At 53.3% G+C, this 57,687-nt stretch overlaps 21 non-coding genes across 21 annotated transcripts; all 21 read right to left on the bottom strand.

The window, feature by feature from the left end:
• Positions 1-8,738: 8,738 nt before the first annotated feature.
• Positions 8,739-8,811, bottom strand: TRNAA-AGC (transfer RNA alanine (anticodon AGC)). Its single transcript has one exon. It is a non-coding gene; the product is annotated as a tRNA-Ala (tRNA).
• Positions 8,812-10,946: 2,135 nt separating this feature from the next.
• Positions 10,947-11,019, bottom strand: TRNAA-AGC (transfer RNA alanine (anticodon AGC)). The gene has a single exon. It is a non-coding gene; the product is annotated as a tRNA-Ala (tRNA).
• A 2,139-nt stretch (positions 11,020-13,158) lies between these two features.
• TRNAA-AGC (transfer RNA alanine (anticodon AGC)) lies at positions 13,159-13,231 on the bottom strand. Its single transcript has one exon. It is a non-coding gene; the product is annotated as a tRNA-Ala (tRNA).
• Positions 13,232-17,581: 4,350 nt separating this feature from the next.
• On the bottom strand, positions 17,582-17,654 carry TRNAA-AGC (transfer RNA alanine (anticodon AGC)). The gene has a single exon. It is a non-coding gene; the product is annotated as a tRNA-Ala (tRNA).
• A 968-nt stretch (positions 17,655-18,622) lies between these two features.
• TRNAA-AGC (transfer RNA alanine (anticodon AGC)) lies at positions 18,623-18,695 on the bottom strand. The gene has a single exon. It is a non-coding gene; the product is annotated as a tRNA-Ala (tRNA).
• Positions 18,696-21,871: 3,176 nt separating this feature from the next.
• On the bottom strand, positions 21,872-21,944 carry TRNAA-UGC (transfer RNA alanine (anticodon UGC)). Its single transcript has one exon. It is a non-coding gene; the product is annotated as a tRNA-Ala (tRNA).
• A 4,351-nt stretch (positions 21,945-26,295) lies between these two features.
• TRNAA-AGC (transfer RNA alanine (anticodon AGC)) lies at positions 26,296-26,368 on the bottom strand. Its single transcript has one exon. It is a non-coding gene; the product is annotated as a tRNA-Ala (tRNA).
• Positions 26,369-28,502: 2,134 nt separating this feature from the next.
• TRNAA-AGC (transfer RNA alanine (anticodon AGC)) lies at positions 28,503-28,575 on the bottom strand. The gene has a single exon. It is a non-coding gene; the product is annotated as a tRNA-Ala (tRNA).
• Positions 28,576-30,715: 2,140 nt separating this feature from the next.
• TRNAA-AGC (transfer RNA alanine (anticodon AGC)) lies at positions 30,716-30,788 on the bottom strand. Its single transcript has one exon. It is a non-coding gene; the product is annotated as a tRNA-Ala (tRNA).
• Positions 30,789-32,927: 2,139 nt separating this feature from the next.
• TRNAA-AGC (transfer RNA alanine (anticodon AGC)) lies at positions 32,928-33,000 on the bottom strand. The gene has a single exon. It is a non-coding gene; the product is annotated as a tRNA-Ala (tRNA).
• A 1,398-nt stretch (positions 33,001-34,398) lies between these two features.
• On the bottom strand, positions 34,399-34,469 carry TRNAV-GAC (transfer RNA valine (anticodon GAC)). The gene has a single exon. It is a non-coding gene; the product is annotated as a tRNA-Val (tRNA).
• A 670-nt stretch (positions 34,470-35,139) lies between these two features.
• TRNAA-AGC (transfer RNA alanine (anticodon AGC)) lies at positions 35,140-35,212 on the bottom strand. The gene has a single exon. It is a non-coding gene; the product is annotated as a tRNA-Ala (tRNA).
• A 2,139-nt stretch (positions 35,213-37,351) lies between these two features.
• On the bottom strand, positions 37,352-37,424 carry TRNAA-AGC (transfer RNA alanine (anticodon AGC)). The gene has a single exon. It is a non-coding gene; the product is annotated as a tRNA-Ala (tRNA).
• Positions 37,425-41,775: 4,351 nt separating this feature from the next.
• Positions 41,776-41,848, bottom strand: TRNAA-AGC (transfer RNA alanine (anticodon AGC)). The gene has a single exon. It is a non-coding gene; the product is annotated as a tRNA-Ala (tRNA).
• Positions 41,849-43,986: 2,138 nt separating this feature from the next.
• Positions 43,987-44,059, bottom strand: TRNAA-AGC (transfer RNA alanine (anticodon AGC)). Its single transcript has one exon. It is a non-coding gene; the product is annotated as a tRNA-Ala (tRNA).
• A 2,139-nt stretch (positions 44,060-46,198) lies between these two features.
• TRNAA-AGC (transfer RNA alanine (anticodon AGC)) lies at positions 46,199-46,271 on the bottom strand. The gene has a single exon. It is a non-coding gene; the product is annotated as a tRNA-Ala (tRNA).
• A 3,314-nt stretch (positions 46,272-49,585) lies between these two features.
• Positions 49,586-49,658, bottom strand: TRNAA-AGC (transfer RNA alanine (anticodon AGC)). The gene has a single exon. It is a non-coding gene; the product is annotated as a tRNA-Ala (tRNA).
• Positions 49,659-50,626: 968 nt separating this feature from the next.
• TRNAA-AGC (transfer RNA alanine (anticodon AGC)) lies at positions 50,627-50,699 on the bottom strand. The gene has a single exon. It is a non-coding gene; the product is annotated as a tRNA-Ala (tRNA).
• A 2,139-nt stretch (positions 50,700-52,838) lies between these two features.
• Positions 52,839-52,911, bottom strand: TRNAA-AGC (transfer RNA alanine (anticodon AGC)). The gene has a single exon. It is a non-coding gene; the product is annotated as a tRNA-Ala (tRNA).
• Positions 52,912-55,050: 2,139 nt separating this feature from the next.
• TRNAA-AGC (transfer RNA alanine (anticodon AGC)) lies at positions 55,051-55,123 on the bottom strand. Its single transcript has one exon. It is a non-coding gene; the product is annotated as a tRNA-Ala (tRNA).
• A 2,139-nt stretch (positions 55,124-57,262) lies between these two features.
• On the bottom strand, positions 57,263-57,335 carry TRNAA-AGC (transfer RNA alanine (anticodon AGC)). Its single transcript has one exon. It is a non-coding gene; the product is annotated as a tRNA-Ala (tRNA).
• Between the last annotated feature and the right edge of the window lie 352 nt (positions 57,336-57,687).

Below are 57,687 nucleotides of genomic sequence, written 5' to 3'. Positions count from 1 at the left end.
TCCTCTCCTGGGCTATGTGTAAACTATAGGCAGTTTTGCTAAATCCACAACTTGCTCTGGCCGCTAGACACCAGGAGAGCCACTCCCCCAAGACCTTGGACAACTGAGCCCCTTCTGAAGTATGGCCCCATGGGTTTCAATGATGTCATTGGGAGAAGGTGGTTTCAAAAAGCACTCACACCGCCTAATACATTCTCGACAAGAAACACCTTGTGCCTTGAGGCATTCCATGGGGCTGGAAATTGGGGGAGAGAGCTACAAACACCAAGAGCCCATAATTGCATTGGCCGGGAATCGAACCCGGGCCTCCCGCGTGGCAGGCGAGAATTCTACCACTGAACCACCAATGCTCCACGCCGGGCCAGGCGCCACCACCCTCGCTCAGCTGGCCTAGGAGAGTCCAGCTCTCGCCCACGCTTGACTTGGGATTCGCTTGTCGAAATCCATGAGGATGGCCAGCGACAAGAGCAGAGTGGCGCAGCGGAAGCGTGCTGGGCCCATAACCCAGAGGTCGATGGATCGAAACCATCCTCTGCTACGTTGCCTTTTCCTATGCCAATCGATATTTGCTTGCGGGCCCAAAGGCCTTTCTTTCGCACACAAAGAGAAGTTGAACCTGATTCAGGTGATTCAACGAGTCCAAAGCTCTCAGCGTAAGCATGGCACTGGCACCTTTCCCCCTAATGGAATATTGTCTCTTGGCCATGGAAGCCTGGTCGTGCTTTCTTTAATTGATTGCTTTTGTCCAATACTGCCTACGTGACTTTGGCTGAAGCCACAGATGCCACCACAAAAACGTGGCAATGCCTTGGCACATGTTATGAGGAGCACTCCGGCTTCCCATGTTGCTCACGGCGCTCGGTTCCAAGCTTCAACATCAAACACAAAAGCAAGGTGCCTCCCGTGAAACCAGGAAAGCTGCGTTTGGAGAATGCGGGCATCGATCCCGCTACCTCTCGCATGCAAAGCGAGCGCTCTGCCACTTGAGCTAATCCCCCTTTGCTCGAGTGTGTTGCTTGCGCTATGGCTGATCCCTGTCCTCTCCTGGGCTATGTGTAAAATATAGTCAGTTTTGCGAAATCCACAACCTGCTCTGGCCGCTAGACACCAGGAGAGCCACCCGCTTTCCTAGCGTAGAAGGTTTGCACCCCCCTTTTTTTTCCCTCCTACGACCTTTGACAACTGAGCCCCTTCAGAGGTATGGCCCCATGGGTTTCAATGATGTAATTGGGAGAAGGCTGGTTTCAAAAAGCACTCACACCGCCTAGTACATTCTCGACAAGAAACACCTTGTGCCTTGATGCACTCCACGGGGCTGGAAATTGGGGGAGAGCGCTGCAAACACAAAGAGCCCATAATTGCATTGGCCGGGAATCGAACCCGGGCCTCCCGCGTGGCAGGCGAGAATTCTACCACTGAACCACCAATGCTCCACGCCGGGCCACTTGCCACCACCCTCGCTCAGCTGGTCTAGGAGAGTCCAGCTCTCGCCCACGCTTGACTTGGGATTCGCTGGTCGAAAATCAATGGAAACGCCTAGTCGTCTACATTGTGACTTTGCCACATGGACCCACTCCCCGTGGGAATCGCTGGCAAACTACATCCACATGTGGTTGTTGAGGTTGGTCAGCGACAAGAGCAGAGTGGCGCAGCGGAAGCGTGCTGGGCCCATAACCCAGAGGTCGATGGATCGAAACCATCCTCTGCTACGTTGCCCTTTCCTATGCCAATCGATATTTGCTTGCGTGCGGGCCCAAAGGCCTTTCTTTCGCACACAAAGAGAAGTTGAACCTGATTCAGGTGATTCAACGAGTCCAAAGCTCTCAGCGTAAGCATGGCACTGGCACCTTTTGCGCTAATGAAATATTGTCTCTTGGCCATGGAGGCCTGCTCGTGCTTTGTTTACTAGATTGCTTTTGTCCAACACTGCCTACGTGACTTTGGCTGAAGCCACAGTTGCCACCACAAAAACGTGGCAACGCCTTGGCACGCGTTATGAGGAGGACTCCGGCTTCCCATGTTGCTCACGGCGCTCGGTTCCAAGCTTCAACATCAAACACAAAAGCAAGGTGTCTCCTGGCAAATCAGGAAAGCTGCATTTGGAGAATGCGGGCATCGATCCCGGTACCTCTCGCATGCTAAGCGAGCGCTCTACCATTTGAGCTAATCCCCCTTTGCTTGAGGTTGTTGCTTGTGCTATGGCTGATCCCTGTCCTCTCCTGGGCTATGTGTAAACTATAGGCAGTTTTGCTAAATCCACAACTTGCTCTGGCCGCTAGACACCAGGAGAGCCACTCCCCCAAGACCTTGGACAACTGAGCCCCTTCTGAAGTATGGCCCCATGGGTTTCAATGATGTCATTGGGAGAAGGTGGTTTCAAAAAGCACTCACACCGCCTAATACATTCTCGACAAGAAACACCTTGTGCCTTGAGGCATTCCATGGGGCTGGAAATTGGGGGAGAGAGCTACAAACACCAAGAGCCCATAATTGCATTGGCCGGGAATCGAACCCGGGCCTCCCGCGTGGCAGGCGAGAATTCTACCACTGAACCACCAATGCTCCACGCCGGGCCAGGCGCCACCACCCTCGCTCAGCTGGCCTAGGAGAGTCCAGCTCTCGCCCACGCTTGACTTGGGATTCGCTTGTCGAAATCCATGAGGATGGTCAGCGACAAGAGCAGAGTGGCGCAGCGGAAGCGTGCTGGGCCCATAACCCAGAGGTCGATGGATCGAAACCATCCTCTGCTACGTTGCCTTTTCCTATGCCAATCGATATTTGCTTGCGGGCCCAAAGGCCTTTCTTTCGCACACAAAGAGAAGTTGAACCTGATTCAGGTGATTCAACGAGTCCAAAGCTCTCAGCGTAAGCATGGCACTGGCACCTTTCCCCCTAATGGAATATTGTCTCTTGGCCATGGAAGCCTGGTCGTGCTTTCTTTAATTGATTGCTTTTGTCCAATACTGCCTACGTGACTTTGGCTGAAGCCACAGATGCCACCACAAAAACGTGGCAATGCCTTGGCACATGTTATGAGGAGCACTCCGGCTTCCCATGTTGCTCACGGCGCTCGGTTCCAAGCTTCAACATCAAACACAAAAGCAAGGTGCCTCCCGTGAAACCAGGAAAGCTGCGTTTGGAGAATGCGGGCATCGATCCCGCTACCTCTCGCATGCAAAGCGAGCGCTCTGCCACTTGAGCTAATCCCCCTTTGCTCGAGTGTGTTGCTTGCGCTATGGCTGATCCCTGTCCTCTCCTGGGCTATGTGTAAAATATAGTCAGTTTTGCGAAATCCACAACCTGCTCTGGCCGCTAGACACCAGGAGAGCCACCCGCTTTCCTAGCGTAGAAGGTTTGCACCCCCCTTTTTTTTCCCTCCTACGACCTTTGACAACTGAGCCCCTTCAGAGGTATGGCCCCATGGGTTTCAATGATGTAATTGGGAGAAGGCTGGTTTCAAAAAGCACTCACACCGCCTAGTACATTCTCGACAAGAAACACCTTGTGTCTTGATGCACTCCACGGGGCTGGAAATTGGGGGAGAGCGCTGCAAACACAAAGAGCCCATAATTGCATTGGCCGGGAATCGAACCCAGGGCCTCCCGCGTGGCAGGCGAGAATTCTACCACTGAACCACCAATGCTCCACGCCGGGCCACTTGCCACCACCCTCGCTCAGCTGGTCTAGGAGAGTCCAGCTCTCGCCCACGCTTGACTTGGGATTCGCTGGTCGAAAATCAATGGAAACGCCTAGTCGTCTACATTGTGACTTTGCCACATGGACCCACTCCCCGTGGGAATCGCTGGCAAACTACATCCACATGTGGTTGTTGAGTTTGGTCAGCGACAAGAGCAGAGTGGCGCAGCGGAAGCGTGCTGGGCCCATAACCCAGAGGTCGATGGATCGAAACCATCCTCTGCTACGTTGCCCTTTCCTATGCCAATCGATATTTGCTTGCGTGCGGGCCCAAAGGCCTTTCTTTCGCACACAAAGAGAAGTTGAACCTGATTCAGGTGATTCAACGAGTCCAAAGCTCTCAGCGTAAGCATGGCACTGGCACCTTTTGCGCTAATGAAATATTGTCTCTTGGCCATGGAGGCCTGCTCGTGCTTTGTTTACTAGATTGCTTTTGTCCAACACTGCCTACGTGACTTTGGCTGAAGCCACAGTTGCCACCACAAAAACGTGGCAACGCCTTGGCACGCGTTATGAGGAGGACTCCGGCTTCCCATGTTGCTCACGGCGCTCGGTTCCAAGCTTCAACATCAAACACAAAAGCAAGGTGTCTCCTGGCAAATCAGGAAAGCTGCATTTGGAGAATGCGGGCATCGATCCCGGTACCTCTCGCATGCTAAGCGAGCGCTCTACCATTTGAGCTAATCCCCCTTTGCTTGAGGTTGTTGCTTGTGCTATGGCTGATCCCTGTCCTCTCCTGGGCTATGTGTAAACTATAGGCAGTTTTGCTAAATCCACAACTTGCTCTGGCCGCTAGACACCAGGAGAGCCACTCCCCCAAGACCTTGGACAACTGAGCCCCTTCTGAAGTATGGCCCCATGGGTTTCAATGATGTCATTGGGAGAAGGTGGTTTCAAAAAGCACTCACACCGCCTAATACATTCTCGACAAGAAACACCTTGTGCCTTGAGGCATTCCATGGGGCTGGAAATTGGGGGAGAGAGCTACAAACACCAAGAGCCCATAATTGCATTGGCCGGGAATCGAACCCGGGCCTCCCGCGTGGCAGGCGAGAATTCTACCACTGAACCACCAATGCTCCACGCCGGGCCAGGCGCCACCACCCTCGCTCAGCTGGCCTAGGAGAGTCCAGCTCTCGCCCACGCTTGACTTGGGATTCGCTTGTCGAAATCCATGAGGATGGTCAGCGACAAGAGCAGAGTGGCGCAGCGGAAGCGTGCTGGGCCCATAACCCAGAGGTCGATGGATCGAAACCATCCTCTGCTACGTTGCCTTTTCCTATGCCAATCGATATTTGCTTGCGGGCCCAAAGGCCTTTCTTTCGCACACAAAGAGAAGTTGAACCTGATTCAGGTGATTCAACGAGTCCAAAGCTCTCAGCGTAAGCATGGCACTGGCACCTTTCCCCCTAATGGAATATTGTCTCTTGGCCATGGAAGCCTGGTCGTGCTTTCTTTAATTGATTGCTTTTGTCCAATACTGCCTACGTGACTTTGGCTGAAGCCACAGATGCCACCACAAAAACGTGGCAATGCCTTGGCACATGTTATGAGGAGCACTCCGGCTTCCCATGTTGCTCACGGCGCTCGGTTCCAAGCTTCAACATCAAACACAAAAGCAAGGTGCCTCCCGTGAAACCAGGAAAGCTGCGTTTGGAGAATGCGGGCATCGATCCTGCTACCTCTCGCATGCAAAGCGAGCGCTCTGCCACTTGAGCTAATCCCCCTTTGCTCGAGTGTGTTGCTTGCGCTATGGCTGATCCCTGTCCTCTCCTGGGCTATGTGTAAAATATAGTCAGTTTTGCGAAATCCACAACCTGCTCTGGCCGCTAGACACCAGGAGAGCCACCCGCTTTCCTAGCGTAGAAGGTTTGCACCCCCCTTTTTTTTCCCTCCTACGACCTTTGACAACTGAGCCCCTTCAGAGGTATGGCCCCATGGGTTTCAATGATGTAATTGGGAGAAGGCTGGTTTCAAAAAGCACTCACACCGCCTAGTACATTCTCGACAAGAAACACCTTGTGCCTTGATGCACTCCACGGGGCTGGAAATTGGGGGAGAGCGCTGCAAACACAAAGAGCCCATAATTGCATTGGCCGGGAATCGAACCCAGGGCCTCCCGCGTGGCAGGCGAGAATTCTACCACTGAACCACCAATGCTCCACGCTGGGCCACTTGCCACCACCCTCGCTCAGCTGGTCTAGGAGAGTCCAGCTCTCGCCCACGCTTGACTTGGGATTCGCTGGTCGAAAATCAATGGAAACGCCTAGTCGTCTACATTGTGACTTTGCCACATGGACCCACTCCCCGTGGGAATCGCTGGCAAACTACATCCACATGTGGTTGTTGAGGTTGGTCAGCGACAAGAGCAGAGTGGCGCAGCGGAAGCGTGCTGGGCCCATAACCCAGAGGTCGATGGATTGAAACCATCCTCTGCTACGTTGCCCTTTCCTATGCCAATCGATATTTGCTTGCGTGCGGGCCCAAAGGCCTTTCTTTCGCACACAAAGAGAAGTTGAACCTGATTCAGGTGATTCAACGAGTCCAAAGCTCTCAGCGTAAGCATGGCACTGGCACCTTTTGCGCTAATGAAATATTGTCTCTTGGCCATGGAGGCCTGCTCGTGCTTTGTTTACTAGATTGCTTTTGTCCAACACTGCCTACGTGACTTTGGCTGAAGCCACAGTTGCCACCACAAAAACGTGGCAACGCCTTGGCACGCGTTATGAGGAGGACTCCGGCTTCCCATGTTGCTCACGGCGCTCGGTTCCAAGCTTCAACATCAAACACAAAAGCAAGGTGTCTCCTGGCAAATCAGGAAAGCTGCATTTGGAGAATGCGGGCATCGATCCCGCTATCTCTCGCATGCTAAGCAAGCGCTCTACCATTTGAGCTAATCCCCCTTTGCTTGAGGTTGTTGCTTGTGCTATGGCTGATCCCTGTCCTCTCCTGGGCTATGTGTAAACTATAGGCAGTTTTGCTAAATCCACAACTTGCTCTGGCCGCTAGACACCAGGAGAGCCACTCCCCCAAGACCTTGGACAACTGAGCCCCTTCTGAAGTATGGCCCCATGGGTTTCAATGATGTCATTGGGAGAAGGTGGTTTCAAAAAGCACTCACACCGCCTAATACATTCTCGACAAGAAACACCTTGTGCCTTGAGGCATTCCATGGGGCTGGAAATTGGGGGAGAGAGCTACAAACACCAAGAGCCCATAATTGCATTGGCCGGGAATCGAACCCGGGCCTCCCGCGTGGCAGGCGAGAATTCTACCACTGAACCACCAATGCTCCACGCCGGGCCAGGCGCCACCACCCTCGCTCAGCTGGCCTAGGAGAGTCCAGCTCTCGCCCACGCTTGACTTGGGATTCGCTTGTCGAAATCCATGAGGATGGCCAGCGACAAGAGCAGAGTGGCGCAGCGGAAGCGTGCTGGGCCCATAACCCAGAGGTCGATGGATCGAAACCATCCTCTGCTACGTTGCCTTTTCCTATGCCAATCGATATTTGCTTGCGGGCCCAAAGGCCTTTCTTTCGCACACAAAGAGAAGTTGAACCTGATTCAGGTGATTCAACGAGTCCAAAGCTCTCAGCGTAAGCATGGCACTGGCACCTTTCCCCCTAATGGAATATTGTCTCTTGGCCATGGAAGCCTGGTCGTGCTTTCTTTAATTGATTGCTTTTGTCCAATACTGCCTACGTGACTTTGGCTGAAGCCACAGATGCCACCACAAAAACGTGGCAATGCCTTGGCACATGTTATGAGGAGCACTCCGGCTTCCCATGTTGCTCACGGCGCTCGGTTCCAAGCTTCAACATCAAACACAAAAGCAAGGTGCCTCCCGTGAAACCAGGAAAGCTGCGTTTGGAGAATGCGGGCATCGATCCCGCTACCTCTCGCATGCAAAGCGAGCGCTCTGCCACTTGAGCTAATCCCCCTTTGCTCGAGTGTGTTGCTTGCGCTATGGCTGATCCCTGTCCTCTCCTGGGCTATGTGTAAAATATAGTCAGTTTTGCGAAATCCACAACCTGCTCTGGCCGCTAGACACCAGGAGAGCCACCCGCTTTCCTAGCGTAGAAGGTTTGCACCCCCCTTTTTTTTCCCTCCTACGACCTTTGACAACTGAGCCCCTTCAGAGGTATGGCCCCATGGGTTTCAATGATGTAATTGGGAGAAGGCTGGTTTCAAAAAGCACTCACACCGCCTAGTACATTCTCGACAAGAAACACCTTGTGCCTTGATGCACTCCACGGGGCTGGAAATTGGGGGAGAGCGCTGCAAACACAAAGAGCCCATAATTGCATTGGCCGGGAATCGAACCCGGGCCTCCCGCGTGGCAGGCGAGAATTCTACCACTGAACCACCAATGCTCCACGCCGGGCCACTTGCCACCACCCTCGCTCAGCTGGTCTAGGAGAGTCCAGCTCTCGCCCACGCTTGACTTGGGATTCGCTGGTCGAAAATCAATGGAAACGCCTAGTCGTCTACATTGTGACTTTGCCACATGGACCCACTCCCCGTGGGAATCGCTGGCAAACTACATCCACATGTGGTTGTTGAGGTTGGTCAGCGACAAGAGCAGAGTGGCGCAGCGGAAGCGTGCTGGGCCCATAACCCAGAGGTCGATGGATCGAAACCATCCTCTGCTACGTTGCCTTTTTCTATGCCAATCGATATTTGCTTGCGTGCGGGCCCAAAGGCCTTTCTTTCGCACACAAAGAGAAGTTGAACCTGATTCAGGTGATTCAACGAGTCCAAAGCTCTCAGCGTAAGCATGGCACTGGCACCTTTTGCGCTAATGAAATATTGTCTCTTGGCCATGGAGGCCTGCTCGTGCTTTGTTTACTAGATTGCTTTTGTCCAACACTGCCTACGTGACTTTGGCTGAAGCCACAGTTGCCACCACAAAAACGTGGCAACGCCTTGGCACGCGTTATGAGGAGGACTCCGGCTTCCCATGTTGCTCACGGCGCTCGGTTCCAAGCTTCAACATCAAACACAAAAGCAAGGTGTCTCCTGGCAAATCAGGAAAGCTGCATTTGGAGAATGCGGGCATCGATCCCGCTACCTCTCGCATGCTAAGCGAGCGCTCTACCATTTGAGCTAATCCCCCTTTGCTTGAGGTTGTTGCTTGTGCTATGGCTGATCCCTGTCCTCTCCTGGGCTATGTGTAAACTATAGGCAGTTTTGCTAAATCCACAACTTGCTCTGGCCGCTAGACACCAGGAGAGCCACTCCCCCAAGACCTTGGACAACTGAGCCCCTTCTGAAGTATGGCCCCATGGGTTTCAATGATGTCATTGGGAGAAGGTGGTTTCAAAAAGCACTCACACCGCCTAATACATTCTCGACAAGAAACACCTTGTGCCTTGAGGCATTCCATGGGGCTGGAAATTGGGGGAGAGAGCTACAAACACCAAGAGCCCGTAATTGCATTGGCCGGGAATCGAACCCGGGCCTCCCGCGTGGCAGGCGAGAATTCTACCACTGAACCACCAATGCTCCACGCCGGGCCAGGCGCCACCACCCTCGCTCAGCTGGCCTAGGAGAGTCCAGCTCTCGCCCACGCTTGACTTGGGATTCGCTTGTCGAAATCCATGAGGATGGTCAGCGACAAGAGCAGAGTGGCGCAGCGGAAGCGTGCTGGGCCCATAACCCAGAGGTCGATGGATCGAAACCATCCTCTGCTACGTTGCCTTTTCCTATGCCAATCGATATTTGCTTGCGGGCCCAAAGGCCTTTCTTTCGCACACAAAGAGAAGTTGAACCTGATTCAGGTGATTCAACGAGTCCAAAGCTCTCAGCGTAAGCATGGCACTGGCACCTTTCCCCCTAATGGAATATTGTCTCTTGGCCATGGAAGCCTGGTCGTGCTTTCTTTAATTGATTGCTTTTGTCCAATACTGCCTACGTGACTTTGGCTGAAGCCACAGATGCCACCACAAAAACGTGGCAATGCCTTGGCACATGTTATGAGGAGCACTCCGGCTTCCCATGTCACGGCGCTCGGTTCCAAGCTTCAACATCAAACACAAAAGCAAGGTGCCTCCCGTGAAACCAGGAAAGCTGCGTTTGGAGAATGCGGGCATCGATCCCGCTACCTCTCGCATGCAAAGCGAGCGCTCTGCCACTTGAGCTAATCCCCCTTTGCTCGAGTGTGTTGCTTGCGCTATGGCTGATCCCTGTCCTCTCCTGGGCTATGTGTAAAATATAGTCAGTTTTGCGAAATCCACAACCTGCTCTGGCCGCTAGACACCAGGAGAGCCACCCGCTTTCCTAGCGTAGAAGGTTTGCACCCCCCTTTTTTTTCCCTCCTACGACCTTTGACAACTGAGCCCCTTCAGAGGTATGGCCCCATGGGTTTCAATGATGTAATTGGGAGAAGGCTGGTTTCAAAAAGCACTCACACCGCCTAGTACATTCTTGACAAGAAACACCTTGTGCCTTGATGCACTCCACGGGGCTGGAAATTGGGGGAGAGCGCTGCAAACACAAAGAGCCCATAATTGCATTGGCCGGGAATCGAACCCGGGCCTCCCGCGTGGCAGGCGAGAATTCTACCACTGAACCACCAATGCTCCACGCCGGGCCACTTGCCACCACCCTCGCTCAGCTGGTCTAGGAGAGTCCAGCTCTCGCCCACGCTTGACTTGGGATTCGCTGGTCGAAAATCAATGGAAACGCCTAGTCGTCTACATTGTGACTTTGCCACATGGACCCACTCCCCGTGGGAATCGCTGGCAAACTACATCCACATGTGGTTGTTGAGGTTGGTCAGCGACAAGAGCAGAGTGGCGCAGCGGAAGCGTGCTGGGCCCATAACCCAGAGGTCGATGGATCGAAACCATCCTCTGCTACGTTGCCCTTTCCTATGCCAATCGATATTTGCTTGCGTGCGGGCCCAAAGGCCTTTCTTTCGCACACAAAGAGAAGTTGAACCTGATTCAGGTGATTCAACGAGTCCAAAGCTCTCAGCGTAAGCATGGCACTGGCACCTTTTGCGCTAATGAAATATTGTCTCTTGGCCATGGAGGCCTGCTCGTGCTTTGTTTACTAGATTGCTTTTGTCCAACACTGCCTACGTGACTTTGGCTGAAGCCACAGTTGCCACCACAAAAACGTGGCAACGCCTTGGCACGCGTTATGAGGAGGACTCCGGCTTCCCATGTTGCTCACGGCGCTCGGTTCCAAGCTTCAACATCAAACACAAAAGCAAGGTGTCTCCTGGCAAATCAGGAAAGCTGCATTTGGAGAATGCGGGCATCGATCCCGCTACCTCTCGCATGCTAAGCGAGCGCTCTACCATTTGAGCTAATCCCCCTTTGCTTGAGGTTGTTGCTTGTGCTATGGCTGATCCCTGTCCTCTCCTGGGCTATGTGTAAACTATAGGCAGTTTTGCTAAATCCACAACTTGCTCTGGCCGCTAGACACCAGGAGAGCCACTCCCCCAAGACCTTGGACAACTGAGCCCCTTCTGAAGTATGGCCCCATGGGTTTCAATGATGTCATTGGGAGAAGGTGGTTTCAAAAAGCACTCACACCGCCTAATACATTCTCGACAAGAAACACCTTGTGCCTTGAGGCATTCCATGGGGCTGGAAATTGGGGGAGAGAGCTACAAACACCAAGAGCCCATAATTGCATTGGCCGGGAATCGAACCCGGGCCTCCCGCGTGGCAGGCGAGAATTCTACCACTGAACCACCAATGCTCCACGCCGGGCCAGGCGCCACCACCCTCGCTCAGCTGGCCTAGGAGAGTCCAGCTCTCGCCCACGCTTGACTTGGGATTCGCTTGTCGAAATCCATGAGGATGGCCAGCGACAAGAGCAGAGTGGCGCAGCGGAAGCGTGCTGGGCCCATAACCCAGAGGTCGATGGATTGAAACCATCCTCTGCTACGTTGCCTTTTCCTATGCCAATCGATATTTGCTTGCGGGCCCAAAGGCCTTTCTTTCGCACACAAAGAGAAGTTGAACCTGATTCAGGTGATTCAACGAGTCCAAAGCTCTCAGCGTAAGCATGGCACTGGCACCTTTCCCCCTAATGGAATATTGTCTCTTGGCCATGGAAGCCTGGTCGTGCTTTCTTTAATTGATTGCTTTTGTCCAATACTGCCTACGTGACTTTGGCTGAAGCCACAGATGCCACCACAAAAACGTGGCAATGCCTTGGCACATGTTATGAGGAGCACTCCGGCTTCCCATGTTGCTCACGGCGCTCGGTTCCAAGCTTCAACATCAAACACAAAAGCAAGGTGCCTCCCGTGAAACCAGGAAAGCTGCGTTTGGAGAATGCGGGCATCGATCCCGCTACCTCTTGCATGCAAAGCGAGCGCTCTGCCACTTGAGCTAATCCCCCTTTGCTCGAGTGTGTTGCTTGCGCTATGGCTGATCCCTGTCCTCTCCTGGGCTATGTGTAAAATATAGTCAGTTTTGCGAAATCCACAACCTGCTCTGGCCGCTAGACACCAGGAGAGCCACCCGCTTTCCTAGCGTAGAAGGTTTGCACCCCCCTTTTTTTTCCCTCCTACGACCTTTGACAACTGAGCCCCTTCAGAGGTATGGCCCCATGGGTTTCAATGATGTAATTGGGAGAAGGCTGGTTTCAAAAAGCACTCACACCACCTAGTACATTCTCGACAAGAAACACCTTGTGCCTTGATGCACTCCACGGGGCTGGAAATTGGGGGAGAGCGCTGCAAACACAAAGAGCCCATAATTGCATTGGCCGGGAATCGAACCCGGGCCTCCCGCGTGGCAGGCGAGAATTCTACCACTGAACCACCAATGCTCCACGCCGGGCCACTTGCCACCACCCTCGCTCAGCTGGTCTAGGAGAGTCCAGCTCTCGCCCACGCTTGACTTGGGATTCGCTGGTCGAAAATCAATGGAAACGCCTAGTCGTCTACATTGTGACTTTGCCACATGGACCCACTCCCCGTGGGAATCGCTGGCAAACTACATCCACATGTGGTTGTTGAGGTTGGTCAGCGACAAGAGCAGAGTGGCGCAGCGGAAGGGTGCTGGGCCCATAACCCAGAGGTCGATGGATCGAAACCATCCTCTGCTACGTTGCCCTTTCCTATGCCAATTGATATTTGCTTGCGTGCGGGCCCAAAGGCCTTTCTTTCGCACACAAAGAGAAGTTGAACCTGATTCAGGTGATTCAACGAGTCCAAAGCTCTCAGCGTAAGCATGGCACTGGCACCTTTTGCGCTAATGAAATATTGTCTCTTGGCCATGGAGGCCTGCTCGTGCTTTGTTTACTAGATTGCTTTTGTCCAACACTGCCTACGTGACTTTGGCTGAAGCCACAGTTGCCACCACAAAAACGTGGCAACGCCTTGGCACGCGTTATGAGGAGGACTCCGGCTTCCCATGTTGCTCACGGCGCTCGGTTCCAAGCTTCAACATCAAACACAAAAGCAAGGTGTCTCCTGGCAAATCAGGAAAGCTGCATTTGGAGAATGCGGGCATCGATCCCGCTACCTCTCGCATGCTAAGCGAGCGCTCTACCATTTGAGCTAATCCCCCTTTGCTTGAGGTTGTTGCTTGTGCTATGGCTGATCCCTGTCCTCTCCTGGGCTATGTGTAAACTATAGGCAGTTTTGCTAAATCCACAACTTGCTCTGGCCGCTAGACACCAGGAGAGCCACTCCCCCAAGACCTTGGACAACTGAGCCCCTTCTGAAGTATGGCCCCATGGGTTTCAATGATGTCATTGGGAGAAGGTGGTTTTAAAAAGCACTCACACCGCCTAATACATTCTCGACAAGAAACACCTTGTGCCTTGAGGCATTCCATGGGGCTGGAAATTGGGGGAGAGAGCTACAAACACCAAGAGCCCATAATTGCATTGGCCGGGAATCGAACCCGGGCCTCCTGCGTGGCAGGCGAGAATTCTACCACTGAACCACCAATGCTCCACGCCGGGCCAGGCGCCACCACCCTCGCTCAGCTGGCCTAGGAGAGTCCAGCTCTCGCCCACGCTTGACTTGGGATTCGCTTGTCGAAATCCATGAGGATGGTCAGCGACAAGAGCAGAGTGGCGCAGCGGAAGCGTGCTGGGCCCATAACCCAGAGGTCGATGGATCGAAACCATCCTCTGCTACGTTGCCTTTTCCTATGCCAATCGATATTTGCTTGCGGGCCCAAAGGCCTTTCTTTCGCACACAAAGAGAAGTTGAACCTGATTCAGGTGATTCAACGAGTCCAAAGCTCTCAGCGTAAGCATGGCACTGGCACCTTTCCCCCTAATGGAATATTGTCTCTTGGCCATGGAAGCCTGGTCGTGCTTTCTTTAATTGATTGCTTTTGTCCAATACTGCCTACGTGACTTTGGCTGAAGCCACAGATGCCACCACAAAAACGTGGCAATGCCTTGGCACATGTTATGAGGAGCACTCCGGCTTCCCATGTTGCTCACGGCGCTCGGTTCCAAGCTTCAACATCAAACACAAAAGCAAGGTGCCTCCCGTGAAACCAGGAAAGCTGCGTTTGGAGAATGCGGGCATCGATCCCGCTACCTCTCGCATGCAAAGCGAGCGCTCTGCCACTTGAGCTAATCCCCCTTTGCTCGAGTGTGTTGCTTGCGCTATGGCTGATCCCTGTCCTCTCCTGGGCTATGTGTAAAATATAGTCAGTTTTGCGAAATCCACAACCTGCTCTGGCCGCTAGACACCAGGAGAGCCACCCGCTTTCCTAGCGTAGAAGGTTTGCACCCCCCTTTTTTTTCCCTCCTACGACCTTTGACAACTGAGCCCCTTCAGAGGTATGGCCCCATGGGTTTCAATGATGTAATTGGGAGAAGGCTGGTTTCAAAAAGCACTCACACCGCCTAGTACATTCTCGACAAGAAACACCTTGTGCCTTGATGCACTCCACGGGGCTGGAAATTGGGGGAGAGCGCTGCAAACACAAAGAGCCCATAATTGCATTGGCCGGGAATCGAACCGGGCCTCCCGCGTGGCAGGCGAGAATTCTACCACTGAACCACCAATGCTCCACGCCGGGCCACTTGCCACCACCCTCGCTCAGCTGGTCTAGGAGAGTCCAGCTCTCGCCCACGCTTGACTTGGGATTCGCTGGTCGAAAATCAATGGAAACGCCTAGTCGTCTACATTGTGACTTTGCCACATGGACCCACTCCCCGTGGGAATCGCTGGCAAACTACATCCACATGTGGTTGTTGAGGTTGGTCAGCGACAAGAGCAGAGTGGCGCAGCGGAAGCGTGCTGGGCCCATAACCCAGAGGTCGATGGATCGAAACCATCCTCTGCTATGTTGCCCTTTCCTATGCCAATCGATATTTGCTTGCGTGCGGGCCCAAAGGCCTTTCTTTCGCACACAAAGAGAAGTTGAACCTGATTCAGGTGATTCAACGAGTCCAAAGCTCTCAGCGTAAGCATGGCACTGGCACCTTTTGCGCTAATGAAATATTGTCTCTTGGCCATGGAGGCCTGCTCGTGCTTTGTTTACTAGATTGCTTTTGTCCAACACTGCCTACGTGACTTTGGCTGAAGCCACAGTTGCCACCACAAAAACGTGGCAACGCCTTGGCACGCGTTATGAGGAGGACTCCGGCTTCCCATGTTGCTCACGGCGCTCGGTTCCAAGCTTCAACATCAAACACAAAAGCAAGGTGTCTCCTGGCAAATCAGGAAAGCTGCATTTGGAGAATGCGGGCATCGATCCCGCTACCTCTCGCATGCTAAGCGAGCACTCTACCATTTGAGCTAATCCCCCTTTGCTTGAGGTTGTTGCTTGTGCTATGGCTGATCCCTGTCCTCTCCTGGGCTATGTGTAAACTATAGGCAGTTTTGCTAAATCCACAACTTGCTCTGGCCGCTAGACACCAGGAGAGCCACTCCCCCAAGACCTTGGACAACTGAGCCCCTTCTGAAGTATGGCCCCATGGGTTTCAATGATGTCATTGGGAGAAGGTGGTTTCAAAAAGCACTCACACCGCCTAATACATTCTCGACAAGAAACACCTTGTGCCTTGAGGCATTCCATGGGGCTGGAAATTGGGGGAGAGAGCTACAAACACCAAGAGCCCATAATTGCATTGGCCGGGAATCGAACCCGGGCCTCCTGCGTGGCAGGCGAGAATTCTACCACTGAACCACCAATGCTCCACGCCGGGCCAGGCGCCACCACCCTCGCTCAGCTGGCCTAGGAGAGTCCAGCTCTCGCCCACGCTTGACTTGGGATTCGCTTGTCGAAATCCATGAGGATGGTCAGCGACAAGAGCAGAGTGGCGCAGCGGAAGCGTGCTGGGCCCATAACCCAGAGGTCGATGGATCGAAACCATCCTCTGCTATGTTGCCTTTTCCTATGCCAATCGATATTTGCTTGCGGGCCCAAAGGCCTTTCTTTCGCACACAAAGAGAAGTTGAACCTGATTCAGGTGATTCAACGAGTCCAAAGCTCTCAGCGTAAGCATGGCACTGGCACCTTTCCCCCTAATGGAATATTGTCTCTTGGCCATGGAAGCCTGGTCGTGCTTTCTTTAATTGATTGCTTTTGTCCAATACTGCCTACGTGACTTTGGCTGAAGCCACAGATGCCACCACAAAAACGTGGCAATGCCTTGGCACATGTTATGAGGAGCACTCCGGCTTCCCATGTTGCTCACGGCGCTCGGTTCCAAGCTTCAACATCAAACACAAAAGCAAGGTGCCTCCCGTGAAACCAGGAAAGCTGCGTTTGGAGAATGCGGGCATCGATCCCGCTACCTCTCGCATGCAAAGCGAGCGCTCTGCCACTTGAGCTAATCCCCCTTTGCTCGAGTGTGTTGCTTGCGCTATGGCTGATCCCTGTCCTCTCCTGGGCTATGTGTAAAATATAGTCAGTTTTGCGAAATCCACAACCTGCTCTGGCCGCTAGACACCAGGAGAGCCACCCGCTTTCCTAGCGTAGAAGGTTTGCACCCCCCTTTTTTTTCCCTCCTACGACCTTTGACAACTGAGCCCCTTCAGAGGTATGGCCCCATGGGTTTCAATGATGTAATTGGGAGAAGGCTGGTTTCAAAAAGCACTCACACCGCCTAGTACATTCTCGACAAGAAACACCTTGTGCCTTGATGCACTCCACGGGGCTGGAAATTGGGGGAGAGCGCTGCAAACACAAAGAGCCCATAATTGCATTGGCCGGGAATCGAACCCGGGCCTCCCGCGTGGCAGGCGAGAATTCTACCACTGAACCACCAATGCTCCATGCCGGGCCACTTGCCACCACCCTCGCTCAGCTGGTCTAGGAGAGTCCAGCTCTCGCCCACGCTTGACTTGGGATTCACTGGTCGAAAATCAATGGAAACGCCTAGTCGTCTACATTGTGACTTTGCCACATGGACCCACTCCCCGTGGGAATCGCTGGCAAACTACATCCACATGTGGTTGTTGAGGTTGGTCAGCGACAAGAGCAGAGTGGCGCAGCGGAAGCGTGCTGGGCCCATAACCCAGAGGTCGATGGATCAAAACCATCCTCTGCTACGTTGCCTTTTTCTATGCCAATCGATATTTGCTTGCGTGCGGGCCCAAAGGCCTTTCTTTCGCACACAAAGAGAAGTTGAACCTGATTCAGGTGATTCAACGAGTCCAAAGCTCTCAGCGTAAGCATGGCACTGGCACCTTTTGCGCTAATGAAATATTGTCTCTTGGCCATGGAGGCCTGCTCGTGCTTTGTTTACTAGATTGCTTTTGTCCAACACTGCCTACGTGACTTTGGCTGAAGCCACAGTTGCCACCACAAAAACGTGGCAACGCCTTGGCACGCGTTATGAGGAGGACTCCGGCTTCCCATGTTGCTCACGGCGCTCGGTTCCAAGCTTCAACATCAAACACAAAAGCAAGGTGTCTCCTGGCAAATCAGAAAAGCTGCATTTGGAGAATGCGGGCATCGATCCCGCTACCTCTCGCATGCTAAGCGAGCGCTCTACCATTTGAGCTAATCCCCCTTTGCTTGAGGTTGTTGCTTGTGCTATGGCTGATCCCTGTCCTCTCCTGGGCTATGTGTAAACTATAGGCAGTTTTGCTAAATCCACAACTTGCTCTGGCCGCTAGACACCAGGAGAGCCACTCCCCCAAGACCTTGGACAACTGAGCCCCTTCTGAAGTATGGCCCCATGGGTTTCAATGATGTCATTGGGAGAAGGTGGTTTCAAAAAGCACTCACACCGCCTAATACATTCTCGACAAGAAACACCTTGTGCCTTGAGGCATTCCATGGGGCTGGAAATTGGGGGAGAGAGCTACAAACACCAAGAGCCCATAATTGCATTGGCCGGGAATCGAACCCGGGCCTCCCGCGTGGCAGGCGAGAATTCTACCACTGAACCACCAATGCTCCACGCCGGGCCAGGCGCCACAACCCTCGCTCAGCTGGCCTAGGAGAGTCCAGCTCTCGCCCACGCTTGACTTGGGATTCGCTTGTCGAAATCCATGAGGATGGTTAGCGACAAGAGCAGAGTGGCGCAGCGGAAGCGTGCTGGGCCCATAACCCAGAGGTCGATGGATCGAAACCATCCTCTGCTACGTTGCCTTTTTCTATGCCAATCGATATTTGCTTGCGTGCGGGCCCAAAGGCCTTTCTTTCGCACACAAAGAGAAGTTGAACCTGATTCAGGTGATTCAACGAGTCCAAAGCTCTCAGCGTAAGCATGGCACTGGCACCTTTTGCGCTAATGAAATATTGTCTCTTGGCCATGGAGGCCTGCTCGTGCTTTGTTTACTAGATTGCTTTTGTCCAACACTGCCTACGTGACTTTGGCTGAAGCCACAGTTGCCACCACAAAAACGTGGCAACGCCTTGGCACGCGTTATGAGGAGGACTCCGGCTTCCCATGTTGCTCACGGCGCTCGGTTCCAAGCTTCAACATCAAACACAAAAGCAAGGTGTCTCCTGGCAAATCAGGAAAGCTGCATTTGGAGAATGCGGGCATCGATCCCGCTACCTCTCGCATGCTAAGCGAGCGCTCTACCATTTGAGCTAATCCCCCTTTGCTTGAGGTTGTTGCTTGTGCTATGGCTGATCCCTGTCCTCTCCTGGGCTATGTGTAAACTATAGGCAGTTTTGCTAAATCCACAACTTGCTCTGGCCGCTAGACACCAGGAGAGCCACTCCCCCAAGACCTTGGACAACTGAGCCCCTTCTGAAGTATGGCCCCATGGGTTTCAATGATGTCATTGGGAGAAGGTGGTTTCAAAAAGCACTCACACCGCCTAATATATTCTCGACAAGAAACACCTTGTGCCTTGAGGCATTCCATGGGGCTGGAAATTGGGGGAGAGAGCTACAAACACCAAGAGCCCATAATTGCATTGGCCGGGAATCGAACCCGGGCCTCCCGCGTGGCAGGCGAGAATTCTACCACTGAACCACCAATGCTCCACGCCGGGCCAGGCGCCACCACCCTCGCTCAGCTGGCCTAGGAGAGTCCAGCTCTCGCCCACGCTTGACTTGGGATTTGCTTGTCGAAATCCATGAGGATGGCCAGCGACAAGAGCAGAGTGGCGCAGCGGAAGCGTGCTGGGCCCATAACCCAGAGGTCGATGGATCGAAACCATCCTCTGCTACGTTGCCTTTTCCTATGCCAATCGATATTTGCTTGCGGGCCCAAAGGCCTTTCTTTCGCACACAAAGAGAAGTTGAACCTGATTCAGGTGATTCAACGAGTCCAAAGCTCTCAGCGTAAGCATGGCACTGGCACCTTTCCCCCTAATGGAATATTGTCTCTTGGCCATGGAAGCCTGGTCGTGCTTTCTTTAATTGATTGCTTTTGTCCAATACTGCCTACGTGACTTTGGCTGAAGCCACAGATGCCACCACAAAAACGTGGCAATGCCTTGGCACATGTTATGAGGAGCACTCCGGCTTCCCATGTTGCTCACGGCGCTCGGTTCCAAGCTTCAACATCAAACACAAAAGCAAGGTGCCTCCCGTGAAACCAGGAAAGCTGCGTTTGGAGAATGCGGGCATCGATCCCGCTACCTCTCGCATGCAAAGCGAGCGCTCTGCCACTTGAGCTAATCCCCCTTTGCTCGAGTGTGTTGCTTGCGCTATGGCTGATCCCTGTCCTCTCCTGGGCTATGTGTAAAATATAGTCAGTTTTGCGAAATCCACAACCTGCTCTGGCCGCTAGACACCAGGAGAGCCACCCGCTTTCCTAGCGTAGAAGGTTTGCACCCCCCTTTTTTTTCCCTCCTACGACCTTTGACAACTGAGCCCCTTCAGAGGTATGGCCCCATGGGTTTCAATGATGTAATTGGGAGAAGGCTGGTTTCAAAAAGCACTCACACCGCCTAGTACATTCTCGACAAGAAACACCTTGTGCCTTGATGCACTCCACGGGGCTGGAAATTGGGGGAGAGCGCTGCAAACACAAAGAGCCCATAATTGCATTGGCCGGGAATCGAACCCGGGCCTCCCGCGTGGCAGGCGAGAATTCTACCACTGAACCACCAATGCTCCACGCCGGGCCACTTGCCACCACCCTCGCTCAGCTGGTCTAGGAGAGTCCAGCTCTCGCCCACGCTTGACTTGGGATTCGCTGGTCGAAAATCAATGGAAACGCCTAGTCGTCTACATTGTGACTTTGCCACATGGACCCACTCCCCGTGGGAATCGCTGGCAAACTACATCCACATGTGGTTGTTGAGGTTGGTCAGCGACAAGAGCAGAGTGGCGCAGCGGAAGCGTGCTGGGCCCATAACCCAGAGGTCGATGGATCGAAACCATCCTCTGCTACGTTGCCCTTTCCTATGCCAATCGATATTTGCTTGCGTGCGGGCCCAAAGGCCTTTCTTTCGCACACAAAGAGAAGTTGAACCTGATTCAGGTGATTCAACGAGTCCAAAGCTCTCAGCGTAAGCATGGCACTGGCACCTTTTGCGCTAATGAAATATTGTCTCTTGGCCATGGAGGCCTGCTCGTGCTTTGTTTACTAGATTGCTTTTGTCCAACACTGCCTACGTGACTTTGGCTGAAGCCACAGTTGCCACCACAAAAACGTGGCAACGCCTTGGCACGCGTTATGAGGAGGACTCCGGCTTCCCATGTTGCTCACGGCGCTCGGTTCCAAGCTTCAACATCAAACACAAAAGCAAGGTGTCTCCTGGCAAATCAGGAAAGCTGCATTTGGAGAATGCGGGCATCGATCCCGCTACCTCTCGCATGCTAAGCGAGCACTCTACCATTTGAGCTAATCCCCCTTTGCTTGAGGTTGTTGCTTGTGCTATGGCTGATCCCTGTCCTCTCCTGGGCTATGTGTAAACTATAGGCAGTTTTGCTAAATCCACAACTTGCTCTGGCCGCTAGACACCAGGAGAGCCACTCCCCCAAGACCTTGGACAACTGAGCCCCTTCTGAAGTATGGCCCCATGGGTTTCAATGATGTCATTGGGAGAAGGTGGTTTCAAAAAGCACTCACACCGCCTAATACATTCTCGACAAGAAACACCTTGTGCCTTGAGGCATTCCATGGGGCTGGAAATTGGGGGAGAGAGCTACAAACACCAAGAGCCCATAATTGCATTGGCCGGGAATCGAACCCGGGCCTCCCGCGTGGCAGGCGAGAATTCTACCACTGAACCACCAATGCTCCACGCCGGGCCAGGCGCCACCACCCTCGCTCAGCTGGCCTAGGAGAGTCCAGCTCTCGCCCACGCTTGACTTGGGATTCGCTTGTCGAAATCCATGAGGATGGTCAGCGACAAGAGCAGAGTGGCGCAGCGGAAGCGTGCTGGGCCCATAACCCAGAGGTCGATGGATCGAAACCATCCTCTGCTACGTTGCCTTTTCCTATGCCAATCGATATTTGCTTGCGGGCCCAAAGGCCTTTCTTTCGCACACAAAGAGAAGTTGAACCTGATTCAGGTGATTCAACGAGTCCAAAGCTCTCAGCGTAAGCATGGCACTGGCACCTTTCCCCCTAATGGAATATTGTCTCTTGGCCATGGAAGCCTGGTCGTGCTTTCTTTAATTGATTGCTTTTGTCCAATACTGCCTACGTGACTTTGGCTGAAGCCACAGATGCCACCACAAAAACGTGGCAATGCCTTGGCACATGTTATGAGGAGCACTCCGGCTTCCCATGTTGCTCACGGCGCTCGGTTCCAAGCTTCAACATCAAACACAAAAGCAAGGTGCCTCCCGTGAAACCAGGAAAGCTGCGTTTGGAGAATGCGGGCATCGATCCCGCTACCTCTCGCATGCAAAGCGAGCGCTCTACCATTTGAGCTAATCCCCCTTTGCTTGAGGTTGTTGCTTGTGCTATGGCTGATCCCTGTCCTCTCCTGGGCTATGTGTAAACTATAGGCAGTTTTGCTAAATCCACAACTTGCTCTGGCCGCTAGACACCAGGAGAGCCACTCCCCCAAGACCTTGGACAACTGAGCCCCTTCTGAAGTATGGCCCCATGGGTTTCAATGATGTCATTGGGAGAAGGTGGTTTCAAAAAGCACTCACACCGCCTAATACATTCTCGACAAGAAACACCTTGTGCCTTGAGGCATTCCATGGGGCTGGAAATTGGGGGAGAGAGCTACAAACACCAAGAGCCCATAATTGCATTGGCCGGGAATCGAACCCGGGCCTCCCGCGTGGCAGGCGAGAATTCTACCACTGAACCACCAATGCTCCACGCCGGGCCAGGCGCCACCACCCTCGCTCAGCTGGCCTAGGAGAGTCCAGCTCTCGCCCACGCTTGACTTGGGATTCGCTTGTCGAAATCCATGAGGATGGTCAGCGACAAGAGCAGAGTGGCGCAGCGGAAGCCTGCTGGGCCCATAACCCAGAGGTCGATGGATCGAAACCATCCTCTGCTACGTTGCCTTTTCCTATGCCAATCGATATTTGCTTGCGGGCCCAAAGGCCTTTCTTTCGCACACAAAGAGAAGTTGAACCTGATTCAGGTGATTCAACGAGTCCAAAGCTCTCAGCGTAAGCATGGCACTGGCACCTTTCCCCCTAATGGAATATTGTCTCTTGGCCATGGAAGCCTGGTCGTGCTTTCTTTAATTGATTGCTTTTGTCCAATACTGCCTACGTGACTTTGGCTGAAGCCACAGATGCCACCACAAAAACGTGGCAATGCCTTGGCACATGTTATGAGGAGCACTCCGGCTTCCCATGTTGCTCACGGCGCTCGGTTCCAAGCTTCAACATCAAACACAAAAGCAAGGTGCCTCCCGTGAAACCAGGAAAGCTGCGTTTGGAGAATGCGGGCATCGATCCCGCTACCTCTCGCATGCAAAGCGAGCGCTCTGCCACTTGAGCTAATCCCCCTTTGCTCGGGTGTGTTGCTTGCGCTATGGCTGATCCCTGTCCTCTCCTGGGCTATGTGTAAAATATAGTCAGTTTTGCGAAATCCACAACCTGCTCTGGCCGCTAGACACCAGGAGAGCCACCCGCTTTCCTAGCGTAGAAGGTTTGCACCCCCCTTTTTTTTCCCTCCTACGACCTTTGACAACTGAGCCCCTTCAGAGGTATGGCCCCATGGGTTTCAATGATGTAATTGGGAGAAGGCTGGTTTCAAAAAGCACTCACACCGCCTAGTACATTCTCGACAAGAAACACCTTGTGCCTTGATGCACTCCACGGGGCTGGAAATTGGGGGAGAGCGCTGCAAACACAAAGAGCCCATAATTGCATTGGCCGGGAATCGAACCCGGGCCTCCCGCGTGGCAGGCGAGAATTCTACCACTGAACCACCAATGCTCCACGCCGGGCCACTTGCCACCACCCTCGCTCAGCTGGTCTAGGAGAGTCCAGCTCTCGCCCACGCTTGACTTGGGATTCGCTGGTCGAAAATCAATGGAAACGCCTAGTCGTCTACATTGTGACTTTGCCACATGGACCCACTCCCCGTGGGAATCGCTGGCAAACTACATCCACATGTGGTTGTTGAGGTTGGTCAGCGACAAGAGCAGAGTGGCGCAGCGGAAGCGTGCTGGGCCCATAACCCAGAGGTCGATGGATCGAAACCATCCTCTGCTACGTTGCCTTTTTCTATGCCAATCGATATTTGCTTGCGTGCGGGCCCAAAGGCCTTTCTTTCGCACACAAAGAGAAGTTGAACCTGATTCAGGTGATTCAACGAGTCCAAAGCTCTCAGCGTAAGCATGGCACTGGCACCTTTTGCGCTAATGAAATATTGTCTCTTGGCCATGGAGGCCTGCTCGTGCTTTGTTTACTAGATTGCTTTTGTCCAACACTGCCTACGTGACTTTGGCTGAAGCCACAGTTGCCACCACAAAAACGTGGCAACGCCTTGGCACGCGTTATGAGGAGGACTCCGGCTTCCCATGTTGCTCACGGCGCTCGGTTCCAAGCTTCAACATCAAACACAAAAGCAAGGTGTCTCCTGGCAAATCAGGAAAGCTGCATTTGGAGAATGCAGGCATCGATCCCGCTACCTCTCGCATGCTAAGCAAGCGCTCTACCATTTGAGCTAATCCCCCTTTGCTTGAGGTTGTTGCTTGTGCTATGGCTGATCCCTGTCCTCTCCTGGGCTATGTGTAAACTATAGGCAGTTTTGCTAAATCCACAACTTGCTCTGGCCGCTAGACACCAGGAGAGCCACTCCCCCAAGACCTTGGACAACTGAGCCCCTTCTGAAGTATGGCCCCATGGGTTTCAATGATGTCATTGGGAGAAGGTGGTTTCAAAAAGCACTCACACCGCCTAATACATTCTCGACAAGAAACACCTTGTGCCTTGAGGCATTCCATGGGGCTGGAAATTGGGGGAGAGAGCTACAAACACCAAGAGCCCATAATTGCATTGGCCGGGAATCGAACCCGGGCCTCCCGCGTGGCAGGCGAGAATTCTACCACTGAACCACCAATGCTCCACGCCAGGCCAGGCGCCACCACCCTCGCTCAGCTGGCCTAGGAGAGTCCAGCTCTCGCCCACGCTTGACTTGGGATTCGCTTGTCGAAATCCATGAGGATGGCCAGCGACAAGAGCAGAGTGGCGCAGCGGAAGCGTGCTGGGCCCATAACCCAGAGGTCGATGGATCGAAACCATCCTCTGCTACGTTGCCTTTTCCTATGCCAATCGATATTTGCTTGCGGGCCCAAAGGCCTTTCTTTCGCACACAAAGAGAAGTTGAACCTGATTCAGGTGATTCAACGAGTCCAAAGCTCTCAGCGTAAGCATGGCACTGGCACCTTTCCCCCTAATGGAATATTGTCTCTTGGCCATGGAAGCCTGGTCGTGCTTTCTTTAATTGATTGCTTTTGTCCAATACTGCCTACGTGACTTTGGCTGAAGCCACAGATGCCACCACAAAAACGTGGCAATGCCTTGGCACATGTTATGAGGAGCACTCCGGCTTCCCATGTTGCTCACGGCGCTCGGTTCCAAGCTTCAACATCAAACACAAAAGCAAGGTGCCTCCCGTGAAACCAGGAAAGCTGCGTTTGGAGAATGCGGGCATCGATCCCGCTACCTCTCGCATGCAAAGCGAGCGCTCTGCCACTTGAGCTAATCCCCCTTTGCTCGAGTGTGTTGCTTGCGCTATGGCTGATCCCTGTCCTCTCCTGGGCTATGTGTAAAATATAGTCAGTTTTGCGAAATCCACAACCTGCTCTGGCCGCTAGACACCAGGAGAGCCACCCGCTTTCCTAGCGTAGAAGGTTTGCACCCCCCTTTTTTTTCCCTCCTACGACCTTTGACAACTGAGCCCCTTCAGAGGTATGGCCCCATGGGTTTCAATGATGTAATTGGGAGAAGGCTGGTTTCAAAAAGCACTCACACCGCCTAGTACATTCTCGACAAGAAACACCTTGTGCCTTGATGCACTCCACGGGGCTGGAAATTGGGGGAGAGCGCTGCAAACACAAAGAGCCCATAATTGCATTGGCCGGGAATCGAACCCGGGCCTCCCGCGTGGCAGGCGAGAATTCTACCACTGAACCACCAATGCTCCACGCCGGGCCACTTGCCACCACCCTCGCTCAGCTGGTCTAGGAGAGTCCAGCTCTCGCCCACGCTTGACTTGGGATTCGCTGGTCGAAAATCAATGGAAACGCCTAGTCGTCTACATTGTGACTTTGCCACATGGACCCACTCCCCGTGGGAATCGCTGGCAAACTACATCCACATGTGGTTGTTGAGGTTGGTCAGCGACAAGAGCAGAGTGGCGCAGCGGAAGCGTGCTGGGCCCATAACCCAGAGGTCGATGGATCGAAACCATCCTCTGCTACGTTGCCCTTTCCTATGCCAATCGATATTTGCTTGCGTGCGGGCCCAAAGGCCTTTCTTTCGCACACAAAGAGAAGTTGAACCTGATTCAGGTGATTCAACGAGTCCAAAGCTCTCAGCGTAAGCATGGCACTGGCACCTTTTGCGCTAATGAAATATTGTCTCTTGGCCATGGAGGCCTGCTCGTGCTTTGTTTACTAGATTGCTTTTGTCCAACACTGCCTACGTGACTTTGGCTGAAGCCACAGTTGCCACCACAAAAACGTGGCAACGCCTTGGCACGCGTTATGAGGAGGACTCCGGCTTCCCATGTTGCTCACGGCGCTCGGTTCCAAGCTTCAACATCAAACACAAAAGCAAGGTGTCTCCTGGCAAATCAGGAAAGCTGCATTTGGAGAATGCGGGCATCGATCCCGCTACCTCTCGCATGCTAAGCGAGCGCTCTACCATTTGAGCTAATCCCCCTTTGCTTGAGGTTGTTGCTTGTGCTATGGCTGATCCCTGTCCTCTCCTGGGCTATGTGTAAACTATAGGCAGTTTTGCTAAATCCACAACTTGCTCTGGCCGCTAGACACCAGGAGAGCCACTCCCCCAAGACCTTGGACAACTGAGCCCCTTCTGAAGTATGGCCCCATGGGTTTCAATGATGTCATTGGGAGAAGGTGGTTTCAAAAAGCACTCACACCGCCTAATACATTCTCGACAAGAAACACCTTGTGCCTTGAGGCATTCCATGGGGCTGGAAATTGGGGGAGAGAGCTACAAACACCAAGAGCCCATAATTGCATTGGCCGGGAATCGAACCCGGGCCTCCCGCGTGGCAGGCGAGAATTCTACCACTGAACCACCAATGCTCCACGGCGGGCCAGGCGCCACCACCCTCGCTCAGCTGGCCTAGGAGAGTCCAGCTCTCGCCCACGCTTGACTTGGGATTCGCTTGTCGAAATCCATGAGGATGGTCAGCGACAAGAGCAGAGTGGCGCAGCGGAAGCGTGCTGGGCCCATAACCCAGAGGTCGATGGATCGAAACCATCCTCTGCTACGTTGCCTTTTCCTATGCCAATCGATATTTGCTTGCGGGCCCAAAGGCCTTTCTTTCGCACACAAAGAGAAGTTGAACCTGATTCAGGTGATTCAACGAGTCCAAAGCTCTCAGCGTAAGCATGGCACTGGCACCTTTCCCCCTAATGGAATATTGTCTCTTGGCCATGGAAGCCTGGTCGTGCTTTCTTTAATTGATTGCTTTTGTCCAATACTGCCTACGTGACTTTGGCTGAAGCCACAGATGCCACCACAAAAACGTGGCAATGCCTTGGCACATGTTATGAGGAGCACTCCGGCTTCCCATGTTGCTCACGGCGCTCGGTTCCAAGCTTCAACATCAAACACAAAGTGCCTCCCGTGAAACCAGGAAAGCTGCGTTTGGAGAATGCGGGCATCGATCCCGCTACCTCTCGCATGCAAAGCGAGCGCTCTGCCACTTGAGCTAATCCCCCTTTGCTCGAGTGTGTTGCTTGCGCTATGGCTGATCCCTGTCCTCTCCTGGGCTATGTGTAAAATATAGTCAGTTTTGCGAAATCCACAACCTGCTCTGGCCGCTAGACACCAGGAGAGCCACCCGCTTTCCTAGCGTAGAAGGTTTGCACCCCCCTTTTTTTTCCCTCCTACGACCTTTGACAACTGAGCCCCTTCAGAGGTATGGCCCCATGGGTTTCAATGATGTAATTGGGAGAAGGCTGGTTTCAAAAAGCACTCACACCGCCTAGTACATTCTCGACAAGAAACACCTTGTGTCTTGATGCACTCCATGGGGCTGGAAATTGGGGGAGAGCGCTGCAAACACAAAGAGCCCATAATTGCATTGGCCGGGAATCGAACCCAGGGCCTCCCGCGTGGCAGGCGAGAATTCTACCACTGAACCACCAATGCTCCACGCTGGGCCACTTGCCACCACCCTCGCTCAGCTGGTCTAGGAGAGTCCAGCTCTCGCCCACGCTTGACTTGGGATTCGCTGGTCGAAAATCAATGGAAACGCCTAGTCGTCTACATTGTGACTTTGCCACATGGACCCACTCCCCGTGGGAATCGCTGGCAAACTACATCCACATGTGGTTGTTGAGTTTGGTCAGCGACAAGAGCAGAGTGGCGCAGCGGAAGCGTGCTGGGCCCATAACCCAGAGGTCGATGGATCGAAACCATCCTCTGCTACGTTGCCCTTTCCTATGCCAATCGATATTTGCTTGCGTGCGGGCCCAAAGGCCTTTCTTTCGCACACAAAGAGAAGTTGAACCTGATTCAGGTGATTCAACGAGTCCAAAGCTCTCAGCGTAAGCATGGCACTGGCACCTTTTGCGCTAATGAAATATTGTCTCTTGGCCATGGAGGCCTGCTCGTGCTTTGTTTACTAGATTGCTTTTGTCCAACACTGCCTACGTGACTTTGGCTGAAGCCACAGTTGCCACCACAAAAACGTGGCAACGCCTTGGCACGCGTTATGAGGAGGACTCCGGCTTCCCATGTTGCTCACGGCGCTCGGTTCCAAGCTTCAACATCAAACACAAAAGCAAGGTGTCTCCTGGCAAATCAGGAAAGCTGCATTTGGAGAATGCGGGCATCGATCCCGCTACCTCTCGCATGCTAAGCGAGCGCTCTACCATTTGAGCTAATCCCCCTTTGCTTGAGGTTGTTGCTTGTGCTATGGCTGATCCCTGTCCTCTCCTGGGCTATGTGTAAACTATAGGCAGTTTTGCTAAATCCACAACTTGCTCTGGCCGCTAGACACCAGGAGAGCCACTCCCCCAAGACCTTGGACAACTGAGCCCCTTCTGAAGTATGGCCCCATGGGTTTCAATGATGTCATTGGGAGAAGGTGGTTTCAAAAAGCACTCACACCGCCTAATACATTCTCGACAAGAAACACCTTGTGCCTTGAGGCATTCCATGGGGCTGGAAATTGGGGGAGAGAGCTACAAACACCAAGAGCCCATAATTGCATTGGCCGGGAATCGAACCCGGGCCTCCCGCGTGGCAGGCGAGAATTCTACCACTGAACCACCAATGCTCCACGCCGGGCCAGGCGCCACCACCCTCGCTCAGCTGGCCTAGGAGAGTCCAGCTCTCGCCCACGCTTGACTTGGGATTCGCTTGTCGAAATCCATGAGGATGGTCAGCGACAAGAGCAGAGTGGCGCAGCGGAAGCGTGCTGGGCCCATAACCCAGAGGTCGATGGTTCGAAACCATCCTCTGCTACGTTGCCTTTTCCTATGCCAATCGATATTTGCTTGCGGGCCCAAAGGCCTTTCTTTCGCACACAAAGAGAAGTTGAACCTGATTCAGGTGATTCAACGAGTCCAAAGCTCTCAGCGTAAGCATGGCACTGGCACCTTTCCCCCTAATGGAATATTGTCTCTTGGCCATGGAAGCCTGGTCGTGCTTTCTTTAATTGATTGCTTTTGTCCAATACTGCCTACGTGACTTTGGCTGAAGCCACAGATGCCACCACAAAAACGTGGCAATGCCTTGGCACATGTTATGAGGAGCACTCCGGCTTCCCATGTTGCTCACGGCGCTCGGTTCCAAGCTTCAACATCAAACACAAAAGCAAGGTGCCTCCCGTGAAACCAGGAAAGCTGCGTTTGGAGAATGCGGGCATCGATCCTGCTACCTCTCGCATGCAAAGCGAGCGCTCTGCCACTTGAGCTAATCCCCCTTTGCTCGAGTGTGTTGCTTGCGCTATGGCTGATCCCTGTCCTCTCCTGGGCTATGTGTAAAATATAGTCAGTTTTGCGAAATCCACAACCTGCTCTGGCCGCTAGACACCAGGAGAGCCACCCGCTTTCCTAGCGTAGAAGGTTTGCACCCCCCTTTTTTTTCCCTCCTACGACCTTTGACAACTGAGCCCCTTCAGAGGTATGGCCCCATGGGTTTCAATGATGTAATTGGGAGAAGGCTGGTTTCAAAAAGCACTCACACCGCCTAGTACATTCTCGACAAGAAACACCTTGTGCCTTGATGCACTCCACGGGGCTGGAAATTGGGGGAGAGCGCTGCAAACACAAAGAGCCCATAATTGCATTGGCCGGGAATCGAACCCAGGGCCTCCCGCGTGGCAGGCGAGAATTCTACCACTGAACCACCAATGCTCCACGCCGGGCCACTTGCCACCACCCTCGCTCAGCTGGTCTAGGAGAGTCCAGCTCTCGCCCACGCTTGACTTGGGATTCGCTGGTCGAAAATCAATGGAAACGCCTAGTCGTCTACATTGTGACTTTGCCACATGGACCCACTCCCCGTGGGAATCGCTGGCAAACTACATCCACATGTGGTTGTTGAGGTTGGTCAGCGACAAGAGCAGAGTGGCGCAGCGGAAGCGTGCTGGGCCCATAACCCAGAGGTCGATGGATCGAAACCATCCTCTGCTACGTTGCCCTTTCCTATGCCAATCGATATTTGCTTGCGTGCGGGCCCAAAGGCCTTTCTTTCGCACACAAAGAGAAGTTGAACCTGATTCAGGTGATTCAACGAGTCCAAAGCTCTCAGCGTAAGCATGGCACTGGCACCTTTTGCGCTAATGAAATATTGTCTCTTGGCCATGGAGGCCTGCTCGTGCTTTGTTTACTAGATTGCTTTTGTCCAACACTGCCTACGTGACTTTGGCTGAAGCCACAGTTGCCACCACAAAAACGTGGCAACGCCTTGGCACGCGTTATGAGGAGGACTCCGGCTTCCCATGTTGCTCACGGCGCTCGGTTCCAAGCTTCAACATCAAACACAAAAGCAAGGTGTCTCCTGGCAAATCAGGAAAGCTGCATTTGGAGAATGCGGGCATCGATCCCGCTACCTCTCGCATGCTAAGCGAGCGCTCTACCATTTGAGCTAATCCCCCTTTGCTTGAGGTTGTTGCTTGTGCTATGGCTGATCCCTGTCCTCTCCTGGGCTATGTGTAAACTATAGGCAGTTTTGCTAAATCCACAACTTGCTCTGGCCGCTAGACACCAGGAGAGCCACTCCCCCAAGACCTTGGACAACTGAGCCCCTTCTGAAGTATGGCCCCATGGGTTTCAATGATGTCATTGGGAGAAGGTGGTTTCAAAAAGCACTCACACCGCCTAATACATTCTCGACAAGAAACACCTTGTGCCTTGAGGCATTCCATGGGGCTGGAAATTGGGGGAGAGAGCTACAAACACCAAGAGCCCATAATTGCATTGGCCGGGAATCGAACCCGGGCCTCCCGCGTGGCAGGCGAGAATTCTACCACTGAACCACCAATGCTCCACGCCGGGCCAGGCGCCACCACCCTCGCTCAGCTGGCCTAGGAGAGTCCAGCTCTCGCCCACGCTTGACTTGGGATTCGCTTGTCGAAATCCATGAGGATGGCCAGCGACAAGAGCAGAGTGGCGCAGCGGAAGCGTGCTGGGCCCATAACCCAGAGGTCGATGGATCGAAACCATCCTCTGCTACGTTGCCTTTTCCTATGCCAATCGATATTTGCTTGCGGGCCCAAAGGCCTTTCTTTCGCACACAAAGAGAAGTTGAACCTGATTCAGGTGATTCAACGAGTCCAAAGCTCTCAGCGTAAGCATGGCACTGGCACCTTTCCCCCTAATGGAATATTGTCTCTTGGCCATGGAAGCCTGGTCGTGCTTTCTTTAATTGATTGCTTTTGTCCAATACTGCCTACGTGACTTTGGCTGAAGCCACAGATGCCACCACAAAAACGTGGCAATGCCTTGGCACATGTTATGAGGAGCACTCCGGCTTCCCATGTTGCTCACGGCGCTCGGTTCCAAGCTTCAACATCAAACACAAAAGCAAGGTGCCTCCCGTGAAACCAGGAAAGCTGCGTTTGGAGAATGCGGGCATCGATCCCGCTACCTCTCGCATGCAAAGCGAGCGCTCTGCCACTTGAGCTAATCCCCCTTTGCTCGAGTGTGTTGCTTGCGCTATGGCTGATCCCTGTCCTCTCCTGGGCTATGTGTAAAATATAGTCAGTTTTGCGAAATCCACAACCTGCTCTGGCCGCTAGACACCAGGAGAGCCACCCGCTTTCCTAGCGTAGAAGGTTTGCACCCCCCTTTTTTTTCCCTCCTACGACCTTTGACAACTGAGCCCCTTCAGAGGTATGGCCCCATGGGTTTCAATGATGTAATTGGGAGAAGGCTGGTTTCAAAAAGCACTCACACCGCCTAGTACATTCTCGACAAGAAACACCTTGTGCCTTGATGCACTCCACGGGGCTGGAAATTGGGGGAGAGCGCTGCAAACACAAAGAGCCCATAATTGCATTGGCCGGGAATCGAACCCGGGCCTCCCGCGTGGCAGGCGAGAATTCTACCACTGAACCACCAATGCTCCACGCCGGGCCACTTGCCACCACCCTCGCTCAGCTGGTCTAGGAGAGTCCAGCTCTCGCCCACGCTTGACTTGGGATTCGCTGGTCGAAAATCAATGGAAACGCCTAGTCGTCTACATTGTGACTTTGCCACATGGACCCACTCCCCGTGGGAATCGCTGGCAAACTACATCCACATGTGGTTGTTGAGGTTGGTCAGCGACAAGAGCAGAGTGGCGCAGCGGAAGCGTGCTGGGCCCATAACCCAGAGGTCGATGGATCGAAACCATCCTCTGCTACGTTGCCTTTTTCTATGCCAATCGATATTTGCTTGCGTGCGGGCCCAAAGGCCTTTCTTTCGCACACAAAGAGAAGTTGAACCTGATTCAGGTGATTCAACGAGTCCAAAGCTCTCAGCGTAAGCATGGCACTGGCACCTTTTGCGCTAATGAAATATTGTCTCTTGGCCATGGAGGCCTGCTCGTGCTTTGTTTACTAGATTGCTTTTGTCCAACACTGCCTACGTGACTTTGGCTGAAGCCACAGTTGCCACCACAAAAACGTGGCAACGCCTTGGCACGCGTTATGAGGAGGACTCCGGCTTCCCATGTTGCTCACGGCGCTCGGTTCCAAGCTTCAACATCAAACACAAAAGCAAGGTGTCTCCTGGCAAATCAGGAAAGCTGCATTTGGAGAATGCGGGCATCGATCCCGCTACCTCTCGCATGCTAAGCGAGCGCTCTACCATTTGAGCTAATCCCCCTTTGCTTGAGGTTGTTGCTTGTGCTATGGCTGATCCCTGTCCTCTCCTGGGCTATGTGTAAACTATAGGCAGTTTTGCTAAATCCACAACTTGCTCTGGCCGCTAGACACCAGGAGAGCCACTCCCCCAAGACCTTGGACAACTGAGCCCCTTCTGAAGTATGGCCCCATGGGTTTCAATGATGTCATTGGGAGAAGGTGGTTTCAAAAAGCACTCACACCGCCTAATACATTCTCGACAAGAAACACCTTGTGCCTTGAGGCATTCCATGGGGCTGGAAATTGGGGGAGAGAGCTACAAACACCAAGAGCCCGTAATTGCATTGGCCGGGAATCGAACCCGGGCCTCCCGCGTGGCAGGCGAGAATTCTACCACTGAACCACCAATGCTCCACGCCGGGCCAGGCGCCACCACCCTCGCTCAGCTGGCCTAGGAGAGTCCAGCTCTCGCCCACGCTTGACTTGGGATTCGCTTGTCGAAATCCATGAGGATGGTCAGCGACAAGAGCAGAGTGGCGCAGCGGAAGCGTGCTGGGCCCATAACCCAGAGGTCGATGGATCGAAACCATCCTCTGCTACGTTGCCTTTTCCTATGCCAATCGATATTTGCTTGCGGGCCCAAAGGCCTTTCTTTCGCACACAAAGAGAAGTTGAACCTGATTCAGGTGATTCAACGAGTCCAAAGCTCTCAGCGTAAGCATGGCACTGGCACCTTTCCCCCTAATGGAATATTGTCTCTTGGCCATGGAAGCCTGGTCGTGCTTTCTTTAATTGATTGCTTTTGTCCAATACTGCCTACGTGACTTTGGCTGAAGCCACAGATGCCACCACAAAAACGTGGCAATGCCTTGGCACATGTTATGAGGAGCACTCCGGCTTCCCATGTTGCTCACGGCGCTCGGTTCCAAGCTTCAACATCAAACACAAAAGCAAGGTGCCTCCCGTGAAACCAGGAAAGCTGCGTTTGGAGAATGCGGGCATCGATCCCGCTACCTCTCGCATGCAAAGCGAGCGCTCTGCCACTTGAGCTAATCCCCCTTTGCTCGAGTGTGTTGCTTGCGCTATGGCTGATCCCTGTCCTCTCCTGGGCTATGTGTAAAATATAGTCAGTTTTGCGAAATCCACAACCTGCTCTGGCCGCTAGACACCAGGAGAGCCACCCGCTTTCCTAGCGTAGAAGGTTTGCACCCCCCTTTTTTTTCCCTCCTACGACCTTTGACAACTGAGCCCCTTCAGAGGTATGGCCCCATGGGTTTCAATGATGTAATTGGGAGAAGGCTGGTTTCAAAAAGCACTCACACCGCCTAGTACATTCTCGACAAGAAACACCTTGTGCCTTGATGCACTCCACGGGGCTGGAAATTGGGGGAGAGCGCTGCAAACACAAAGAGCCCATAATTGCATTGGCCGGGAATCGAACCCGGGCCTCCCGCGTGTCAGGCGAGAATTCTACCACTGAACCACCAATGCTCCACGCCGGGCCACTTGCCACCACCCTCGCTCAGCTGGTCTAGGAGAGTCCAGCTCTCGCCCACGCTTGACTTGGGATTCGCTGGTCGAAAATCAATGGAAACGCCTAGTCGTCTACATTGTGACTTTGCCACATGGACCCACTCCCCGTGGGAATCGCTGGCAAACTACATCCACATGTGGTTGTTGAGGTTGGTCAGCGACAAGAGCAGAGTGGCGCAGCGGAAGCGTGCTGGGCCCATAACCCAGAGGTCGATGGATCGAAACCATCCTCTGCTACGTTGCCCTTTCCTATGCCAATCGATATTTGCTTGCGTGCGGGCCCAAAGGCCTTTCTTTCGCACACAAAGAGAAGTTGAACCTGATTCAGGTGATTCAACGAGTCCAAAGCTCTCAGCGTAAGCATGGCACTGGCACCTTTTGCGCTAATGAAATATTGTCTCTTGGCCATGGAGGCCTGCTCGTGCTTTGTTTACTAGATTGCTTTTGTCCAACACTGCCTACGTGACTTTGGCTGAAGCCACAGTTGCCACCACAAAAACGTGGCAACGCCTTGGCACGCGTTATGAGGAGGACTCCGGCTTCCCATGTTGCTCACGGCGCTCGGTTCCAAGCTTCAACATCAAACACAAAAGCAAGGTGTCTCCTGGCAAATCAGGAAAGCTGCATTTGGAGAATGCGGGCATCGATCCCGCTACCTCTCGCATGCTAAGCGAGCGCTCTACCATTTGAGCTAATCCCCCTTTGCTTGAGGTTGTTGCTTGTGCTATGGCTGATCCCTGTCCTCTCCTGGGCTATGTGTAAACTATAGGCAGTTTTGCTAAATCCACAACTTGCTCTGGCCGCTAGACACCAGGAGAGCCACTCCCCCAAGACCTTGGACAACTGAGCCCCTTCTGAAGTATGGCCCCATGGGTTTCAATGATGTCATTGGGAGAAGGTGGTTTCAAAAAGCACTCACACCGCCTAATACATTCTCGACAAGAAACACCTTGTGCCTTGAGGCATTCCATGGGGCTGGAAATTGGGGGAGAGAGCTACAAACACCAAGAGCCCATAATTGCATTGGCCGGGAATCGAACCCGGGCCTCCCGCGTGGCAGGCGAGAATTCTACCACTGAACCACCAATGCTCCACGCCGGGCCAGGCGCCACCACCCTCGCTCAGCTGGCCTAGGAGAGTCCAGCTCTCGCCCACGCTTGACTTGGGATTCGCTTGTCGAAATCCATGAGGATGGCCAGCGACAAGAGCAGAGTGGCGCAGCGGAAGCGTGCTGGGCCCATAACCCAGAGGTCGATGGATCGAAACCATCCTCTGCTACGTTCCCTTTTCCTATGCCAATCGATATTTGCTTGCGGGCCCAAAGGCCTTTCTTTCGCACACAAAGAGAAGTTGAACCTGATTCAGGTGATTCAACGAGTCCAAAGCTCTCAGCGTAAGCATGGCACTGGCACCTTTCCCCCTAATGGAATATTGTCTCTTGGCCATGGAAGCCTGGTCGTGCTTTCTTTAATTGATTGCTTTTGTCCAATACTGCCTACGTGACTTTGGCTGAAGCCACAGATGCCACCACAAAAACGTGGCAATGCCTTGGCACATGTTATGAGGAGCACTCCGGCTTCCCATGTTGCTCACGGCGCTCGGTTCCAAGCTTCAACATCAAACACAAAAGCAAGGTGCCTCCCGTGAAACCAGGAAAGCTGCGTTTGGAGAATGCGGGCATCGATCCCGCTACCTCTCGCATGCAAAGCGAGCGCTCTGCCACTTGAGCTAATCCCCCTTTGCTCGAGTGTGTTGCTTGCGCTATGGCTGATCCCTGTCCTCTCCTGGGCTATGTGTAAAATATAGTCAGTTTTGCGAAATCCACAACCTGCTCTGGCCGCTAGACACCAGGAGAGCCACCCGCTTTCCTAGCGTAGAAGGTTTGCACCCCCCTTTTTTTTCCCTCCTACGACCTTTGACAACTGAGCCCCTTCAGAGGTATGGCCCCATGGGTTTCAATGATGTAATTGGGAGAAGGCTGGTTTCAAAAAGCACTCACACCGCCTAGTACATTCTCGACAAGAAACACCTTGTGCCTTGATGCACTCCACGGGGCTGGAAATTGGGGGAGAGCGCTGCAAACACAAAGAGCCCATAATTGCATTGGCCGGGAATCGAACCCGGGCCTCCCGCGTGGCAGGCGAGAATTCTACCACTGAACCACCAATGCTCCACGCCGGGCCACTTGCCACCACCCTCGCTCAGCTGGTCTAGGAGAGTCCAGCTCTCGCCCACGCTTGACTTGGGATTCGCTGGTCGAAAATCAATGGAAACGCCTAGTCGTCTACATTGTGACTTTGCCACATGGACCCACTCCCCGTGGGAATCGCTGGCAAACTACATCCACATGTGGTTGTTGAGGTTGGTCAGCGACAAGAGCAGAGTGGCGCAGCGGAAGGGTGCTGGGCCCATAACCCAGAGGTCAATGGATCGAAACCATCCTCTGCTACGTTGCCCTTTCCTATGCCAATCGATATTTGCTTGCGTGCGGGCCCAAAGGCCTTTCTTTCGCACACAAAGAGAAGTTGAACCTGATTCAGGTGATTCAACGAGTCCAAAGCTCTCAGCGTAAGCATGGCACTGGCACCTTTTGCGCTAATGAAATATTGTCTCTTGGCCATGGAGGCCTGCTCGTGCTTTGTTTACTAGATTGCTTTTGTCCAACACTGCCTACGTGACTTTGGCTGAAGCCACAGTTGCCACCACAAAAACGTGGCAACGCCTTGGCACGCGTTATGAGGAGGACTCCGGCTTCCCATGTTGCTCACGGCGCTCGGTTCCAAGCTTCAACATCAAACACAAAAGCAAGGTGTCTCCTGGCAAATCAGGAAAGCTGCATTTGGAGAATGCGGGCATCGATCCCGCTACCTCTCGCATGCTAAGCGAGCGCTCTACCATTTGAGCTAATCCCCCTTTGCTTGAGGTTGTTGCTTGTGCTATGGCTGATCCCTGTCCTCTCCTGGGCTATGTGTAAACTATAGGCAGTTTTGCTAAATCCACAACTTGCTCTGGCCGCTAGACACCAGGAGAGCCACTCCCCCAAGACCTTGGACAACTGAGCCCCTTCTGAAGTATGGCCCCATGGGTTTCAATGATGTCATTGGGAGAAGGTGGTTTCAAAAAGCACTCACACCGCCTAATACATTCTCGACAAGAAACACCTTGTGCCTTGAGGCATTCCATGGGGCTGGAAATTGGGGGAGAGAGCTACAAACACCAAGAGCCCATAATTGCATTGGCCGGGAATCGAACCCGGGCCTCCTGCGTGGCAGGCGAGAATTCTACCACTGAACCACCAATGCTCCACGCCGGGCCAGGCGCCACCACCCTCGCTCAGCTGGCCTAGGAGAGTCCAGCTCTCGCCCACGCTTGACTTGGGATTCGCTTGTCGAAATCCATGAGGATGGCCAGCGACAAGAGCAGAGTGGCGCAGCGGAAGCGTGCTGGGCCCATAACCCAGAGGTCGATGGATCGAAACCATCCTCTGCTACGTTGCCTTTTCCTATGCCAATCGATATTTGCTTGCGGGCCCAAAGGCCTTTCTTTCGCACACAAAGAGAAGTTGAACCTGATTCAGGTGATTCAACGAGTCCAAAGCTCTCAGCGTAAGCATGGCACTGGCACCTTTCCCCCTAATGGAATATTGTCTCTTGGCCATGGAAGCCTGGTCGTGCTTTCTTTAATTGATTGCTTTTGTCCAATACTGCCTACGTGACTTTGGCTGAAGCCACAGATGCCACCACAAAAACGTGGCAATGCCTTGGCACATGTTATGAGGAGCACTCCGGCTTCCCATGTTGCTCACGGCGCTCGGTTCCAAGCTTCAACATCAAACACAAAAGCAAGGTGCCTCCCGTGAAACCAGGAAAGCTGCGTTTGGAGAATGCGGGCATCGATCCCGCTACCTCTCGCATGCAAAGCGAGCGCTCTGCCACTTGAGCTAATCCCCCTTTGCTCGAGTGTGTTGCTTGCGCTATGGCTGATCCCTGTCCTCTCCTGGGCTATGTGTAAAATATAGTCAGTTTTGCGAAATCCACAACCTGCTCTGGCCGCTAGACACCAGGAGAGCCACCCGCTTTCCTAGCGTAGAAGGTTTGCACCCCCCTTTTTTTTCCCTCCTACGACCTTTGACAACTGAGCCCCTTCAGAGGTATGGCCCCATGGGTTTCAATGATGTAATTGGGAGAAGGCTGGTTTCAAAAAGCACTCACACCGCCTAGTACATTCTCGACAAGAAACACCTTGTGCCTTGATGCACTCCACGGGGCTGGAAATTGGGGGAGAGCGCTGCAAACACAAAGAGCCCATAATTGCATTGGCCGGGAATCGAACCCGGGCCTCCCGCGTGGCAGGCGAGAATTCTACCACTGAACCACCAATGCTCCACGCCGGGCCACTTGCCACCACCCTCGCTCAGCTGGTCTAGGAGAGTCCAGCTCTCGCCCACGCTTGACTTGGGATTCGCTGGTCGAAAATCAATGGAAACGCCTAGTCGTCTACATTGTGACTTTGCCACATGGACCCACTCCCCGTGGGAATCGCTGGCAAACTACATCCACATGTGGTTGTTGAGGTTGGTCAGCGACAAGAGCAGAGTGGCGCAGCGGAAGGGTGCTGGGCCCATAACCCAGAGGTCGATGGATCGAAACCATCCTCTGCTACGTTGCCCTTTCCTATGCCAATCGATATTTGCTTGCGTGCGGGCCCAAAGGCCTTTCTTTCGCACACAAAGAGAAGTTGAACCTGATTCAGGTGATTCAACGAGTCCAAAGCTCTCAGCGTAAGCATGGCACTGGCACCTTTTGCGCTAATGAAATATTGTCTCTTGGCCATGGAGGCCTGCTCGTGCTTTGTTTACTAGATTGCTTTTGTCCAACACTGCCTACGTGACTTTGGCTGAAGCCACAGTTGCCACCACAAAAACGTGGCAACGCCTTGGCACGCGTTATGAGGAGGACTCCGGCTTCCCATGTTGCTCACGGCGCTCGGTTCCAAGCTTCAACATCAAACACAAAAGCAAGGTGTCTCCTGGCAAATCAGGAAAGCTGCATTTGGAGAATGCGGGCATCGATCCCGCTACCTCTCGCATGCTAAGGGAGCGCTCTACCATTTGAGCTAATCCCCCTTTGCTTGAGGTTGTTGCTTGTGCTATGGCTGATCCCTGTCCTCTCCTGGGCTATGTGTAAACTATAGGCAGTTTTGCTAAATCCACAACTTGCTCTGGCCGCTAGACACCAGGAGAGCCACTCCCCCAAGACCTTGGACAACTGAGCCCCTTCTGAAGTATGGCCCCATGGGTTTCAATGATGTCATTGGGAGAAGGTGGTTTCAAAAAGCACTCACACCGCCTAATACATTCTCGACAAGAAACACCTTGTGCCTTGAGGCATTCCATGGGGCTGGAAATTGGGGGAGAGAGCTACAAACACCAAGAGCCCATAATTGCATTGGCCGGGAATCGAACCCGGGCCTCCTGCGTGGCAGGCGAGAATTCTACCACTGAACCACCAATGCTCCACGCCGGGCCAGGCGCCACCACCCTCGCTCAGCTGGCCTAGGAGAGTCCAGCTCTCGCCCACGCTTGACTTGGGATTCGCTTGTCGAAATCCATGAGGATGGTCAGCGACAAGAGCAGAGTGGCGCAGCGGAAGCGTGCTGGGCCCATAACCCAGAGGTCGATGGATCGAAACCATCCTCTGCTACGTTGCCTTTTCCTATGCCAATCGATATTTGCTTGCGGGCCCAAAGGCCTTTCTTTCGCACACAAAGAGAAGTTGAACCTGATTCAGGTGATTCAACGAGTCCAAAGCTCTCAGCGTAAGCATGGCACTGGCACCTTTCCCCCTAATGGAATATTGTCTCTTGGCCATGGAAGCCTGGTCGTGCTTTCTTTAATTGATTGCTTTTGTCCAATACTGCCTACGTGACTTTGGCTGAAGCCACAGATGCCACCACAAAAACGTGGCAATGCCTTGGCACATGTTATGAGGAGCACTCCGGCTTCCCATGTTGCTCACGGCGCTCGGTTCCAAGCTTCAACATCAAACACAAAAGCAAGGTGCCTCCCGTGAAACCAGGAAAGCTGCGTTTGGAGAATGCGGGCATCGATCCCGCTACCTCTCGCATGCAAAGCGAGCACTCTGCCACTTGAGCTAATCCCCCTTTGCTCGAGTGTGTTGCTTGCGCTATGGCTGATCCCTGTCCTCTCCTGGGCTATGTGTAAAATATAGTCAGTTTTGCGAAATCCACAACCTGCTCTGGCCGCTAGACACCAGGAGAGCCACCCGCTTTCCTAGCGTAGAAGGTTTGCACCCCCCTTTTTTTTCCCTCCTACGACCTTTGACAACTGAGCCCCTTCAGAGGTATGGCCCCATGGGTTTCAATGATGTAATTGGGAGAAGGCTGGTTTCAAAAAGCACTCACACCGCCTAGTACATTCTCGACAAGAAACACCTTGTGCCTTGATGCACTCCACGGGGCTGGAAATTGGGGGAGAGCGCTGCAAACACAAAGAGCCCATAATTGCATTGGCCGGGAATCGAACCCGGGCCTCCCGCGTGGCAGGCGAGAATTCTACCACTGAACCACCAATGCTCCACGCCGGGCCACTTGCCACCACCCTCGCTCAGCTGGTCTAGGAGAGTCCAGCTCTCGCCCACGCTTGACTTGGGATTCGCTGGTCGAAAATCAATGGAAACGCCTAGTCGTCTACATTGTGACTTTGCCACATGGACCCACTCCCCGTGGGAATCGCTGGCAAACTACATCCACATGTGGTTGTTGAGGTTGGTCAGCGACAAGAGCAGAGTGGCGCAGCGGAAGGGTGCTGGGCCCATAACCCAGAGGTCGATGGATCGAAACCATCCTCTGCTACGTTGCCCTTTCCTATGCCAATTGATATTTGCTTGCGTGCGGGCCCAAAGGCCTTTCTTTCGCACACAAAGAGAAGTTGAACCTGATTCAGGTGATTCAACGAGTCCAAAGCTCTCAGCGTAAGCATGGCACTGGCACCTTTTGCGCTAATGAAATATTGTCTCTTGGCCATGGAGGCCTGCTCGTGCTTTGTTTACTAGATTGCTTTTGTCCAACACTGCCTACGTGACTTTGGCTGAAGCCACAGTTGCCACCACAAAAACGTGGCAACGCCTTGGCACGCGTTATGAGGAGGACTCCGGCTTCCCATGTTGCTCACGGCGCTCGGTTCCAAGCTTCAACATCAAACACAAAAGCAAGGTGTCTCCTGGCAAATCAGGAAAGCTGCATTTGGAGAATGCGGGCATCGATCCCGCTACCTCTCGCATGCTAAGCGAGCGCTCTACCATTTGAGCTAATCCCCCTTTGCTTGAGGTTGTTGCTTGTGCTATGGCTGATCCCTGTCCTCTCCTGGGCTATGTGTAAACTATAGGCAGTTTTGCTAAATCCACAACTTGCTCTGGCCGCTAGACACCAGGAGAGCCACTCCCCCAAGACCTTGGACAACTGAGCCCCTTCTGAAGTATGGCCCCATGGGTTTCAATGATGTCATTGGGAGAAGGTGGTTTCAAAAAGCACTCACACCGCCTAATACATTCTCGACAAGAAACACCTTGTGCCTTGAGGCATTCCATGGGGCTGGAAATTGGGGGAGAGAGCTACAAACACCAAGAGCCCATAATTGCATTGGCCGGGAATCGAACCCGGGCCTCCTGCGTGGCAGGCGAGAATTCTACCACTGAACCACCAATGCTCCACGCCGGGCCAGGCGCCACCACCCTCGCTCAGCTGGCCTAGGAGAGTCCAGCTCTCGCCCACGCTTGACTTGGGATTCGCTTGTCGAAATCCATGAGGATGGTCAGCGACAAGAGCAGAGTGGCGCAGCGGAAGCGTGCTGGGCCCATAACCCAGAGGTCGATGGATCGAAACCATCCTCTGCTACGTTGCCTTTTCCTATGCCAATCGATATTTGCTTGCGGGCCCAAAGGCCTTTCTTTCGCACACAAAGAGAAGTTGAACCTGATTCAGGTGATTCAACGAGTCCAAAGCTCTCAGCGTAAGCATGGCACTGGCACCTTTCCCCCTAATGGAATATTGTCTCTTGGCCATGGAAGCCTGGTCGTGCTTTCTTTAATTGATTGCTTTTGTCCAATACTGCCTACGTGACTTTGGCTGAAGCCACAGATGCCACCACAAAAACGTGGCAATGCCTTGGCACATGTTATGAGGAGCACTCCGGCTTCCCATGTTGCTCACGGCGCTCGGTTCCAAGCTTCAACATCAAACACAAAAGCAAGGTGCCTCCCGTGAAACCAGGAAAGCTGCGTTTGGAGAATGCGGGCATCGATCCCGCTACCTCTCGCATGCAAAGCGAGCGCTCTGCCACTTGAGCTAATCCCCCTTTGCTCGAGTGTGTTGCTTGCGCTATGGCTGATCCCTGTCCTCTCCTGGGCTATGTGTAAAATATAGTCAGTTTTGCGAAATCCACAACCTGCTCTGGCCGCTAGACACCAGGAGAGCCACCCGCTTTCCTAGCGTAGAAGGTTTGCACCCCCCTTTTTTTTCCCTCCTACGACCTTTGACAACTGAGCCCCTTCAGAGGTATGGCCCCATGGGTTTCAATGATGTAATTGGGAGAAGGCTGGTTTCAAAAAGCACTCACACCGCCTAGTACATTCTCGACAAGAAACACCTTGTGCCTTGATGCACTCCACGGGGCTGGAAATTGGGGGAGAGCGCTGCAAACACAAAGAGCCCATAATTGCATTGGCCGGGAATCGAACCGGGCCTCCCGCGTGGCAGGCGAGAATTCTACCACTGAACCACCAATGCTCCACGCCGGGCCACTTGCCACCACCCTCGCTCAGCTGGTCTAGGAGAGTCCAGCTCTCGCCCACGCTTGACTTGGGATTCGCTGGTCGAAAATCAATGGAAACGCCTAGTCGTCTACATTGTGACTTTGCCACATGGACCCACTCCCCGTGGGAATCGCTGGCAAACTACATCCACATGTGGTTGTTGAGGTTGGTCAGCGACAAGAGCAGAGTGGCGCAGCGGAAGCGTGCTGGGCCCATAACCCAGAGGTCGATGGATCGAAACCATCCTCTGCTACGTTGCCCTTTCCTATGCCAATCGATATTTGCTTGCGTGCGGGCCCAAAGGCCTTTCTTTCGCACACAAAGAGAAGTTGAACCTGATTCAGGTGATTCAACGAGTCCAAAGCTCTCAGCGTAAGCATGGCACTGGCACCTTTTGCGCTAATGAAATATTGTCTCTTGGCCATGGAGGCCTGCTCGTGCTTTGTTTACTAGATTGCTTTTGTCCAACACTGCCTACGTGACTTTGGCTGAAGCCACAGTTGCCACCACAAAAACGTGGCAACGCCTTGGCACGCGTTATGAGGAGGACTCCGGCTTCCCATGTTGCTCACGGCGCTCGGTTCCAAGCTTCAACATCAAACACAAAAGCAAGGTGTCTCCTGGCAAATCAGGAAAGCTGCATTTGGAGAATGCGGGCATCGATCCCGCTACCTCTCGCATGCTAAGCGAGCGCTCTACCATTTGAGCTAATCCCCCTTTGCTTGAGGTTGTTGCTTGTGCTATGGCTGATCCCTGTCCTCTCCTGGGCTATGTGTAAACTATAGGCAGTTTTGCTAAATCCACAACTTGCTCTGGCCGCTAGACACCAGGAGAGCCACTCCCCCAAGACCTTGGACAACTGAGCCCCTTCTGAAGTATGGCCCCATGGGTTTCAATGATGTCATTGGGAGAAGGTGGTTTCAAAAAGCACTCACACCGCCTAATACATTCTCGACAAGAAACACCTTGTGCCTTGAGGCATTCCATGGGGCTGGAAATTGGGGGAGAGAGCTACAAACACCAAGAGCCCATAATTGCATTGGCCGGGAATCGAACCCGGGCCTCCTGCGTGGCAGGCGAGAATTCTACCACTGAACCACCAATGCTCCACGCCGGGCCAGGCGCCACCACCCTCGCTCAGCTGGCCTAGGAGAGTCCAGCTCTCGCCCACGCTTGACTTGGGATTCGCTTGTCGAAATCCATGAGGATGGTCAGCGACAAGAGCAGAGTGGCACAGCGGAAGCGTGCTGGGCCCATAACCCAGAGGTCGATGGATCGAAACCATCCTCTGCTATGTTGCCTTTTCCTATGCCAATCGATATTTGCTTGCGGGCCCAAAGGCCTTTCTTTCGCACACAAAGAGAAGTTGAACCTGATTCAGGTGATTCAACGAGTCCAAAGCTCTCAGCGTAAGCATGGCACTGGCACCTTTCCCCCTAATGGAATATTGTCTCTTGGCCATGGAAGCCTGGTCGTGCTTTCTTTAATTGATTGCTTTTGTCCAATACTGCCTACGTGACTTTGGCTGAAGCCACAGATGCCACCACAAAAACGTGGCAATGCCTTGGCACATGTTATGAGGAGCACTCCGGCTTCCCATGTTGCTCACGGCGCTCGGTTCCAAGCTTCAACATCAAACACAAAAGCAAGGTGCCTCCCGTGAAACCAGGAAAGCTGCGTTTGGAGAATGCGGGCATCGATCCCGCTACCTCTCGCATGCAAAGCGAGCGCTCTGCCACTTGAGCTAATCCCCCTTTGCTCGAGTGTGTTGCTTGCGCTATGGCTGATCCCTGTCCTCTCCTGGGCTATGTGTAAAATATAGTCAGTTTTGCGAAATCCACAACCTGCTCTGGCCGCTAGACACCAGGAGAGCCACCCGCTTTCCTAGCGTAGAAGGTTTGCACCCCCCTTTTTTTTCCCTCCTACGACCTTTGACAACTGAGCCCCTTCAGAGGTATGGCCCCATGGGTTTCAATGATGTAATTGGGAGAAGGCTGGTTTCAAAAAGCACTCACACCGCCTAGTACATTCTCGACAAGAAACACCTTGTGCCTTGATGCACTCCACGGGGCTGGAAATTGGGGGAGAGCGCTGCAAACACAAAGAGCCCATAATTGCATTGGCCGGGAATCGAACCCGGGCCTCCCGCGTGGCAGGCGAGAATTCTACCACTGAACCACCAATGCTCCACGCCGGGCCACTTGCCACCACCCTCGCTCAGCTGGTCTAGGAGAGTCCAGCTCTCGCCCACGCTTGACTTGGGATTCGCTGGTCGAAAATCAATGGAAACGCCTAGTCGTCTACATTGTGACTTTGCCACATGGACCCACTCCCCGTGGGAATCGCTGGCAAACTACATCCACATGTGGTTGTTGAGGTTGGTCAGCGACAAGAGCAGAGTGGCGCAGCGGAAGCGTGCTGGGCCCATAACCCAGAGGTCGATGGATCGAAACCATCCTCTGCTACGTTGCCCTTTCCTATGCCAATCGATATTTGCTTGCGTGCGGGCCCAAAGGCCTTTCTTTCGCACACAAAGAGAAGTTGAACCTGATTCAGGTGATTCAACGAGTCCAAAGCTCTCAGCGTAAGCATGGCACTGGCACCTTTTGCGCTAATGAAATATTGTCTCTTGGCCATGGAGGCCTGCTCGTGCTTTGTTTACTAGATTGCTTTTGTCCAACACTGCCTACGTGACTTTGGCTGAAGCCACAGTTGCCACCACAAAAACGTGGCAACGCCTTGGCACGCGTTATGAGGAGGACTCCGGCTTCCCATGTTGCTCACGGCGCTCGGTTCCAAGCTTCAACATCAAACACAAAAGCAAGGTGTCTCCTGGCAAATCAGGAAAGCTGCATTTGGAGAATGCGGGCATCGATCCCGCTACCTCTCGCATGCTAAGCGAGCGCTCTACCATTTGAGCTAATCCCCCTTTGCTTGAGGTTGTTGCTTGTGCTATGGCTGATCCCTGTCCTCTCCTGGGCTATGTGTAAACTATAGGCAGTTTTGCTAAATCCACAACTTGCTCTGGCCGCTAGACACCAGGAGAGCCACTCCCCCAAGACCTTGGACAACTGAGCCCCTTCTGAAGTATGGCCCCATGGGTTTCAATGATGTCATTGGGAGAAGGTGGTTTCAAAAAGCACTCACACCGCCTAATACATTCTCGACAAGAAACACCTTGTGCCTTGAGGCATTCCATGGGGCTGGAAATTGGGGGAGAGAGCTACAAACACCAAGAGCCCATAATTGCATTGGCCGGGAATCGAACCCGGGCCTCCCGCGTGGCAGGCGAGAATTCTACCACTGAACCACCAATGCTCCACGCCGGGCCAGGCGCCACCACCCTCGCTCAGCTGGCCTAGGAGAGTCCAGCTCTCGCCCACGCTTGACTTGGGATTCGCTTGTCGAAATCCATGAGGATGGTCAGCGACAAGAGCAGAGTGGCGCAGCGGAAGCGTGCTGGGCCCATAACCCAGAGGTCGATGGATCGAAACCATCCTCTGCTACGTTGCCTTTTCCTATGCCAATCGATATTTGCTTGCGGGCCCAAAGGCCTTTCTTTCGCACACAAAGAGAAGTTGAACCTGATTCAGGTGATTCAACGAGTCCAAAGCTCTCAGCGTAAGCATGGCACTGGCACCTTTCCCCCTAATGGAATATTGTCTCTTGGCCATGGAAGCCTGGTCGTGCTTTCTTTAATTGATTGCTTTTGTCCAATACTGCCTACGTGACTTTGGCTGAAGCCACAGATGCCACCACAAAAACGTGGCAATGCCTTGGCACATGTTATGAGGAGCACTCCGGCTTCCCATGTTGCTCACGGCGCTCGGTTCCAAGCTTCAACATCAAACACAAAAGCAAGGTGCCTCCCGTGAAACCAGGAAAGCTGCGTTTGGAGAATGCGGGCATCAATCCCGCTACCTCTCGCATGCAAAGCGAGCGCTCTGCCACTTGAGCTAATCCCCCTTTGCTCGAGTGTGTTGCTTGCGCTATGGCTGATCCCTGTCCTCTCCTGGGCTATGTGTAAAATATAGTCAGTTTTGCGAAATCCACAACCTGCTCTGGCCGCTAGACACCAGGAGAGCCACCCGCTTTCCTAGCGTAGAAGGTTTGCACCCCCCTTTTTTTTCCCTCCTACGACCTTTGACAACTGAGCCCCTTCAGAGGTATGGCCCCATGGGTTTCAATGATGTAATTGGGAGAAGGCTGGTTTCAAAAAGCACTCACACCGCCTAGTACATTCTCGACAAGAAACACCTTGTGCCTTGATGCACTCCACGGGGCTGGAAATTGGGGGAGAGCGCTGCAAACACAAAGAGCCCATAATTGCATTGGCCGGGAATCGAACCCGGGCCTCCCGCGTGGCAGGCGAGAATTCTACCACTGAACCACCAATGCTCCACGCCGGGCCACTTGCCACCACCCTCGCTCAGCTGGTCTAGGAGAGTCCAGCTCTCGCCCACGCTTGACTTGGGATTCGCTGGTCGAAAATCAATGGAAACGCCTAGTCGTCTACATTGTGACTTTGCCACATGGACCCACTCCCCGTGGGAATCGCTGGCAAACTACATCCACATGTGGTTGTTGAGGTTGGTCAGCGACAAGAGCAGAGTGGCGCAGCGGAAGCGTGCTGGGCCCATAACCCAGAGGTCGATGGATCGAAACCATCCTCTGCTACGTTGCCTTTTTCTATGCCAATCGATATTTGCTTGCGTGCGGGCCCAAAGGCCTTTCTTTCGCACACAAAGAGAAGTTGAACCTGATTCAGGTGATTCAACGAGTCCAAAGCTCTCAGCGTAAGCATGGCACTGGCACCTTTTGCGCTAATGAAATATTGTCTCTTGGCCATGGAGGCCTGCTCGTGCTTTGTTTACTAGATTGCTTTTGTCCAACACTGCCTACGTGACTTTGGCTGAAGCCACAGTTGCCACCACAAAAACGTGGCAACGCCTTGGCACGCGTTATGAGGAGGACTCCGGCTTCCCATGTTGCTCACGGCGCTCGGTTCCAAGCTTCAACATCAAACACAAAAGCAAGGTGTCTCCTGGCAAATCAGAAAAGCTGCATTTGGAGAATGCGGGCATCGATCCCGCTACCTCTCGCATGCAAAGCGAGCGCTCTGCCACTTGAGCTAATCCCCCTTTGCTCGAGTGTGTTGCTTGCGCTATGGCTGATCCCTGTCCTCTCCTGGGCTATGTGTAAAATATAGTCAGTTTTGCGAAATCCACAACCTGCTCTGGCCGCTAGACACCAGGAGAGCCACCCGCTTTCCTAGCGTAGAAGGTTTGCACCCCCCTTTTTTTTCCCTCCTACGACCTTTGACAACTGAGCCCCTTCAGAGGTATGGCCCCATGGGTTTCAATGATGTAATTGGGAGAAGGCTGGTTTCAAAAAGCACTCACACCGCCTAGTACATTCTCGACAAGAAACACCTTGTGCCTTGATGCACTCCACGGGGCTGGAAATTGGGGGAGAGCGCTGCAAACACAAAGAGCCCATAATTGCATTGGCCGGGAATCGAACCCGGGCCTCCCGCGTGGCAGGCGAGAATTCTACCACTGAACCACCAATGCTCCACGCCGGGCCACTTGCCACCACCCTCGCTCAGCTGGTCTAGGAGAGTCCAGCTCTCGCCCACGCTTGACTTGGGATTCGCTGGTCGAAAATCAATGGAAACGCCTAGTCGTCTACATTGTGACTTTGCCACATGGACCCACTCCCCGTGGGAATCGCTGGCAAACTACATCCACATGTGGTTGTTGAGGTTGGTCAGCGACAAGAGCAGAGTGGCGCAGCGGAAGCGTGCTGGGCCCATAACCCAGAGGTCGATGGATCAAAACCATCCTCTGCTACGTTGCCTTTTTCTATGCCAATCGATATTTGCTTGCGTGCGGGCCCAAAGGCCTTTCTTTCGCACACAAAGAGAAGTTGAACCTGATTCAGGTGATTCAACGAGTCCAAAGCTCTCAGCGTAAGCATGGCACTGGCACCTTTTGCGCTAATGAAATATTGTCTCTTGGCCATGGAGGCCTGCTCGTGCTTTGTTTACTAGATTGCTTTTGTCCAACACTGCCTACGTGACTTTGGCTGAAGCCACAGTTGCCACCACAAAAACGTGGCAACGCCTTGGCACGCGTTATGAGGAGGACTCCGGCTTCCCATGTTGCTCACGGCGCTCGGTTCCAAGCTTCAACATCAAACACAAAAGCAAGGTGTCTCCTGGCAAATCAGAAAAGCTGCATTTGGAGAATGCGGGCATCGATCCCGCTACCTCTCGCATGCTAAGCGAGCGCTCTACCATTTGAGCTAATCCCCCTTTGCTTGAGGTTGTTGCTTGTGCTATGGCTGATCCCTGTCCTCTCCTGGGCTATGTGTAAACTATAGGCAGTTTTGCTAAATCCACAACTTGCTCTGGCCGCTAGACACCAGGAGAGCCACTCCCCCAAGACCTTGGACAACTGAGCCCCTTCTGAAGTATGGCCCCATGGGTTTCAATGATGTCATTGGGAGAAGGTGGTTTCAAAAAGCACTCACACCGCCTAATACATTCTCGACAAGAAACACCTTGTGCCTTGAGGCATTCCATGGGGCTGGAAATTGGGGGAGAGAGCTACAAACACCAAGAGCCCATAATTGCATTGGCCGGGAATCGAACCCGGGCCTCCCGCGTGGCAGGCGAGAATTCTACCACTGAACCACCAATGCTCCACGCCGGGCCAGGCGCCACAACCCTCGCTCAGCTGGCCTAGGAGAGTCCAGCTCTCGCCCACGCTTGACTTGGGATTCGCTTGTCGAAATCCATGAGGATGGTTAGCGACAAGAGCAGAGTGGCGCAGCGGAAGCGTGCTGGGCCCATAACCCAGAGGTCGATGGATCGAAACCATCCTCTGCTACGTTGCCTTTTTCTATGCCAATCGATATTTGCTTGCGTGCGGGCCCAAAGGCCTTTCTTTCGCACACAAAGAGAAGTTGAACCTGATTCAGGTGATTCAACGAGTCCAAAGCTCTCAGCGTAAGCATGGCACTGGCACCTTTTGCGCTAATGAAATATTGTCTCTTGGCCATGGAGGCCTGCTCGTGCTTTGTTTACTAGATTGCTTTTGTCCAACACTGCCTACGTGACTTTGGCTGAAGCCACAGTTGCCACCACAAAAACGTGGCAACGCCTTGGCACGCGTTATGAGGAGGACTCCGGCTTCCCATGTTGCTCACGGCGCTCGGTTCCAAGCTTCAACATCAAACACAAAAGCAAGGTGTCTCCTGGCAAATCAGGAAAGCTGCATTTGGAGAATGCGGGCATCGATCCCGCTACCTCTCGCATGCTAAGCGAGCGCTCTACCATTTGAGCTAATCCCCCTTTGCTTGAGGTTGTTGCTTGTGCTATGGCTGATCCCTGTCCTCTCCTGGGCTATGTGTAAACTATAGGCAGTTTTGCTAAATCCACAACTTGCTCTGGCCGCTAGACACCAGGAGAGCCACTCCCCCAAGACCTTGGACAACTGAGCCCCTTCTGAAGTATGGCCCCATGGGTTTCAATGATGTCATTGGGAGAAGGTGGTTTCAAAAAGCACTCACACCGCCTAATATATTCTCGACAAGAAACACCTTGTGCCTTGAGGCATTCCATGGGGCTGGAAATTGGGGGAGAGAGCTACAAACACCAAGAGCCCATAATTGCATTGGCCGGGAATCGAACCCGGGCCTCCCGCGTGGCAGGCGAGAATTCTACCACTGAACCACCAATGCTCCACGCCGGGCCAGGCGCCACCACCCTCGCTCAGCTGGCCTAGGAGAGTCCAGCTCTCGCCCACGCTTGACTTGGGATTCGCTTGTCGAAATCCATGAGGATGGCCAGCGACAAGAGCAGAGTGGCGCAGCGGAAGCGTGCTGGGCCCATAACCCAGAGGTCGATGGATCGAAACCATCCTCTGCTACGTTGCCTTTTCCTATGCCAATCGATATTTGCTTGCGGGCCCAAAGGCCTTTCTTTCGCACACAAAGAGAAGTTGAACCTGATTCAGGTGATTCAACGAGTCCAAAGCTCTCAGCGTAAGCATGGCACTGGCACCTTTCCCCCTAATGGAATATTGTCTCTTGGCCATGGAAGCCTGGTCGTGCTTTCTTTAATTGATTGCTTTTGTCCAATACTGCCTACGTGACTTTGGCTGAAGCCACAGATGCCACCACAAAAACGTGGCAATGCCTTGGCACATGTTATGAGGAGCACTCCGGCTTCCCATGTTGCTCACGGCGCTCGGTTCCAAGCTTCAACATCAAACACAAAAGCAAGGTGCCTCCCGTGAAACCAGGAAAGCTGCGTTTGGAGAATGCGGGCATCGATCCCGCTACCTCTCGCATGCAAAGCGAGCGCTCTGCCACTTGAGCTAATCCCCCTTTGCTCGAGTGTGTTGCTTGCGCTATGGCTGATCCCTGTCCTCTCCTGGGCTATGTGTAAAATATAGTCAGTTTTGCGAAATCCACAACCTGCTCTGGCCGCTAGACACCAGGAGAGCCACCCGCTTTCCTAGCGTAGAAGGTTTGCACCCCCCTTTTTTTTCCCTCCTACGACCTTTGACAACTGAGCCCCTTCAGAGGTATGGCCCCATGGGTTTCAATGATGTAATTGGGAGAAGGTTGGTTTCAAAAAGCACTCACACCGCCTAGTACATTCTCGACAAGAAACACCTTGTGCCTTGATGCACTCCACGGGGCTGGAAATTGGGGGAGAGCGCTGCAAACACAAAGAGCCCATAATTGCATTGGCCGGGAATCGAACCCGGGCCTCCCGCGTGGCAGGCGAGAATTCTACCACTGAACCACCAATGCTCCACGCCGGGCCACTTGCCACCACCCTCGCTCAGCTGGTCTAGGAGAGTCCAGCTCTCGCCCACGCTTGACTTGGGATTCGCTGGTCGAAAATCAATGGAAACGCCTAGTCGTCTACATTGTGACTTTGCCACATGGACCCACTCCCCGTGGGAATCGCTGGCAAACTACATCCACATGTGGTTGTTGAGGTTGGTCAGCGACAAGAGCAGAGTGGCGCAGCGGAAGCGTGCTGGGCCCATAACCCAGAGGTCGATGGATCGAAACCATCCTCTGCTACATTGCCCTTTCCTATGCCAATCGATATTTGCTTGCGTGCGGGCCCAAAGGCCTTTCTTTCGCACACAAAGAGAAGTTGAACCTGATTCAGGTGATTCAACGAGTCCAAAGCTCTCAGCGTAAGCATGGCACTGGCACCTTTTGCGCTAATGAAATATTGTCTCTTGGCCATGGAGGCCTGCTCGTGCTTTGTTTACTAGATTGCTTTTGTCCAACACTGCCTACGTGACTTTGGCTGAAGCCACAGTTGCCACCACAAAAACGTGGCAACGCCTTGGCACGCGTTATGAGGAGGACTCCGGCTTCCCATGTTGCTCACGGCGCTCGGTTCCAAGCTTCAACATCAAACACAAAAGCAAGGTGTCTCCTGGCAAATCAGGAAAGCTGCATTTGGAGAATGCGGGCATCGATCCCGCTACCTCTCGCATGCTAAGCGAGCGCTCTACCATTTGAGCTAATCCCCCTTTGCTTGAGGTTGTTGCTTGTGCTATGGCTGATCCCTGTCCTCTCCTGGGCTATGTGTAAACTATAGGCAGTTTTGCTAAATCCACAACTTGCTCTGGCCGCTAGACACCAGGAGAGCCACTCCCCCAAGACCTTGGACAACTGAGCCCCTTCTGAAGTATGGCCCCATGGGTTTCAATGATGTCATTGGGAGAAGGTGGTTTCAAAAAGCACTCACACCGCCTAATACATTCTCGACAAGAAACACCTTGTGCCTTGAGGCATTCCATGGGGCTGGAAATTGGGGGAGAGAGCTACAAACACCAAGAACCCATAATTGCATTGGCCGGGAATCGAACCCGGGCCTCCCGCGTGGCAGGCGAGAATTCTACCACTGAACCACCAATGCTCCACGCCGGGCCAGGCGCCACCACCCTCGCTCAGCTGGCCTAGGAGAGTCCAGCTCTCGCCCACGCTTGACTTGGGATTCGCTTGTCGAAATCCATGAGGATGGTCAGCGACAAGAGCAGAGTGGCGCAGCGGAAGCGTGCTGGGCCCATAACCCAGAGGTCGATGGATCGAAACCATCCTCTGCTACGTTGCCTTTTCCTATGCCAATCGATATTTGCTTGCGGGCCCAAAGGCCTTTCTTTCGCACACAAAGAGAAGTTGAACCTGATTCAGGTGATTCAACGAGTCCAAAGCTCTCAGCGTAAGCATGGCACTGGCACCTTTCCCCCTAATGGAATATTGTCTCTTGGCCATGGAAGCCTGGTCGTGCTTTCTTTAATTGATTGCTTTTGTCCAATACTGCCTACGTGACTTTGGCTGAAGCCACAGATGCCACCACAAAAACGTGGCAATGCCTTGGCACATGTTATGAGGAGCACTCCGGCTTCCCATGTTGCTCACGGCGCTCGGTTCCAAGCTTCAACATCAAACACAAAAGCAAGGTGCCTCCCGTGAAACCAGGAAAGCTGCGTTTGGAGAATGCGGGCATCGATCCCGCTACCTCTCGCATGCAAAGCGAGCGCTCTGCCACTTGAGCTAATCCCCCTTTGCTCGAGTGTGTTGCTTGCGCTATGGCTGATCCCTGTCCTCTCCTGGGCTATGTGTAAAATATAGTCAGTTTTGCGAAATCCACAACCTGCTCTGGCCGCTAGACACCAGGAGAGCCACCCGCTTTCCTAGCGTAGAAGGTTTGCACCCCCCTTTTTTTTCCCTCCTACGACCTTTGACAACTGAGCCCCTTCAGAGGTATGGCCCCATGGGTTTCAATGATGTAATTGGGAGAAGGCTGGTTTCAAAAAGCACTCACACCGCCTAGTACATTCTCGACAAGAAACACCTTGTGCCTTGATGCACTCCACGGGGCTGGAAATTGGGGGAGAGCGCTGCAAACACAAAGAGCCCATAATTGCATTGGCCGGGAATCGAACCCGGGCCTCCCGCGTGGCAGGCGAGAATTCTACCACTGAACCACCAATGCTCCACACCGGGCCACTTGCCACCACCCTCGCTCAGCTGGTCTAGGAGAGTCCAGCTCTCGCCCACGCTTGACTTGGGATTCGCTGGTCGAAAATCAATGGAAACGCCTAGTCGTCTACATTGTGACTTTGCCACATGGACCCACTCCCCGTGGGAATCGCTGGCAAACTACATCCACATGTGGTTGTTGAGGTTGGTCAGCGACAAGAGCAGAGTGGCGCAGCGGAAGCGTGCTGGGCCCATAACCCAGAGGTCGATGGATCGAAACCATCCTCTGCTACGTTGCCTTTTTCTATGCCAATCGATATTTGCTTGCGTGCGGGCCCAAAGGCCTTTCTTTCGCACACAAAGAGAAGTTGAACCTGATTCAGGTGATTCAACGAGTCCAAAGCTCTCAGCGTAAGCATGGCACTGGCACCTTTTGCGCTAATGAAATATTGTCTCTTGGCCATGGAGGCCTGCTCGTGCTTTGTTTACTAGATTGCTTTTGTCCAACACTGCCTACGTGACTTTGGCTGAAGCCACAGTTGCCACCACAAAAACGTGGCAACGCCTTGGCACGCGTTATGAGGAGGACTCCGGCTTCCCATGTTGCTCACGGCGCTCGGTTCCAAGCTTCAACATCAAACACAAAAGCAAGGTGTCTCCTGGCAAATCAGGAAAGCTGCATTTGGAGAATGCGGGCATCGATCCCGCTACCTCTCGCATGCTAAGCGAGCGCTCTACCATTTGAGCTAATCCCCCTTTGCTTGAGGTTGTTGCTTGTGCTATGGCTGATCCCTGTCCTCTCCTGGGCTATGTGTAAACTATAGGCAGTTTTGCTAAATCCACAACTTGCTCTGGCCGCTAGACACCAGGAGAGCCACTCCCCCAAGACCTTGGACAACTGAGCCCCTTCTGAAGTATGGCCCCATGGGTTTCAATGATGTCATTGGGAGAAGGTGGTTTCAAAAAGCACTCACACCGCCTAATACATTCTCGACAAGAAACACCTTGTGCCTTGAGGCATTCCATGGGGCTGGAAATTGGGGGAGAGAGCTACAAACACCAAGAGCCCATAATTGCATTGGCCGGGAATCGAACCCGGGCCTCCCGCGTGGCAGGCGAGAATTCTACCACTGAACCACCAATGCTCCACGCCGGGCCAGGCGCCACCACCCTCGCTCAGCTGGCCTAGGAGAGTCCAGCTCTCGCCCACGCTTGACTTGGGATTCGCTTGTCGAAATCCATGAGGATGGCCAGCGACAAGAGCAGAGTGGCGCAGCGGAAGCGTGCTGGGCCCATAACCCAGAGGTCGATGGATCGAAACCATCCTCTGCTACGTTGCCTTTTCCTATGCCAATCGATATTTGCTTGCGGGCCCAAAGGCCTTTCTTTCGCACACAAAGAGAAGTTGAACCTGATTCAGGTGATTCAACGAGTCCAAAGCTCTCAGCGTAAGCATGGCACTGGCACCTTTCCCCCTAATGGAATATTGTCTCTTGGCCATGGAAGCCTGGTCGTGCTTTCTTTAATTGATTGCTTTTGTCCAATACTGCCTACGTGACTTTGGCTGAAGCCACAGATGCCACCACAAAAACGTGGCAATGCCTTGGCACATGTTATGAGGAGCACTCCGGCTTCCCATGTTGCTCACGGCGCTCGGTTCCAAGCTTCAACATCAAACACAAAAGCAAGGTGCCTCCCGTGAAACCAGGAAAGCTGCGTTTGGAGAATGCGGGCATCGATCCCGCTACCTCTCGCATGCAAAGCGAGCGCTCTGCCACTTGAGCTAATCCCCCTTTGCTCGAGTGTGTTGCTTGCGCTATGGCTGATCCCTGTCCTCTCCTGGGCTATGTGTAAAATATAGTCAGTTTTGCGAAATCCACAACCTGCTCTGGCCGCTAGACACCAGGAGAGCCACCCGCTTTCCTAGCGTAGAAGGTTTGCACCCCCCTTTTTTTTCCCTCCTACGACCTTTGACAACTGAGCCCCTTCAGAGGTATGGCCCCATGGGTTTCAATGATGTAATTGGGAGAAGGCTGGTTTCAAAAAGCACTCACACCGCCTAGTACATTCTCGACAAGAAACACCTTGTGCCTTGATGCACTCCACGGGGCTGGAAATTGGGGAAGAGCGCTGCAAACACAAAGAGCCCATAATTGCATTGGCCGGGAATCGAACCCGGGCCTCCCGCGTGGCAGGCGAGAATTCTACCACTGAACCACCAATGCTCCACGCCGGGCCACTTGCCACCACCCTCGCTCAGCTGGTCTAGGAGAGTCCAGCTCTCGCCCACGCTTGACTTGGGATTCGCTGGTCGAAAATCAATGGAAACGCCTAGTCGTCTACATTGTGACTTTGCCACATGGACCCACTCCCCGTGGGAATCGCTGGCAAACTACATCCACATGTGGTTGTTGAGGTTGGTCAGCGACAAGAGCAGAGTGGCGCAGCGGAAGCGTGCTGGGCCCATAACCCAGAGGTCGATGGATCGAAACCATCCTCTGCTACGTTGCCTTTTTCTATGCCAATCGATATTTGCTTGCGTGCGGGCCCAAAGGCCTTTCTTTCGCACACAAAGAGAAGTTGAACCTGATTCAGGTGATTCAACGAGTCCAAAGCTCTCAGCGTAAGCATGGCACTGGCACCTTTTGCGCTAATTAAATATTGTCTCTTGGCCATGGAGGCCTGCTCGTGCTTTGTTTACTAGATTGCTTTTGTCCAACACTGCCTACGTGACTTTGGCTGAAGCCACAGTTGCCACCACAAAAACGTGGCAACGCCTTGGCACGCGTTATGAGGAGGACTCCGGCTTCCCATGTTGCTCACGGCGCTCGGTTCCAAGCTTCAACATCAAACACAAAAGCAAGGTGTCTCCTGGCAAATCAGGAAAGCTGCATTTGGAGAATGCGGGCATCGATCCCGCTACCTCTCGCATGCTAAGCGAGCGCTCTACCATTTGAGCTAATCCCCCTTTGCTTGAGGTTGTTGCTTGTGCTATGGCTGATCCCTGTCCTCTCCTGGGCTATGTGTAAACTATAGGCAGTTTTGCTAAATCCACAACTTGCTCTGGCCGCTAGACACCAGGAGAGCCACTCCCCCAAGACCTTGGACAACTGAGCCCCTTCTGAAGTATGGCCCCATGGGTTTCAATGATGTCATTGGGAGAAGGTGGTTTCAAAAAGCACTCACACCGCCTAATACATTCTCGACAAGAAACACCTTGTGCCTTGAGGCATTCCATGGGGCTGGAAATTGGGGGAGAGAGCTACAAACACCAAGAGCCCATAATTGCATTGGCCGGGAATCGAACCCGGGCCTCCCGC

Source organism: Lithobates pipiens, unplaced genomic scaffold, assembly GCF_037356315.1.
Source record: "Lithobates pipiens isolate NorthernLeopardFrog02 unplaced genomic scaffold, aLitPip1_a1.2 Scaffold_18, whole genome shotgun sequence".
Taxonomy (NCBI): Eukaryota; Metazoa; Chordata; class Amphibia; order Anura; family Ranidae; genus Lithobates; species Lithobates pipiens.
Note: the sequence above shows the minus strand (reverse complement) of the source record. Positions and strands in the feature narration are given on the sequence as shown.